The sequence below is a fragment of the Geotrypetes seraphini genome, chromosome 4 (genome assembly GCF_902459505.1).
Source record: "Geotrypetes seraphini chromosome 4, aGeoSer1.1, whole genome shotgun sequence".
In the NCBI taxonomy this organism is placed as follows: domain Eukaryota; kingdom Metazoa; phylum Chordata; class Amphibia; order Gymnophiona; family Dermophiidae; genus Geotrypetes; species Geotrypetes seraphini.
The window spans coordinates 128,551,379-128,623,467 of record NC_047087.1 but is presented as its reverse complement, the minus strand read 5'-3'; the positions used below and the strand labels follow the sequence as shown (position 1 = coordinate 128,623,467).

The 72,089-nt window shown below is 44.1% G+C and overlaps 1 protein-coding gene and 1 pseudogene across 1 annotated transcript; one reads left to right on the top strand and one right to left on the bottom strand.

Moving 5' to 3' along the window:
* The first annotated feature begins 28,578 nt into the window (after window positions 1-28,578).
* LOC117359707 (beta-1,3-galactosyltransferase 5-like) lies at window positions 28,579-65,531 on the top strand. The gene is made up of 3 exons (XM_033942922.1): window positions 28,579-28,707; window positions 37,460-38,482; window positions 64,252-65,531. The coding sequence occupies exons 1-2, from the start codon at window positions 28,579-28,581 to the stop codon at window positions 38,429-38,431; spliced, it is 1,101 nt and encodes a 366-aa protein (XP_033798813.1). The 3' UTR covers window positions 38,432-38,482; window positions 64,252-65,531.
* On the bottom strand, window positions 40,788-45,857 carry LOC117359706 (annotated as a pseudogene).
* Window positions 65,532-72,089: the final 6,558 nt, after the last annotated feature.

Here is a 72,089-nt window from a genome sequence, read left to right as displayed (position 1 = left end):
GAAGTGACAAACCAGTTCCTCGGGAAATTCTTGATCTGGAAGCAAAGGTTCAGCTTTAACCAGCTGATGGGAGCTGCTTTTAAATGAGTTTTCACAGATATTTGCTGATTTTTGCCTGGGCTTGGAGTGAAAATACTGTAGCTGTAGTTGGCAAAAAGGGCTGCACTGCCTAGGAAGCCCTTGCTAGGGATTAATAGACAAGCATTGCTTCTGAGAGTGGCAGTGTCCTAAAGTTTAACTGTGCTGGTGCTGGTGCTAGAAGTGACGAGTGAGTCTGACTGTATCTACATGCTGTATCTGACTTAAAAGGGGGTTTGGAATCTAGATAGGGACCCTTGCTTATATTCCTTTTGCATGGGGTTAGCTAGAAGTGGATTTTGAAGTGGAGAGTGAGCCAGAGGAGCACTGATGTGTCCGACTACATGCTTATGAAGCATATGCTTATGAAGCTTATGAATTTTGATACCGCTGACGCAGCACGACAGCGCAAAACGGGAGGTTCCCTGTTGGGTTTCCTAGCTGCTTTGCCCAGGATCGTGAATTTTGAAGTGCCTGGAGAACGGCAGCAGCTAAGTGGTTTTTCTTTTCATGGGCCTCTTTGCATGGGTCTGGACTGTTGTGTTTTTGTGCCCCTCATCCACAGTTTCACGTTTGGGGTTGTGTACCCCGGGTACTATTGGACATTTTCTCTGCAGGCTACTATAGTGTTTTTTGCCTTACAGTTTTTGTGTGGATGCAGGAGTGTTTGGAGAAGTGGAGTTTTTTGCCAAATGAAGCTGAACTGAGGCTTTTTCTCCACTTCTTTTTTCTTTTTCAAATTTTTTTTGTTGGGTTTGGCCTCCTGCTGGTTTAACACCTGTGCTGTATGAGTGTGTGTGAAAGGCCTTGTAGTGTTGCAGTACCTTTGGTGTACCTTTGGTCCATATGGGGTTGTGTGGTAATTAGAATAGTGGTTTATAGCCGACCCTTATCCTTAGTTTAAGTGTGTAGTGTTAGCTAGTAAACACCACACACACACACACACGCAGTGTAGTTCTAGGCATCTATGAAGCTGAAAAACATTATTGTTTTAGAGGATCTTCCAATTTCCAAGTTTATTATTAATTTGATATACTGCCATATCAGTTTTTTCAAGCTGGTTATACATTAAAAATTAGGATAATACAAAGAATATATCATAAGAACATAATTAACATAAACGAACAGAAAACAATACATATCACTGGACAAACAGGTACACATGGAAAAAGGGGAAGAACTACATTAATGTTAAAGAAAAGGAAAGTTACAAGGAAAAGAACAAGAGGACAGGGGTTATGACAAGATGGTCCAATGCAAATGGACTAAAAAGGTTTAAAAATCCTTAAAAGGAAACTCAAACTTGAAAAGTGTCTTTAAAAAGAAATTTCTTAAGAGATGATTTGAATTTATCGAGGTTCGTTATCTCTCTTAATGCATTCAGTGCTGAGTTCCAAAGAGTTGGGGCGACTACAGAAAAGATTGTATTTCTTCTAGTATTTATATAGTTGAGGGATGAGATTGCTAATAGATTTTGATCAGAGGATCGGAGAAGACGTGATGAAGTATATGGTATCAAAAGTCTATTGATGAATTCTGGCTGGCCAGTGTTTCTTTTTTTTTATTTATTTATAAGATTTTCCATTTTAAATACAAGCATTACTTTTATATACTGCAACAGATCCAGTAATAATATTCAATAAAACTTATAAAGAAAAATAATAATATCTTATTTAGTCCACAATTTAAAGATCAAGAAAAGAAATAAACTTCTAAATAATAGTAACAAATTAAGGTCACGGCATTAGATTCCCAAATTACAGCCAGCTGGCAGGTAATACATTACTAGACATGGTTACCAATCTCTCTTTTGATCCAATAAATTCCAAAAGTTGTTTGGGCTCAAAAAAAAGAAAATTCTTATCTTGAAAAGATACATAACACTTTGCAGGAAATTTAACAAGAAATGTAGCCCCCAGAGCCAGGGTTCTTGACCTCAAGGACAAGAACTCCTTCCTATGTCTCTGGGTCCTCTGAGCTAAATCTGGAAAAACTCTAACATTAGATCCCAAAAACTCATCATTTATATGACGAAAATACATACTAAGAATAAATTCCCTATCACTCTCCAAGGCTAGAGTCAACAACATGGTAGTTCTTTGGGTGACAACCTCAAGGGAGTTTTCCAGAAATGAAGACAAATTCATATCCACTATTTTATCCACTGGGGTTTCTATAGGTGTGGATTCCCCTTGTGTTGTCTTTATATTCAAGTAGTATGCTCTAACAATTGGAGGTAGATTTTCTGGTGGGATGGCTAAAGTCTCACGGAAATATTTCCTAGCCATCTCAACAGGTGAAATAATAGGACACTTTGGAAAATTCAAGAATCTTAAATTATTTTTCCTCAGTTGATTTTCGAAATTTTCCATCTTGCGGGAAAAATAAGATCTCTCCTTAACCAATTCCACTTGTACCTTCTTTACTTCATTCAAATTATTTTCCTGTTTCTCCAACTTTTCATTCACATTAGTAAGAAAAAACAGTTCCATAATCTGTCTTAATTGTAGATAAAGTCAATTTGAGATTGGAATCCATGACTGATATGGCCTGCCATAGCGCCTCCATATCTATCTTGTCTGGTTTCTTCATCTCCCCAAAACTGATAATATTCCCTCCCGAGGCACCTCTCACCTCTTCTTCCAAATTGCAGGGGGATTCTTGATAGTTCCCATCTCCTCCTTCCACTGAAAGGTTTGATAGGGATGTCCCTCCTATGCTGGAATCGCACTCTCCTTCTCGGGGCCGTCAGCTTCCAGGCATTCCCTGCACTTGTGCACTTCCGGGCTGGGGAGGAACCAGCCTCTGGTCAGGACTCAAAGTAGTCCGACTCTGCGCTGAGGTTCCCCGAAAGATACGGGTTCCCTCCCGAAGTGATTTGGGACGCCTCACCCGTGCGAGCAAAGACGCTCGTTAAAGTAGTCTGTATCAGCCGTTGAGGGGGTTCAGCTGCCGGAGGGGCCAAGCGGGAAACTCCCTTCCTCTTCCCCATATCGCCACCGGGGAAGAGACACCCAACGCGAAAACAGGTACTAACGAGCCAGAGCTCGCTCAGGCGTCCGCTCCCGGCGCCATCTTGATCTCGTTTAAGCATCCCTATATGTCTCCACAGACCCTTGACAGACGCCTGAAATGTAGGCCTGCAAAATGCTAGCCTACATTTCCCATTCGTATTCCATTTCACCGCAATGCACAGAAGGAAACAGAGGCTTCTGCTGCGAGAAATTTTTTGCTAGGTGGATAGTGTAGAAGAGTTTTATGCCAGCTTTTGGGATTTAAATGCTTAGAGGGGCATAATAATAAAAAAAAAAATGTCTAAGTCCCCTTTTGGTCTAAGGCCTTAAACATTGAAAGTAGAAGCAGGGAAAATTTCCATTATCAAAAAAAACATCCAAAAGGTCTTTTTTGATAATGGCCTGCCTCTACGTTCAGCTGTTTAAACTCCCAGACCACCACTACATCTAAACTTAAACCCTATAATCAACCTAAAAAAAGTCTAAGCCCCCAAACGTCCAAAACAAGGGCTTTTAGGCGAAGGAGGAGCCATCCTTCGCCTAAAAGCTGGATTCGGTAACCGGTGTCTGTCAAAAACAACACCGGTTACAGAATCCACCCCCCCCCCACACACACACACGCACACACACAACATCGGGGCAGGAGGGAGCCCAAGCCCTCCTGCCCCGCGGCCCCCGCGATTACGTTCGGGCAAGAGGGAGCCTAAGCCCTCCTGCCCCACGATCCCTAATCCCCCCCCCCCGAGTCCGATGGGGCCAGGATGGAGCCCAAGCCCTCCTGGCCACGCGACCCCCACCCCCTACAAGATCGGACAGGAGGGAGCCCAACCCCTCCTGCCCAGTTGGACTCCCTATCCCCCACCCTCACTAAAATATGGGCAGGAGGGATCCCAGGCCCTCCTGATCTCGAATCAACCTCCCCACGACTGCTCCCCAGAATCCCCGATCGCCCCCCCCCACTGACCCATGACCCCCCGCTGACCCCACGACCCCCCCATCCCACCCCCATACCTTGTAAATGTTGGTTGGACGGACGGGTGCCAAGCCCGCCCATCCGGCAGGCCAGCCGGCTCCGGAATGGGGCCGGATTGGCCCAGGCGGCTCAAACCCCACCCACAGGTGGGGCCTGAGGCACCTGGCCAACCAGAGTAGGGCCAATCCCCTTGTCCAGCACAGCTCCCTCCTGCCCTGAACATAATGGGGGGGGGGCCACGGGGCAGGAGGGCTTGGGCTCCCTCCTGCCCTGATCATTGTGGAGGGAGAAGGGTGGATTGCGGCAGGGGAGATGAGCCATCTCTCCTGCCGCGATCATTGCTATAGGGGGGTAGGCAGGTTGCTGGGGCCGCTGAGCTGATCGCAGCAGCCACGATCAGCTCAGCGGCCCCTTTACGGCACTTATACCTGTTTTGACTTGGTCTAAGTCAAAACGTATAAGTGCCAACTAGGTAACCTGCCTAAAGTTTTGGTTATACCTGCTGCACGCCTAGATCTAGGTCGGCCCATCACTCGCCCTTTCCCCTCCTCTAAAAACACCTCTTTTCGCTCTGTGCATTTAGAGGCAGGGGAAAGGCCTAAGCTGGTTTTAGATACATCTAAAACCAGCTTTGATTATGGGTACTTGGACGATCAGGCTTTTTGATCATCCAAGTAGCCATTTAGGCCACTTTTTAGATGTTGGTGTTTTTTTTATTATGAGCCTCTTAGCCTCCCGCCCTTTTATCAAGCTACATTAGGGTTTTTTATTGCAGGCTGTGGCAATAAAAGCTCCGACGCTGATAGAATTCTTATGAGTGTCGGAACTTCTACCACAGCAACCCACAATAATAATAAAAATCCTAACGCAGCTTGATAAAAGGGGGTCTTGATCCAAGATGGCCGCGAAGGAATGATTATGGGTGAGACGCTTTCGGAATAGCTCCCTACTTTACCTTTCTGCAAAATGCCGAAGAGAAGGGGTAGAAGCACAGTCGGAGCCTCGCGGCGTGCAGATGCCCCTCCTACGGTGGCTATAGATGAATTTCTGAGGCGCCTACAACAGGATCCAGTTTTGTCGGGGATTCGCCCGCTGGAAGTTCAGGCAACGAGTGAGGCGGCAGCGAACTTCCCTGGGCTCGAGTCGACGCTGAGCCCCGACGTAAGATCCCCGCCTCCACAGCCCCAGAGAGCCAGCTCACCGAGGGACGACAGTCTAACCGAAGTGGTGGACTCTCTACCCCGGGAGGCTAATTTGAGCTTGGCCCCGGAAGTCCTTAATCTTGAGGCAGAAACAGCGGTGGAGCAGTTAGAAGAACAAGGCAAAGGAGAGACAAGCCCTGAGACTGGAGGAATTCAATCAATACAACCAGGTACATTTGCTTCAATAAGACCTACTAATGTCACCCTGGATTCAATTTGGGACCTAGTTGCAAGCTTGGGACAGACTTTATCTCCACAAATATTAGATTTGGAAAAGAAAGTTTTGGAACAAAAGGAAGAATTTAAAGTTGTGAAAGAAGATACTTCTCTACTGAAAACTAAAGTGGACACAATTGAGAAGGAATTATTAGAAGTAAAACAGGTACAGGGTACTTTAATCAGAGATAATACCAATTTAAGAAGGAAAGTTGAAAGTTTAGAAAATACTTCGCGTTTAAACAATCTTAGAATTTTGAATTTCCCTAAAACTTCAACGATATCCGCAAAAGAAATGTTGAAAAAATATTTGATTGAAATATTAAATATTCCTGAAGATATGCTTCCTCCTTTCCTACAAGTGTTTTACTTGCCAACAAAAATAAAAGAAGAACCTTCTCAGTTGGAACAAAATCAGAATTCTCCAATGGATGTAACAACAATTTTGGAAACTTCTCTTAAAGAAATAGTAAAACCTACTACTCTTTTACTTACGGTGGTATTAACACCTGATAAAAATTGGTTACTGAAATTGTTTTTCAAAAATAGAGACAAAGAATTTCTTGGTCATAAGATACAGATGTTCCCAGATGTGACAAAGGAAACCCAAAAACGTAGACGACAGTTTTTGCTTCTTAAATCAGGGGTGGCAGCAGTGGGGGGAGTTTTCTTTTTACGATATCCATGTAAATGTATTGTAAAATATAGATCCAATACATATATATTCTTTGAACCATCTCAGTTAACAGGTTTTCTCACCATGAAACGCCTTGAAGGGGGTCCAATAACATCAAGTTAATTTAGTAGTTAATCCTGTAACCACAGTCAGGAAATCGCTATCTTATTGTTTAATTGGATGATTCCATTTTCCTCTTTTTTTCACTCATTAACATTCTTGGATCTATAAATAATGGACTAAAGATTGATTAAGAAAACTATTTTCTTTGTATTTTATATCCATTTATTATATATTGTAATGTCTTTCTCAATAATCTGAACAAGAAAGTTTTTTCTTGATTGTTTTCATGTTAAATATAAATAAAGAATTAAAAAAAAAAATAAAAGGGGGTCTTCATTTTTGTTCTGTTTTGGGTTTGTTTTTGCAACCTGAACAACTTTATAGAACAAACAAGTTAATAGCACTAATGTGTACATTTCCAAACAAAATTAAACATGCTCATCTGCATCCATTCTATGCATAAATATTAGCTGCCCTAAAACTGCTATGCAAGAATGTTTTCCAAGTTAATATTTATGTGCATATGTTTTATCTTTGTGCATAATTTTATTGTAACACCAGTGCTCGTACGCCAATAAGCTTACAGTACAATACCAGCACAGCACATGCGCAGATGCGTTTTCGTATTTATAGTTTTCTTGACCCAGATGGAACTGTGCAGGAAGGATAGTTTATTGTGTTCTGGTCCTTTGATCCTATTGGATTGCAGTATAGAGCACAATGGTGTCAGTAAATAAAATTCATCTGTAGATAGTAGTTATCTGGTTTTGCCTTGATGATCACCAGTGTTAGGAGTCCCTGTAGCAGGACAAGCTAAAGAAAATGCTGAAAATAGGGCATCCAGGCAGAAGAAGAGAGGAGAGAGGAATGTCTGATACTGACCTGCCATGTAAATCTGTAATTTGTCTTCCTGCTACTGGATCAGACGCTATGAGAGGAAACAAGGTCCGACATAAGATTATAGAAGACAGTTTTTTAGCCCGTTACATTAACGGGTGCTAGAATAGATATGTAGACTTAGGCATTTCTTTCTTTCTTTCTGTATGTATGTATGTCTCTTTCTTTCTGTCTATCTTTCTGTCATTCTCCCTGTCCCCCTGTCTGTCTTTCTTTCTGTCTCTCTCCCTGCCCACTGTCTATCTTTTTTTCTTTCTGTCTCTCTCCCCCTTGATGTGGGCCAGATGTCAGGCCTACATTGGTAATGAGACCTCGAACACTATATACTGGTTTCAATAAGTATATATTTATTTAGCTAAACAATAACAGCTTACAGGAATAAATCATTTAGTATATAGCGTAACAGAAAGTGGCTCAGAAGGTGACCTCTAGGCCTAGAGGTCCTCTGATGTCTGTTCTTCCCCTTCTGCTTCCTAAAAGCCTGGCTTTTATACATTTCTTAGTGGCCAACACCACGTTGGTTTACATCACATGATACATCTTCATTGGCTACTTTCCTATGCATTACTGCTTAGTTACATTCTTTTATTGGCTGGTTGACCTGCGTCACGTTATATGTTTACTCTGTTTACCGTAAGACCTAACCTGTTCCCCGAAATGCCTGTTTCCTCCCCATATTAGTATTTCCGAGCACAAGACCCCCTCCCAACCGTAAATATCTCTGACACTGTAGATGATATCTCTTGAGAATTCTATCTTCGGACCATGGTCTGTTTATCTCTTCATGGTATCTGGCTGTGTGGGCCTGATGCCAGACCTCAGTATCAGGACCTGTTATTTTCTCTCCAGTTTTGCTGACACAGTAGCTAACTTTTCTTAAAACCTGGGTATTTCTTCATTCTTGCATGTTTTCTGGTAAATTGTATGCAATATCTCTTTACAGGTAATCTACTGTTTCCATCAGCTGCAGAGATAAGATACTAGTTGTAGGGGGAGAGAAAGGTTTTTGTAGAGAGAACAGTTTCTATGAGCTATGAGCTTATGGTTTTCCCTTGTCCCACTTCACCTGGTTTAATAATGTCAGGACTTACAGGGATTCTTCCAGAGGGATTCTTCCAGAGCTTCCATGCTTTTTCTTCTTTCCATTTCCCTCCCTCTCTCATCCCCTCTTCAAAGCCCCGCCAGGTGGCTTTGACATCCGGTCATTTGGCGAAGGGTTAGATTGTGTCAGAGATTACACAGTATGGGCCCAGGGCTATGTGCTAGGAAGTACACACGGAAAAAGGAAAGAGACAAGTGCCCACCCTTACTATGCTACCGAGGACAGAGTAATATAACCTGTCGCAGCAGTGTTCTTATTGTTTATAACACTAGGCTAAGCAGTAAATAATCCAGCTATTGTGCAAAGCAGAAATTACATGGGTATTCAGGTGCTGCATTAAACTCATGTCAAATGCTACATAAAGCTTATACCTGCCGGGCTGTGATAGAAACATCAGCATAAAGTGCCGATATAGGGGGAAGAGGAGGTGGTGGTGGAGGTAACGGTTCCTGGGAGAGAATCTCAGGTGATGTGGTTTCATAGGAAGGGGCATCAATATCAGCGGAGTCACACTCGTTAAAACGAGTACAATCAGTAAACTGATCGTGCGTGGGTAGCATAGGGAGGTAATCCCCCTCAACTGGTAAGGAATTGGGGAGACAGTATATCTGTGCTGCAAACATTTGCCGAGACACCGATATGGTAGTACTACGTACTAGACTAATACAGCAAGGAACACAACAAGGTACTAATAGGAAAATGAGGCACAAGATGCATAAGAAAATCAAAATAGGGCGTAAGGCACCGATGTTAGGAAACCAGGAAGTGAACCAGTCTGGTGCAACTCCACTCCAAGTTTGTACCGGGACATGTGCAACCTCCTTCATACTATCAGTAATATCCTTTACAACCTGACCTATTTCATCAATGTGTAAACAACAATTAGACAAATTAAATTTACCACATACACCACCCTCTGCAGCCAATAAATAATCCAGAGCTAAACGATCTTGGTACATAGCATTTCTAAGTTGATCATCATGGGCAGCCAGAAGATTTAGGGCAAGGGAGGTGGCGTTTGTAATGGTTTCTATCACTGCCTGGAGTCGAATAAGCCTATTCAACATGTAAATAGGGGTACGATATCCCCACATGCCATCAGCTGCCCAAGTGGCAGGCCCATAGTAACTGATAATACGAGCAGGGGGCCATTCTTTATCCGTCCAGGCACCAATTAGCAAATTTTTACTAACATCTACATCCCGCTTGGTTCGGCTGAGGGATTGGTACACTTGAAATTTTAGGTAATCTATGTGTGCAAGAGGGAGCAGAAAAAAGCTGGGGCGAATTATACCTAAGGTACATGACCCCTCCCAATTCCTGGGTAACCAAATATATGCTTTACTCTCACATATCCAATAAAGACCATCTGGGGCTGGCCAATTAACTAGTGCAGAGGGGCCTTTCTGGAGCTTAACATAACGAGAATGGTGTAATAGTTGAAAGAAGGCATCTTCGAAGGGTGGAGTAACAGCAGGCCAGGTGACCCACCGAGAATGATTCCAGGTATAAGTGCTTTGGGAGGTATGAGGCCTTACCAGGCAAAAACGGGGGACAAAAAGGGATTTCAGAACCCAGGGGGAACCTATCGTTGCTGGGGGAGGCCTGGTAAGATTCACTATAAATGATGACGTTTTGGTAAGGTCAATCTCCTGTGCTTCCCATGGCCAGTGTTCCCCCATATGAGTACCACCACAAACATAGCAGTTAGTGATATTTAGGCTGCTTGCTATAGTTTCAGCTAAGGCAAGAAATAGGTTGTTTGCGGAGGTACCATACTCAACTGAATGTTCTATTTCTTCAATTTGATGGGTCTTATGGAAAGAGACTGGTTGGGTGAGTCTAAGGCCTATTTCCATGAACCCATAAGGGGCTCTTCCTCCCATCTCAATAGCTATCTGATATCGTCGAGGGACCAGGAAAGCCTTAGGGTTCTGTATCTGGAAATAGATTAAGGAACAATTATTGTGGCGAACGCACTGTTTATCTGGGACCATGGAACTTTGGGTTATTTTTACTAAAGGATCTCCTCCAAAAGCAGGGTTCTGGGTATCTGCTATAACCAGGGACCAGGAGCTGCACCAATAATATCCATCATTGGTGTCATAGGTGTACCAGTCCCGTTGTGGACAAAGATATTTCCTAAGGGGAAAATATTTGAAGGGGCTAAGCTTGTCACAGTTATGATGTGAAAATTTCTGGTAGTTGATGACCGTGCAAACATCTAAGGGGAAACCTATAGGTGTGTCAAGGGAAGGGATTTTTAAAGAGTTGCTCTTTGTATTCCAACAGCGAAATCCCCCAGTGAACTTATGATTATCACAGGATCGTATATACAGCTGGTAAGAGGGTCGGGCTTGAGGGTCGAAACAAACATGAGTGTAAGTATTATCCCCTGCCCCTCTGGGAACTACACACATATGATAGGTGTAGTCTTTATGTACACATTCCGTGATGGTAGTATTACAAGCAAAATGTTTGTAATAAATCAATGTATTAGTAATATGGGTGCCTGTTCGGGTCTGATGTACACAAGCGGTGCAAGCCGGCAAAGGGGAAGACGTCCCAATCCAGGATTCCCTTGGAGCGGTTGTAAGCCCTCCTGCGCAAAACCAGAGGAAGACAATCAATCGCAATAGGTTGTTCAGTTTATGGCTCATTATCCGGGAGAAGGGAAGTTTCCCTGGGTGAGGATCAGGGAAAAGGCTACATGGAGCTCCCATTTGGGTTATCCAGGTAGAAAATTGGGGGCCGGGTTTGGGCTAACGGGGGAAACCAGTGGGGGAATGTACAACGAATCCGCCCAGGAAGTTGGCAACCCCCCAAAATCAGTTAGAGGCTTTCAACAAAGAAAAGGAACCCTAAAAAAAGGAAAAAAAAACAGAATTGGAGCGGCAACTTAATATGTTACTCATGAAAGGTGAAGGGGATGTATGCGTTATCATTTGACAAAGTGTACATGCAACCCAAAGTCTATGGCTGTTCTACACCTCTTGGAACACAACACTAATATAACATATCCTAACAGCCAGGAAATACTGAATATATATATAAAACAAATAAAGTCAGAAGACAGTAAGTTAGTCCACCAGCTCATAAGCTGGATTAGTTATTTGTCTCGAGTTTCGGTCAGGGCAGACATTACAGTAGGAGCCGGCTTAAGATCTTTATGGTGACCAATGTAGTCTGTCCTTGTAGCTTGACTGCAAACGGATATGCTTCCTCGATAATATATGGTCCGTGAAAGGCCAACTGTTTCCAGTTCTGCTTCTGGTAATTACGTTTATACACCTGCTGTCCCTTGTGGTACTTGTAGACCCACGGCGTCGGGGCCCTTACTGAGGATTGCCTTTTGTCGTCCAGTAATTGCAGCGCTGTCTGGAAAGAAACACATAATCAGATATAACCTGCGGCAAGGCCCTCTGGCCCGGCTGTTGAAAGGGTAGAAAATATGGTAGCCTTCCAGTGCACAACTGGAATGGACTGGTTACAAGATCCTTAAATTGTAAGGTCCGATTCCGGACTGCATAGAGTGCTGCCGGCAAGTACTTCAGCCAATTTTTGGACTCTAAAGGCATTAGTTTCTTTAAAGCCACCTTAATGAGATCATTGGCCTTCTCAACCAAACCATTAGCTTGTGGTCTGTAGATAGTGACAAATTTTTGTTCAATGCCCAAAGAGCCACATAGTTCTTTTAGGAGGTCATTCCGAAAATGACTGCCATTATCTGAAATAATGGCTTCAGGTACCCCATGTCTACTTACAATTTCGGCACAAATCTTTTGAGCTGCATCTTTCCCAGTTTCAGAAACGCACGGATAGTCTTCGATCCACTGAGAAAAAGGGCAGATGCATACCAAGAGATATCGTTTCCCTTGGTTCTCAAATATCATATCTGTGTAATCAATATGCCACTTCCTGCAAGGCCCTTCAGGAATGGGTATAACCCCCAACGGGGTGGGAGTGCCCCTGGGATTTGTTTTAATGCAGGTGGGGCATGATCGGAGTACCTCTTTTAAGATGGCATCCAGTTTCGGATGCCAAACTAACGGTCTAAGTCGGGTACTTAGGTATGAGAAAGGGGCATGTGTCTTCACATGGTAATCTTGGGCATATAGCCATAATGAAGCTGTAGATATACATGTTCTCATATCTTGTGTTTTCCAAACGCCTCTTACCTTTTTACACCCCATATCCTGCCATCTTTGTAATTCTTCTAACGTGGCTCCCTCAGCAAAGGAGGCCGCGAGCTCCGTAGAGTGAGCCCTCGTGTTCACATACAACAGAGTGGACTGAGAATACGTGGTAGCTTCTTTGGCCAAAAAGTCAACGTGCTGATGTGCTTTTTGAGGGAAGGACCCGTCTGTGTCATCATGAGCCTTGATTTTTACAATTGCTGCAGGGGTATTTCTGTTCTGTATGGCTGTCATAAGACGCTCCAGAAGAGCAATATGTTGTAGTGGTTTGCCTGTGCTATCAATGAAGCCTCTCACCCGCCATTTATCATGATTCTCTGTAATACATTTAATAGCATAGATAGAATCAGAGTAAATTGTCAGAGTTTGGTCAGGATAGGTTTCAAGGGCGTGCAATAGAACTGCTAGCTCCGCCGCCTGTGCTGTAAGGGATGTGGGCATAGTGCTCCACCCACTTTCCCAGACTTGCTCCTTAATGTTGTACACAAACCAGGCAAAAGCCGTGCCTGCGCTCGTTTGTGACCCATCCACAAAGATATGAAACCCATCTTTATACGGTTTGACAAATGGGTTAGTAGGTAATTCTTGGGGGCAGCCATGCAGGGCCGTTGCTTCGGGACCAAAAAAAGCAAGGAATGGCTGTACTTTATCCGTCAGAACATTATCCGTTGGTACGGGGCGAATGTCAATGTTCCCTGTAAGGAGAACTGCTAGGTAAGTAGCCAGTCTTCGTGTCGTAAAGGTGACTGTGGGAAGGGATAGGATTTTGGACAATGCATGAGTAGAATGCAAAGAGATACAGGCATAGGGCAAAAACTGGTAAACTTTCAAAACAGCGCTAACGGCCGCAACTACCCCCTGTTCACACTGGTTGAAGCATGCCTCAACCGGTGTGAAAGAGCCTGATAAGTAACAAATGGTATGATCACCCTGGCCAGCCACCGCAGCCCACCCCTCTGGGTGGTTAATGACATAGAGGTCAACCGGGAGTGTGTGAAGGGGTAACATGAATTGCGGGGCCAATTTGAGGTCAGCTTGTAGGGATTTGATGACGTCGACATCCGAGGAGGAGAGATGAATGGATTGCTTCCCCTCTGGGTTCCCCTTTAAATGCGCGCGGAGAGACAGAACACGGGTGCTTAAACAGGGAATATACTCCCGGCAGTAATTAAGTAAGCCCAGCAGGGCACGGAGATCATGGACCGTGAGGGGAATAGAAAGAGAGTCGATCTCATTAAGTAGAGTAGGGCAGAGAAATTTACTGTCAGCCCGTATGGTGTGGCCCAAAAAGGTAACTTCCTGTTGACAATATTGCAACTTTTCAGAGTTAATGGCATACCCCTTAGAAATCAGATAGGACAGGAGATCATCGGTGAGCCTATGACAGAGTAACTCAGTGTCAGCGGACAAGAGAAGATCATCAACATAAGCAAAAAGGGATGCTTGGGAATCAGGGGGCAAGGCGTCGCGAAACCCCTGTAGGTCATGGGCAAGGACACGAGAAAATATACCAGGACTCTCGTGGAGGCCCTGGGGAAGGCGCTGCCACATGTACCGGTCAGTGCCTACGGTAAACGCCGTAAGGGGCCGGGAATCAGGGTGCAAGAGGATTGAATAAAAGGCATTTCTGAGGTCAATGACAGAGAACCAGGCATGTAGGACGGAAGAGGTAAGTAACGTGATGGGATTAGGGACAACAGGAAACTCCTGCTGCAAGAGGTGATTGAGGCCGCGTAGATCATGTACTAGACGCCAGGTCTTACCATCCGCCTTGCGAATGGGAAAGAGGGGGGTATTCCAAGGGGATTCAGTGGGTTCAATGATATTATGTTCCAAGAGTTCTTGAATTAAAGCACGGATACCATGCAAAGCATCCGGCTTTAATGGGTATTGTGGGATGATCGGACCAGTGGATGGGTCTTTGAGGATAAGCTTGACTCCAGCGACACTGGTCACACAACCGTAGCGAGTGGCAGGGTCCAATACGGGAGCAGAATGATGAAAACCGACAAATGTGATGACGGCCCTGATTTTAGAAAGCACATCACGGCCCAAGAGGTTGACCGGACAGGAGGAAACGTACAAAATGTCAGCAAGCACGACCTGACCATCAATGATCAACAACACATCAGGGATGATGTGATGTTGCTGAGCTGCCCCTTCAATATCGATGGTAGGGACCGTCCGGGTGGAAACAGGGTAGTGGGGAGGAATGAAATTAATAGAGGTTAAAGTGGCGCCGGTGTCAACAATAAAGGGGATGTTGGCGTCATCGCCGATCTGTACCAGCTTGATGGGTTCAGTGTGACCAGACACAGAAATGTGAACAAAATGGTGGGGTAGTCATAAAGAGGTTGAGGGCCAGCTGGTTCAGTGGGGTCGTACCATGGTTGTGGAGGAGCACAGGGATAGGGGAAAGATAAAGGGGGAGGGGAAGTGGAGTCAGGAGCAGCAGTAAGGGGAGCAGGATGCCCCCGACCCCTTGCCACACCTCTGGTGGCTCGGGAGAAGGGGTTCAATTGACACCCAGAAGATATATGACCATATCTATTACAGGTCCAATATTGGGGTCCGGAGCGGCCTCGAGGTTGAGAAAAGGAGTTACGCTCAGTGTTGCGTATACCCCGAGGTGTAGAAATGGGAGCAGCCGAAGGCTGCCAAGGTTGCCAGGGGGAAGCAGGCTGAGACCATTGAATCTGAGCAAGCTGGACAGCTTCTTGCTGAGCAAGCCGGACAGCTTGCTTCATTTGAGAGAGAACATCGGGTGCCATTGGGGCTACGGGAGGGGAAGGTGGAGATATGGGCAGTGGATGAGACTGAGACTGAGACTGAATTTGAGAGGTCAGAGCCTTTTTCTGTAATTGAAGTAATTCTTTCTGCTCCTTGATTTCCGCATCAGATAAGAGATGGGAATAATGAGTAATATGAGTAATAATTTCTGACCAAGGCTTGCCAGCCATACCCACAATCCCATCTAGTTTGGTTTGTATGGCCTTTGGCATAGTACCACGCAATGTTTGGAAGGCCAAGCCTTTAATCTTATCCTTGGAACAAGGATCGCCAATTTGTAGTTCCCATATGTCCTCAAAATCCCGAATAAAAGAGTATATGTCAGAGCCAACTTTATACTGCATGGAGGTAAGTTGGGACATATCTTTCTCATCCGGGAAATGAGTACGAAGGGCTTTCCAGACTGAGGACCTATAATTATTAAAACGGTCTCCGTCAAAATTTTTGACATCAATGGTATAATTGGCAATGCCTGCATCAGCAAAAATATCAGTAGTTACTTTGCCAATGCATTCAACTAGTAAAGAGCGAACATCCCCCAGAGCAAGTTCCCATTGGGAAGTAATCTGCTCAAATTTGGAAATCCATGGAGATGCACCCTTCAACAAGGGTGGAAGATGAGCTTTGATAGAAAGTTTATCAGCAAAGCTCCATGCATCATATTCAGTTTTGGTGGAGCCGGCAGTGGTGTGCTTAGTAATGAGAGGGACTTGCAACGCGGGGATAGAAATAGCCGTAGTAGAAATGGCAGGAACTGCGTTAGTAGGGGTAGCACTAGGAGAAGAACTAGTAGGGGAAAATCCGGAGAAGATAGGTTGGTGGGTAGGGGGTTCAGCAGGCTGGCCAAAAAATCTGCGCTCATATTTTTCCCAAATTTTTAGACCATCCTTCATGTATTGTAAATCCCAACCAGAATCTTGGAAGCCCTGACGAATGCATAAACGGGCTGTATTCATATGTTTGGTCTCGAAAGAGCCTTCACGAGGGAAGGGGATAAGTTGGGGAGCACACGACTCTGTCCAACCGGCAAGATTGTCAAGCCACGGGTGGACATAATGAGTAGAGTGTTCATGCTGCGCGATTATCTGCTTTGGGGTGAGACAAGACTTGTAGTATGATCCAGCAAAATCAGTAGTCAATGCACCAAGGGGAACAGGAGGGACATATTCAGAAAACAGCAACGGTCGGAGGGGCTCCGGAAAAGGTCTGGAATGTCCCGTAGATAGACTAATATGAGGGGGAAGATGAATACAGGCTCCATGGGATGTACAGTCTTGGGGGTTCGGGCAAGAAGGAAAACCCAGACACACCCGGCAATACTGACACTGACAGTTAGAAGCCATGTGGCGCTGGGCGTAACTGACATGAAAGGCGCGACCTCCGCAGCCAGCATTAAGGGCACAATCAGCAGGGGCTGGGCAAGACGTAAGCTTCCAGTCGGGAATAAAGGGGGTTGTAGGGCGGTCCCCATGAGAGGAGGAAGGTGGGGTAAGAGACGGTACCAATGGAGAATGTATGGGATGTGAAGGGAGGGTAGAAGACAGCGGGGTAGACATAGAGAGAGAGCCATGCTCGGGAATATCTGACAGAAGGTCACCTAGGGATGGAGAGGCTTGGGGGGTCAAGATAGTGGTGGGAACAGACTGTGCAGAAGAAGCAGATTTATACCATGTTCCAGAAGTGTCTGCTAAATCAATATGGACTGAATTGCTATCTGCCAGATCGATATAGACTGTTTTCTTTTTAGGTAAAATGGGGGAACTTGGGAGGGCCGGGGATGTCCGGGGCTCTGGCCTAGGGCCCCTGGGTGTGGCTACGGGGGCAGGCGCTGCTACAGGAGCAAGACGGTCAATGATAGATGCACGGGATGGGAGCGATGTAACCATGGGGCACTCCCGTGGAGACTCACTGAACGAACCCTCTTGAGGGGCTTTGAGGGCGACGGGGGGTACGGGGACTGTACAAGTTGAGTTATCCAGGGTGGGCTGTTTAGAGATAGGAGACCAAGGGTGAACAAGGCCGTCAGAAATATTTTTATGAGCTGCTACGATAGTACACGCACCAAAGGCAGTACAATCCTGTGGGTCGGGACAAGAGGGCAGACGGTAGCAAACACGACAACCGCGCTGCTCATATTTGCAACCGGAATCTTCATGTTTCTGGGCAAAACTAACATGATCCGGAAGGCCATGACACTCTGCAGAAAGGCAGTCAGAGGGGTTAGGGCAGTGGGATATTAGGGAAGGTAAGGTAGCCCGACTACCTTTGTTCTGTAGGATATGATTGGTACAGGAGCCTAGATCATGTCTAAATTTGGCTAATTCCTCATCCTGCCAATGCACCTGTATGTTTTTAGCGCGTTGGTCTAGGGAACCAGCTTTGGAAGACGGGCCGGATGAGGTGTCAGGGGGAAATAAAACATCGGGGGGTATTGGAGACAAATCAACAAAACCATTTATCTGATAAGAGGGTGCGGTGATGGGGGCAAGGGGGGCAGTCAGGATTGCCTGACTGGGAGGTTTATCGGTCTCCGGTGGCACATAAGGGGCTTGGTCATATCCACAGGCCGGGGGTTGCAGAGAAGGATATATACCAGATGACGGAGCGGACGACCCTGGAGTAGTAGGGACCGTGCTATATGGGGGCGGAGAGGCGACCTTCTGGGAACCAAGCTTGGATGTCGACGGGTCCGGGGCCGATGGACTAGCAGCAGACATGTGTGGTGTAGCTGCAGAGGGGGGGTCCACGCAATGAGCCCGCCACAATTTCCACATTTCTAAGTGTTTTTCTCTTGATCGTCCTTGCTTGTCATTGAGAATAGCGGTACGAAGGGAAAGTAAATCATCATAAAAGAGGGACCCCTGTGGGGGCCACGTCCAATCCGGAGAATTTGGGGAGTGTTTTTTTGAAGTATGTTTAACCCATTTGTCATGGAAATGGTGCAAAAGCTTGTGTAATTCCGGGTGGGTTACACTTTTTAGAAAAGCTAAGGGGAACATAGTACCTCCGTTTAGTTCAGCAATTATAAAAGAAGAAAAATCATGTATTTACCTTGAGACGAAGCACTCCCCTCAAAAGAACCAAAGAAGAAAAGTAGTGGGAGAACGAAGGGCCAGATGTTGGCAAAAAAAAACCCCAAAAAACAAAAAATCAACCAGCAATTGGATCGGCGCCTGTATCAAAAAGAGAAGTATATAAAAAAAAATATAAGAAAACATATAACTGGAAGTGGTACTCAATGTCAATTTGGCTGCGTTGAACTATACTATACCTAAGCTTAACTTATCACATATATGCCGGCTGCCCTGCCACCAGTCATTAAACAAATTAAATACATATGCTGGCTACACTCCCACCAGTCATTAAACAAATTAAATACATATGCTGGCTACACTCCCACCAGTCATTAAACAAATTAAATACATATGCTGGCTACACTCCCACCAGTCATTAAACAAATTAAATACATATGCTGGCTGCACTCCCACCAGTCATTAAACAAATTAAATACATATGCTGGCTACACTCCCACCAGTCATTAAACAAATTAAATACATATGCTGGCTACACTCCCACCAGTCATTAAATTAAATACATATGCTGGCTACACTCCCACCAGTCATTAAACAAGTTAAATACATATGCTGGCTGCACTCCCACCAGTCATTAAACAAGTTAAATACATATGCTGGCTACACTCCCACCAGTCATTAAACAAGTTAAATACATATGCTGGCTGCACTCCCACCAGTCATTAAACAAGTTAAATACATATGCTGGCTATACTCCCACCAGTCATTAAACAAATTAAATACATATGCTGGCTACACTCCCACCAGTCATTAAACAAATTAAATACATATGCTGGCTGCACTCCCACCAGTCATTAAACAAATTAAATACATATGCTGGCTGCACTCCCACCAGTCATTAAACAAATTAAATACATATGCTGGCTGCACTCCCACCAGTCATTAAACAAATTAAATACATATGCTGGCTACACTCCCACCAGTCATTAAACAAGTTAAATACATATGCTGGCTACACTCCCACCAGTCATTAAACAAGTTAAATACATATGCTGGCTACACTCCCACCAGTCATTAAACAAATTAAATACATATGCTGGCTGCACTCCCACCAGTCATTAAACAAATTAAATACATATGCTGGCTGCACTCCCACCAGTCATTAAACAAATTAAATACATATGCTGGCTACACTCCCACCAGTCATTAAACAAATTAAATACATATGCTGGCTACACTCCCACCAGTCATTAAACAAATTAAATACATATGCTGGCTGCACTCCCACCAGTCATTAAACAAATTAAATACATATGCTGGCTACCTGAACCCTGTGAAGGCTAGTCCATACAGGACCAGTAGGATAGCTAAGGATGGGAGCCCGGTCCCGGGCGAATCAACATGGAATCCTGCTCCTGGGTCCGGGGTCGTCCAAAGCTGACACCACTGCGCCTGTGTAGCAACAAACAAACAGGAATAGTAAGAAAAGAGAAAGCAGTGTTTAAGGCAGACCACATTCCATTGCTGGCTTCAAGCTAGAACAAGAAAGAAAAAACTGCAGAAAAGGGGAAGTAAAATAACACAGCAAATCTGCAAGGAAATAAGGAAGTTTAAGCAGAGACACTGCATAAGTACAAGTAGGCAACCCAGAAACACACTTTTGGCCAAAAGTAATGGAGAGGCAATCTGACAAGCAGAGTATAGGCCTGCAATCCAGTGAGGTCTCTAAAGGTGCATATTCCCTTTTTCAACGTCGGGGTTCACCACTGATGTGGGCCAGATGTCAGGCCTACATTGGTAATGAGACCTCGAACACTATATACTGGTTTCAATAAGTATATATTTATTTAGCTAAACAATAACAGCTTACAGGAATAAATCATTTAGTATATAGCGTAACAGAAAGTGGCTCAGAAGGTGACCTCTAGGCCTAGAGGTCCTCTGATGTCTGTTCTTCCCCTTCTGCTTCCTAAAAGCCTGGCTTTTATACATTTCTTAGTGGCCAACACCACGTTGGTTTACATCACATGATACATCTTCATTGGCTACTTTCCTATGCATTACTGCTTAGTTACATTCTTTTATTGGCTGGTTGACCTGCGTCACGTTATATGTTTACTCTGTTTACCGTAAGACCTAACCTGTTCCCCGAAATGCCTGTTTCCTCCCCATATTAGTACAGTGGTGCCTCGCATAACGGACGCCTCGCACAGCGAACGCTGCGCACAACGAACTTTATGTCTTGATTCGTACAACGAACTTCGTTTCACACAACGAAGTCGCCCGAGCTGCATCCTTCCGCGCAGGCACTGCGCTTAACTGCCCTCTCTCCGCCTGGCTCCCTCTTGCCCCCCCCGACTCCCCGACACGATCGGGGCAAGAGGGAGCCCAAGCCCTCTTGCCCCCCCCGACTCCCCGACACGATCGGGGCAAGAGGGAGCTCAAGCCCTCTTGCCCCCCCGACTCCCCGACACGATCGGGGCAAGAGGGAGCTCAAGCCCTCTTGCCCCCCGACTCCCCGACACGATCGGGGCAAGAGGGAGCTCAAGCCCTCTTGCCCCCCCGACTCCCCGACACGATCGGGGCAAGAGGGAGCCCAAGCCCTCTTGCCCCCCCGACTCCCCGACACGATCGGGCCAGGAGGGAGCCCAAGTCCACCTGGCCACGGCGACCCCCTAACCCCACCCTGCACTACATTACGGGCAGGAGGGATCCCAGGCCCTCCTGCCCTCGACGCAAACCCCCCCTCCCCCCAACGACCGCCCCCCCCAAGAACCTCCGACCGCCCCCCAGCCGACCCGCGACCCCCCTGGCCGACCCCCACGACACCCCCAACCCCCTTACCCGTACCTTTCTGTAGTTGGCCGGACAGACGGGAGCCAAACCCGCCTGTCCGGCAGGCAGCCAACGACGGAATGAGGCCGGATTGGCCCATCCGTCCCAAAGCTCCGCCTACTGGTGGGGCCTAAGGCGCCTGGGCCAATCAGAATAGGCCCGGGAGCCTTAGGTCCCTCCTGGGGGCGGGGCCTGAGGCACATGGGCCCAACCCGACCATGTGCCTCAGGCCCTGCCCCCAGGAGGGACCTAAGGCTCCCGGGCCTATTCTGATTGGCCCAGGCGCCTTAGGCCCCACCAGTAGGCGGAGCTTTGGGACGGATGGGCCAATCCGGCCTCATTCCGTCGTTGGCTGCCTGCCGGACAGGCGGGTTTGGCTCCCGTCTGTCCGGCCAACTACAGAAAGGTACGGGGAAGGGGGTTGGGGGTGTCGTGGGGGTTGGCCAGGGGGGTCGCGGGTCGGCTGGGGGGGCGGTCGGAGGTTCTTGGGGGGGGGCGGTCGTTGGGGGGAGGGGGGTTTGCGTCGAGGGCAGGAGGGCCTGGGATCCCTCCTGCCCGTAATGTAGTGCAGGGTGGGGTTAGGGGGTCGCCGTGGCCAGGAGGACTTGGGCTCCCTCCTGGCCCGATATTGTCGGGGAGTTGGGGAATCGGCGGGGCAAGAGGGCTTGGGCTCCCTCTTGCCCCGATCGTGTCGGGGAGTCGGGGGGGCAAGAGGGCTTGGGCTCCCTCTTGCCCCGATCGTGTCGGGGAGTCGGGGGGGGCAAGAGGGCTTGGGCTCCCTCTTGCCCCGATCGTGTCGGGGAGTCGGGGGGCAAGAGGGCTTGGGCTCCCTCTTGCCCCGATCGTGTCGGGGAGTCGGGGGGGGGCAAGGGGGCGTGGGCTCCCTCTTGCCCCGATCGTGTCGGGGGGGCAAGAGGGCTTGGGCTCCCTCTTGCCCCGATCGTGTCGGGGAGTCGGGGGGCAAGAGGGCTTGGGCTCCCTCTTGCCCCGATCGTGTCGGGGAGTCGGGGGGGCAAGAGGGCTTGAGCTCCCTCTTGCCCCGATCGTGTCGGGGGTGCCAGGGACCACACGGAGTCACCCACCGTACCACCCGATTCGGGTAAGCGCAGGTATCGGTGGGTGGCTTATTTGCGGGGGGGTGCCTTATTTTACATTTTTTTCTAAAAAGGGGGGGCTGTCTTATTTGATGGCCCTGCCTTATCATCGGGGAAACACGGTAGAAAAAAAAAAAAAAATGAACAGTTAAGTCCCAGTTTTTGCCGCTGAGACTCTGCCCTCTCTCACTGTAAAATTAGACTCTACTTAGTCTGTCTTTAAATTTAAAAAATGTGTGTTGTTTTAAAAAACAATTATGTTTTTAGATGTATCTAAATAAAAATAATAACCAAAAATTTATCTTTTTTTATGTCATCTTAGCATATTTTATGCTGCAGAACGAATTATTTTTTTTTACATGTATTCTTATGGGAAAACGCGTTTCACATAACGAACGTTTCGCATAACAAACTTGCTCCTGGAACCAATTAAGTTCGTTGTGTGAGGCACCACTGTATTTCCGAGCACAAGACCCCCTCCCAACCGTAAATATCTCTGACACTGTAGATGATATCTCTTGAGAATTCTATCTTCGGACCATGGTCTGTTTATCTCTTCATGGTATCTGGCTGTGTGGGCCTGATGCCAGACCTCAGTATCAGGACCTGTTATTTTCTCTCCAGTTTTGCTGACACAGTAGCTAACTTTTCTTAAAACCTGGGTATTTCTTCATTCTTGCATGTTTTCTGGTAAATTGTATGCAATATCTCTTTACAGGTAATCTACTGTTTCCATCAGCTGCAGAGATAAGATACTAGTTGTAGGGGGAGAGAAAGGTTTTTGTAGAGAGAACAGTTTCTATGAGCTATGAGCTTATGGTTTTCCCTTGTCCCACTTCACCTGGTTTAATAATGTCAGGACTTACAGGGATTCTTCCAGAGGGATTCTTCCAGAGCTTCCATGCTTTTTCTTCTTTCCATTTCCCTCCCTCTCTCACCCTGTCTGTCTTTCTTTCTGTCTCTCTTCCTGGCTGTCTGTTTTTCTTTCTTTCTTTCTGTCTCTCTCCCTGCCCTCTGTCTGTCTTTCTTTCTTTCTGTCTCTCCCCCCCTGTCCATCAGCACCACTTCCCTGCTCCCCTGTACAGCAGTAGCCCTTCTCCCTTACTTTTACCTCCCCCCCTGTCCAGCACTAGCCCTTCTCCCTTACTTTTACCTCTCCCCTGTCCAGCAGCACCCCTTCCCTGCTCCCCCTATCCAGCAGTAGCCCTTCTCCCTTACTTTTTCCTCCCCCCCTGTCCAGTAGTACCCCTTCTCCCTTCCCTGCTCCCTGTCCAGCATCCGCTAGGCTGGACAGCCTCGGGGCTTTTACAAGGTGGCCTGCCTCACATTATCGAAGTTGGCCAGCCTTGCAAATGCCCCACGGCTGCTTGATGAAACCACGGCAGCTGCCGCTGTTGGTCCGGGGGCGAGAAGAAGAGTTGTCCCAGCAGCGTAGTCAGAAGGCAGAAAGTCAGCCGGCATCGGAGATCGGGGCAGAAAATCAGCTGAGGCAGGCACTGTGCATGCACGGCACGGAAGCACAGATCATGGAGGCACGGAGATTAAAGTGTGCATGTATGCTAAGGGTTTTATTATAGTGGATTATAGTTTATAGCAGAAAGAACCTTGGAAGTTTTCTACAATTCAAAGACATGTATATATGTGTAGGCCTGGTCCTGCCCGCACACAGTTCGTGGGTTCTGACCAGTTCATTGGGGTTGAGGCACCCACACCAGGGCTCATAAATAGATAATTTCTATAGTGGGGCAGTTCTTTCAGTTTATACTTCACAATCTGGATGCAGGCCCGAGCTAGATAAACTTGATAGGCCAGAGAATTACAATCCCAGGGTCTCAATCACTACCCTTCAGAACATAAGAATAGCCTTACTGGGTCAGACCAATAGTCCATCTAGCCCAATATCCCGACCTCATAGAGGCTAATCCAAGTCACAAATACCTGGCAAAAACCCAAAGAGTATCAGCATTCCATGCTACTAATCCAGGGCAAGCTGTGGCTTCCCCCATATTTGTTTCAAAAGCATACTATGGACCTTTCCTCCAGGAACTTGTTCAAACCTTTTTTTATGTTCAAATATATTTTATTGAGTTCAACAAGAAAATTAAGCAAATACACAAGATGAAACGCAAACAAGCTCAAATTTTGTGTTACAAAACCCCACACAAAACTCCCCCCAGGGTCCTCCTTCCAAGTACATCACTAACATAGGCAATGATATAATACAAAATGATACAGGCATACCAACAGAAACATAATGATACAAATAAATATGGAATCAACAGTTGAGCAATCGGCTGTGAACCAAGGGAGTCAGGGTAGGCCAAAAGAGTTCCCAGGTGCGTTGAAAAACGTGCCCTATGAGAGAGGAAAAGTCTGTCACATCTCTTTGTTCCCACATCAGGAGGGTAATCAGCCGGCACCGCCAGAGAGAGTAATCTGGTGCTTCACCATCAGCAAAATACATTTCAGGGCCATAAGGACAGTCCACTTGACGAAAGCAGCAGCCCCCCTTTGACGAAGGTAATAATGGGGAACAGCTCCAAATAACTGCTCTTACCACATCCTCCGGCAACGCGTTCCAGAGCATAACTATTCTCTGAGTGAAAAAATATTTCCTCCTATTGGTTTTAAAAGTAGTATTCTGTAACTTCATTGAGTATCCACTAGTCTTTGTAAATCTTGATGCAGAAAAAAAAAATAAAATCAATACACTTGTGCACATTCTACACCACTCAGGACTTTGTAGACTTCAATCATATCTCCCCTCAGCCATTTCTTTTCCAAGCTGAAGAACCCTAACCTCTCCAGTCTTTCCTCATACAGGAGTTCTATCCCCTTTATCATCTTGGTCACTCTTCTTTGAACCTTTTCTAGTGTTGCTATATCTTTCTTGAGATAAGGAGACCAGAACTGAATGCAATACTCAAGGTGAGATCGCACCATTGAGCACAATACAGAGACAGATAAAATGTTTATATATTTTGCAAAATTTCATCAAAATTTTTTTATTGCAGGATTACAATCTATACTGTAAATTGTGGAATAGGAAGGCAGGTTACATTGGATTAAGATATGGAACGGGTGGAGAGCAGTTTGGGGAGGGACTTGGGTTGCTAGTGATGGTGATGGTCTGGAAGCTCCTCACAGAACTCTTTGTATGCAATGAAAAAGGCCTATTCCTATTAAATGCAAAGCATCTTTCACCCAAGGGAAGAAAGAGAGCATAGGCTGGCTTCACAGCACAAATACTTGGCTAATGGTGTCCAAGATGTGCAGGAGGAGAGGAAACTAGATAAAAACCATATCTGCCATATTCTCTCTAATCTACTCCAAACAGTAGTATGGGAAGTATCTGATGGATTTGGCTTTTACCTTGTGCTGAGTGTGGATATGGGGCATCCCCTCTTTTGCCTTCCACATCACATTGATCCCATATTCTGATGCATTCCAGAGCGAGGACCTGAAGAAAGAAGCCCTTTTACCTGAGGAAGGACAAGGAGACATAACTTGAACATGGCATTGCAGGCTTTAATAAGTCCATTTGTGAGTATTGCATTGTGTGACACAAGTTTACATTGAGATGGCAACCTATTGTGAAAGGAGAGACAGATTTGTGCTTTCTTTTTTTTTTTTACATAGCGATATGTAGCTCGTGTTATTTCATTTTGTCATACACCATTTAAAACCGCCAATGCGCTGTGTCTAGTTATATTTAGATAGATGCACTTTTCTTCCTTCAGAGGATGTCAAGGACCAGCAACAGGTCCCTCCACCACCCCTTGCCATGACACTGGCTCCTGCCCCAGTTGAGGCCCAGGCTTCTATACCCTCACTACAAGACAACCCCCATCCTTTAAACAAATTAGTGTGGATTGGTATGCCCCCATCTGTCCCTTCCTCCCCTTTAGCCAACTTCCCCCCATGTGTCACTCCCTCCCCCAAGAGAGATGTATGGAGGGGAACAGTTGGACCTCATTTTGGAAGTGGTTCCCCAGGATGCTGTGATGATTGATGCTGCATCTACTACTGAGCTGCATCCAGAAACTGGGATTATAGCAGCAAGTGCTGTTTAGGAGAGTGGCAACACATTGCTTAGCATCCTCGGAGATTGGGGGTGGGGGGTGGCACATCAGTTGAAAGTGATAGGCAATACACTCAACTGCATCCTGGAGACCTTGAAGCATATCATCCAGTGCTGTACTCCTGCTATGCCACCTTCCTAATCATGAGTCCTGCAATCCTCTCTTCTATTTCGTCCTGCATCCCATTTCCCTTTTTTTTTTTACAACCCCCCGCCCGTATCTGTGCTCCCACCCCTCCAACCCATACAAGAACCTGTGTTAATATATACCAATGGCTGTCTTAGGCTAGGAAAAAAGTCCCTGTTTCCAGTTTGTGCATAAAGAAAAGAACCGTCCATTGGGATTTAGGCTATTATATCCACAATTCCTTTGAAGAAACCTTATCCGGACCCCTGAATAAGACATTTAGGTCAAAACACAGACCGTGTTGAGTCCTCTTCACTGTCTAAAGTTGTGGATGTTTGCTAATGTCCAAAGTTGTGGATTACTCCATTGGAACAATAAAGTCTGCATCAGTAACATCGGTCTCCACAGCATCTTTTGTTTTGGACTTTCGTCTTTCTCTGGATTCAACGGGTCAACTCCTTGGTTGATTGTCTTAGGCTAGGAACGTAACTAGTAAAGCAGTTTTATTTACAATAGCAGAACATATCAAGAAATATATTTAAATATAGCATGGTCAGCATTTATTACAGTTATGAAAATGTATTTACAATTACAGAACATCTAAACAATAATATAGAAACAATGTAACCAAGACAAGATTTTATTTTTTTATATCTGTATTAAAGACAAACCCAATAACAAAACAACATATCCAGGTTCAAACACAATAAAAATAACATTCCCCAACCCCCTATCCCACCCAGTCACAGTCAGAAACATACCCAAACATCGACATCAGATCCATGCTTGGTCATTGGTTCATTATTTCTTTTATTTTATTTATTTAAAAATTATTTTAACCCGCTTATACCTAAGCGTTTACAAAGATACATATTTAACTATCAAATAACATAAAACATAAGTATATATATTACAATCATAAAATTTCACCAACAAATCATTTAGCAAAAGGCTTCTACGAATAAAGATTTTTAAATTTCTGTCACTGAGATAATAGAAGACCTTATTTTCTCATAATGCACAGTTGTAAATTCTTCACTAACTAATATCTGTAACATCCCTCCTAACCTCAAAGATCTTAATAGATGACATACTTTTAGCACCTGTGTCAAATACCATGGGATATTAAAATGAACTGTCTTAAATATCAACACAAGCACTAAAAATAACTTGATATTTTACTGGTAGCCAATGAGGCCATTTCAGTAACAGATTTGCATGTTCAAATCTGCTCCCTCCACATATTAACTGTGCGGCAGCATTTTGGACAATCTGCAAGGCCCTACATCTAGATAGAAGATGCTATCCTCAAAAACAATGCATTGCAGTAGTCTCATTTCTGCAAAACTATTGTTTGAACTACTATGCAAAAATCATAATGCGATGACATAGATTTTAACCTGCTAAGCACCTGCATCTGAAAGAAAGCAGCTTTAATCACTGCCAGCACCTGATCCTTCATAGTCAAAGTGGGGTCTAACCAGACCCCTAATGTTCTAAGCTTCTTCTGTATTGGAATATGGAGTCACAAATAACAATAGATTTGGGCTACCTTGGGTCCTTGTCCTTGCTCATCAATATCACTTCAGTCTTATTAAGTATCAATGCCAACTTATGATTTCTCATCCACTCTTCCACCAGTTGTAAACATATCAATAATTTGGGTTGAAGTTCAACTTCCCAGTCATCTATCTGGAAAAAAAATTGAATATCAGTTGCATAAAAGTGATAGCTTACATTCAAGTCTTGATACACAGATACCAATGAGGCTAAATAGAGATTAAATAATAACGAGAGCACAGAACTTTGTGGTATTCCTGTTCAAGTGGGCACTAATTTAGATGCCTGCACATGAACTGAATGATCCTGGAAATAGGATTTTAATCAATAGTACACTATACCTCCTACTCCCATTGATCTCAATTTATTCAACACCCTTGTATCTACTGTATCAAATGCTGATGATACATCTGAGACCATACAAATTGTCTTTCCTTTATCCCCAGGTCATAGGGAGAGAGAAGTGCTTGGATAAACCGTGGAGATAGGAGAAGAAAAGATGTATAAAGTAAAATAAGATACACATGTAAGTTTGGCCGGATTAATTGATAGGCCTAGTAGGCACGTGCCTAGGGTCCGAAATAGTCAGGGGGGCCTGCTAAAGGATGACTTACCGTGACAATTTTTTTTTCAAATGGCAACATGCCCCCATCCGACAACGATGACAACACTGGCCGGCCGCCCCCTGGCATCGACAAACGGCAACGTGACCTCCCGCCGGCAACAACAGCAATGCGGCCAGCTCAGCTCCAAGAAGGTCCCGCAATGAATGTATCTACTGATCCATCCCCCTTCCACGTCATTTCTTCCAGCAGACGCAGTCATCTTAGGATCTTCATAGAGCTGAGCTGGCCGCGTTGCCACTGATGCCAGGGGGAGGAGGCTGCGTGCCATCCATTAATGCCGGGGGGGCTAGTGTTGTCGTTGATGCCGGGTGGGGACCCGTTGCCATTGCTGGGGGGGCGTTTCCATTGTCGTGTGGAAAGGGTGGTGGAGGGAGAGAAAGGGGGCAGATGCTGATGGAATTGGTGTGCAGGAAAAGGGGAAGACATAAGGTGGAAGGATACTGTATGGCATTGGGTTGGAGGGAAAGAAAGGGGGCAAATGCTGATGGAATTGGTGTGCAGGGAAAGGGGGGAAGACATAAGGGGGAAGGATACTGGATGGAATTGGGTTGGAGGGAATAAAGGGGGCTGAGAGGAGAGTAGCAGGAGGAGAGTGGAGGGGAACAGCAGGAGAAACCCGGAGGAGGAGGGGAAAGCAGGAGAGAAAAACATAAGAATTGCCTCTGCTGAGTCAGACCAGTGGTCCATCATGCCCAGCAGTCCGCTCACACGGTTGCCCTCTGGTCTAAGACCAGCACCCTAAGTGGGACTAGCCCTACCAGCGCACGTTCTTGTTCAACAGAAACTTGTCTAACTTTGTCTTGAATCCTTGGAGGGTGTTTTCCCCTATAACAGCCCCTGGAAGGGCGTTCCAGCTTTCTACCACTCTCTGGGTGAAGAAGAACTTCCTTACGTTTGTACGGAATCTATCCCCTTTCAACTTTAGAGAGTGCCCTCTTTTTCTCCCTACGTTGGAGAGGGTGAACAACCTGTCCTTATCTACTAAGTCTATCCCCTTCAGTACCTTGAATGTTTCGATCATGTCCCCTCTCAATCTCCTCTGTTCGAGAGAGAAGAGGCCCAGTTTCTCTAATCTTTCGCAGCTCCTCCAGCCCCTTAACCATCTTAGTCGCTCTTCTCTGGACCCTTTCGAGTAGTACTGTGTTCTTCTTCAGGTACGGCGACCAGTGCTGGACGCAGTACTCCATGGGGGGGCCTACCATGGCCCAGTACAGCGGCATGATAACCTTCTCTGATCTGTTCATGATCCCCTTCTTTATCATTCCTAGCATTCTGTTTGCCCTTTTTGCTGCCGCCGCACATTGTGTGGACATCTTCATCGACTTTTCGATCAGAACTCCCAAGTCCCTTTCCTGGGAGGTCTCTCCAAGTACCGCCCCGGACATCCTGTATTCGTGCATGGGATTTTTGTTACTGACATGCATCACTTTACACTTATCCAAGTTGAACCTCATCTGCCATGTCGATGCCCATTCCTCGAGCTTGATTATGTCACGTTGCAGATCTTCGCAATCCCCCTACGTCTTCACTACTCTGAATAACTTTGTATCGTCTGCAAATTTAATCATCTCGCTCATCATACCTATGTCCAGACCATTTATAAAGATGTTAAAGAGCACGAGTCCAAGCACTGAGCCGTGCGGCACCCCACTGGTAATGCTCTTCCAATCCGAGTATTGTCCATTTACCCCCACTCTCTGTTTCTTATGCTCCAGCCAGGTTTTAATCCATGTGAGTATTTCACCCTCAATTCCATGGCTCGCAATTTTCTGAAGTAGTCATTTAGCAGGGGCAGCGGCTATAGTTAGCTCTGCCCAACCCTGACGTCATTCATCAAAGTTCCCCCTTAAAAGGGGAGGAGCCGATGGTTCTCAGCCGTTCGGCATGCGTCAAAGGCGAGAGTCAAATATGCTTGCCTTAGCGAGAGCGCTTTTGTGAAGGGCCTTGAGAAGGGATGAGCCACCAATAAAGAAAAGCAGAGGGAGACCACAGCAGACACAGAGGACATTCAATCAGGCAGACCTAGCAGGTACAGAGACACACAACCAGGCAGACAGCAGGTACAGAGGACATAGCAGGTACACAGGACACACAACCAGGCAGACACAGAGGACACAGGCGCAGAGGACAGCCACTGGAGAACAGCAAGCAGGCAGCAATGGAAGTAGCAGACAGAAGCAGGATGTTGAGCTACCCAGTTTTCTGCACCGTCTGCCATATGTATACTACCTCCCTTCTGGGAGGCGGTCTTACGTATGCGCTCGATGTGGAGAACTAGAAAGCCTGAAGAAGCAAGTCAGACTCCTTGAGGGCAGAATACTGGAACTGGAGGCACTTCAAGCAGTGGGGGAGGAAGACAGAGATCCAGAGATCATCAAGATGGAGGACACCATTGAGGAGGGAGCTGGAGAACTTCATAGAAGAGGCATACAGGGAGGCCGTGATAAAACTCCAGAACTGCCAGGATACGCCTACAGAGAGTGTGGACCACTAGATGGACAGCAACCAAGAGGAAATGGGGGACACAGCAGCAAGATCTGGAAACAGCAGCGGGAACTCACAAGAAGACGAACGCCAGGATGAGAGGAAATGGATAGGAATGAAGGACACGGACCTACGGCTGGAGAGATGGACATACACCAGGGACATGGACTTGCGGATTTAGCATCAAGAGAAGATAGAGAGGACAGCAATCGTCGTGGGGGACTCTATCATCAGACAAGTTGAAAGCCACATAGCGGGAGGAAGACTTGATCGACTGGTGATTTGCCTACCGGGAGCCAAGGTAGAAGATATAGAGAGCCGCATCGACAGGATCGTCAACAATGTGGAAAAAGAAGATATGGCAGTGGTGATCCATTTGGGGGACGAACAATGTGAGCAACAGGAACTACAACAGAGAAATACTGAAGGATCAGTTCCAGATGCTAGGAAGGAAGCTGAAGACCAGAACGCAGAGGATAGCATTCTCTGAGATCCTGCCGGTACCTAGAGCAGATGAGAAGAGACAGATGGAGCTGCAAGCGGTCAATGCGTGGATGCGGCACTGGTGTGAGGAAGAAGGATTCCACTTCGTGGGCAACTGGACAATGTTCTGGGGAAAGAGCAAGCTATTCAGGAAGGACGGACTCCACCTCAGCAGGGACAGAACGAGGCTACTTGCAAGCAACATCAAGAGAGAAGTTGAGAAGTTTTTAAACTAGGAAGAAGGGGAAAGCCGACAGTTGACCGAGAGATAAGAGTCGATAGTTCAGGAACCGATATACCCACAGGATACCGTGCAGGAAGATGGAGGGGAAGACTTACCAGATCGCAGACAAGACAGACCAAAAGGGACACAAGAGGGAAGGACACGCAAGAAAGGAACAGGCTGCAAACTCAAGTGTATATACACGAACGCAAGGAGCCTTAGAAATAAGATGGGTGTATTAGAAGCTGTGGCACAAAAAGATATCATTGACATCATCGGCATCACGGAAACATGGTGGACTGATGAAAATGTCTGGGACATGGTGCTACCAGGATAAAAACTATACAGCAGAGAGAGAGTGACTCAAAAAGGAGGAGGCATTGCCATATACATCAAAGAGGGAATTGAATCTACTGGAGAGAACATGCCACAACAGACGGATAAGTTAGAGTCTCTATGGGTCAAAATTCCAGGAACAAATGGACTAGAAATGAGGATAGGCATCTACTACCGATCCCCAGGGCAGTCTGAAGAAATTGATGGAGAAATGACGAATAAGATTAAACGCAACTGCAAAGGAAGCAACGCAGTTATCATGGGCGACTTCAACTATCAGGGGATAGAATGGAACCTAGCCACCTCTGGCTGTGCTAGAGAGACCAAGTTCCTGGAAACTGTAGGCGATTGCTTCCTAGAACAACTTGTCAAGGAGGCGAAAAACTTCAAGCCATTCTTTCGATATATTAAAGGGAAACGACCCGTGAAGGAAGCGATGGGACCATTGGATGACCAAGGAATAAAGGGAGCGTTAAAAGAGGACAAAGCAATCGCCGACAGACTGAACACGTTTTTTGCGTCTGTATTTACCAAAGAGGATATACACAGCATACCGGAACCCATCAGGCTTTAAGCTGGAAGTGAAAATGGGAAACTGACAGAGTTAACGGTCAGTGTAGAAGAGGTATGCAGGGAGATTGATAGGCTTAAGAGCGATAAATCCCCGGGATCAGATAGCACCCATCCGAGGGTCATCAAGGAACTGAAAGGGAACATAGCTGAACTGCTTCAACTAATAACCAATCTGTTGATCGAATTGGGAAAGGTTCCAGAGGACTGGAAGGTGGCGAATGTTACACCGATCTTCAAAAAAGGTTCGAGGGGAGATCCGGGAAACTACAGATCGGTGAGTCTGACCTCGGTACCGGGAAAGTTGGTAAAGGTGGTTTTTGGGTTTTTTTTAATTCTTTATTGATTTTTAATCAAAAACAGTGTCATACAAATGAAAGAACAAAAGATATTCCACATATTCCACTATTATCTATACAGGTAACATAAATATCATTCAATAATTTCATTTTCCTGCATATAATAATATCATAATATATCCTAATATACAATACAAATAAAGAATAAAGTTACCAAAATATCACTATCAATATTTATTACCCTCCCTCCAACCCCCCACCCCATGGTAAAGGTGTTGATAAAGGACCACATCATTGATCACCTTGATGGACACGGTCTGATGAGGACCAGCCAGCACAGTTTCAGTAAAAGCAAATCTTGTTTGACAAACTTGCTGCACTTCTTCAAGGGAGTAAACAGGCAGATAGACAAGGGCGACCCGATCGACATTGTATATCTGGACTTTCAGAAGACGTTTGACAAGATTCCACATGAACGACTACTTCAGAAAATTGCGAGCCATGGAATTGAGGGTGAAATACTCACATGGATTAAAACCTGGCTGGAGCATAAGAAACAGAGAGTGGGGGTAAATGGACAATACTCGGATTGGAAGAGCATTACCAGTGGGGTGCCGCACGGCTCAGTGCTTGGACTCGTGCTCTTTAACATCTTTATAAATGGTCTGGACATAGGTATGATGAGCGAGATGATTAAATTTGCAGACGATACAAAGTTATTCAGAGTAGTGAAGACATAGGGGGATTGTGAAGATCTGCAACGTGACATAATCAGGCTTGAGGAATGGGCATCGACATGGCAGATGAGGTTCAAGGTTGGTTAAGTGTAAAGTGATGCATGTCGGTAACAAAAATCTCATGCACGAATATAGGATGTCCGGTGCGGTACTTGGAGAGACTTCCCAGGAAAGGGACTTGGGATTTCTGATCAGCAAGTCGATGAAGCCGTCCATGCAATGTGCGGCAGTGGCAACAAGGGTGAACAGAATACTAGGAATGATAAAAAAGGGGATCACAAAGAGATCGTAGAAGGTTATCATGCCACTATACCGGGCCATGGTGCGCCCTCACCTGGATTACTGCGTACAGTACTTGTCACCGTACATGAAGAAGGACACGGTACTACTTGAAAGGGTCCAGAGAAGAGCGACTAAGATGGTTAAAGGGTTGGAGGATCTGCCGTAGTGTGAAAGATTAGAGAAAATAGGCCTCTTCTCCCTTGAACAGAGGAGATTGAGAGGGGACATGATCAAAACATTCAAGGTACTGAAGGAGATAGACTTAGTAGATAAGGACAGGTTGTTCACCCTCTCCAAGGTAGGGAGAACAAGAGGGTACTCTCTAAAGTTGAAAGGGGATAGATTCCATACAAACGTAAGGAAGTTCTTCTTCACCCAGAGAGTGGTAGAAAACTGGAACGCTCTTCCCGAGTCTGTCATAGGGGAAAACACCCTCCAAGGATTCAAGACAAATTTAGACAAGTTCCTGCTGAACAAGAATGTGCGCTGGTAGGGCTAGTCTCAGTTAGGGTGCTGGTCTTTGAGAGGGCCGCCGCGTGACAAACTGCTGGGCCTGATGGACCGCTGGTCTGACCCAGCAGTGGCAATTCTTATGTTCTTATGATGCTTATGGAAGTGGGGATAAGGAAGAGGAGAGAGTGAAATGCTAGACCATGGGGGTGTGGGAGAGGGAAGGGAAGAAGAGGAGAGGAGAGAGATGCCAGATCATTGGAGGAGGGAATGGAAGAAGATGGATGCCAGACCAATGGGGTGAAGGGAAAGATGGAAGGAGCTTACAGTTTCTGGAAGTGGCATGGAAGGACAGAAGATGAAAGGAAGAGAGTGACAAGAAGATGAGAGCAGAAACCAGAGAAGACAAAGGTAGAAAAAAAATTTATATTTATTTTATTTTATTTTATTTTGCTTTAGGGGACATGCATCGCTGTTTCTGTGGTATTAGCCAGCTTCTGGGTGGTTTAATTTAACCTTTGTCTACGTATTTCTATTTTAGCCCCCCTTTTACAAAACTGTAGAACATTTTTTAGCGCCAGGTGTGGTGGTAACAGCTCTGATGCTCAGAATTGTATGAGCATCTGAGCTGTTACCACCATGGCTAAAAACCATACTGCAATTTTGTAAAAGGGGGAGAGGTTAGTTTGTGATTACATATTCCATACTAGGTGAAGGTGTTTTCTGTGTTCTGTTTGTAGGAAAGACATGGTTTTTTGTTAGTGTTGACTAGCCTTGTTTGGCGAAATGCTTCGGGCATGGTTCTTGGGAGCACCTTGAATAAACCTGATTTGAATCTTCTTATTTTCTGCCAATCTTCTTTTGTTTCATGTTGGATTCTTTGGTGGACTGCTTGCCTTGTTATTTTGTTGCAAGTTAACATACATGGAGTGGAACATACTAGAGGAGTTACAGATTTGGTTGTTTATACATACATATGGGTTACAGTTGGTTGATGTAGAGTGAGGCAGTTGAGAGGCATTGTAAACTTGGTTATTAATATAGACTTATATTTCAGATAGTATTACTGCTTTACAATATATTTGAACACTTTTATAAATGCATGGAAAGGGTTCAGAGTTAAAGTCCTGGATAAATAGCTGGGAAGGGAAGGAAGAGAGATTTGTTCAGAGATGTTTGGGGGTTGCATAGAAGAAAAACTGCACTGGTATGCTAATCTTTGTTTGTTTTGAATTAAAAAAATACAAGTGGAAATAAACAAGTAACATAGTAGATGATGGCAGATAAAGACCCGAATGGTCCATCCAGTCTGCCCAACCTGATTCAATTTAAATTTTTTTAATAAGAAAACAGATAAATAAGAAAACAGATAAATGGGGGCGGGGCATAGTGTGGTGTGGGTGGGGCAGGGCCAGGGGCCCTCGAAGAATTAATCCTGCCCTACATGTAAGGGCTGTTGCAGTGGACAGGCATCAATCCCCCAGCCCCCTCCCCCCAACATCCCTTTGGCAATCCTAACAACACTGGCAACACCCCACCCCACACACACACACACACATACACACACACACATCAGCCAATACCCCAGCAGCATTGATAACACCCCACATACACATCACCTGACACCCCCGAAAGCACTAGTAACAACCCCTTCCTCACATCACCAGAAACCCCCAACACCACTAGCAACACCCCCCCCCCACACACACACACATACATCACCCGACACTCCAGTATCTTGCGCTGCAAAAGCAGCAGGAGGGAAGCCCATTCTTTCCTGCATACAGGGCCATGTGCTGCGAATGATGGGCCTTCCCCCTCCCAATTCTTCTTGGAATTCGGTGGGAGGGGCCTAAGGCCTTGATTGGGTCAACTTCGCGATTTAAAAAATTTTTAAATATGGAAAAAAATCTGTGGGAATATCAAAAGTAGCAGGACAGAAGAGACTTTTAAAGATTGACCCTAAATAAATCTCATCAAAATACAAACTTTTTTCCATATTTACATAAATCAAAATTTAGTATATAGCAACATGTAAAACACCGTGATATAGCATCGTGATGTAAAACACCATGTAAAATGTGATGTGACATGTAAAAAAGTGTGATGTGACAATGTTTTAGTCTTTGCCTTGGAGTAAAAACATTTAGTTGGAGGTGAAGCATGGGCAGGATTGGGGTAGAGCTTGGTCCCCCTAAACAACAAGGCATTCTAGTGCCCCTGATCTAAGCTGATCTGATAGCAATAGATGGTACTCTCTTGCATTGGCTGAACTTTATACACCACTGTGCATGTGAAGTGAGTATCTAAGAAAGTTTGAGCTTATTTGGTAAGCTTAGTAAATAAGAATATGATTTGGAAGCTACAACTCAGACTCAGTCTCATGTTGACCCAATTCCTTTCAATACTGTTAGGGAGCGTGACTTCTTGGAGCTGCTGTTTGGGCACTACCGTTTTAGCACTCATGACTTTTGAGTACTTCTGTATTGACACCAGACTTTTGGGGACCCAAACAGGCAGCATCTAAAATTCCTTTCCTTCCCCTCTCCTGCACTGATTGTGATCTGGCCATAAGGTCTAGCAGAGGCACAGTGCTGTAGGCAAGGACAGTCCTTGGAGCATGAAGGAGCTCATAGCTTCCCCAGACTTTGCCTATAAGAAGATGGAAGAGGCAGCGTTCTCCTTCACAGGCACTGCCTAGGGATCTTTGATCACCATTCTGCTCTGAGGACCGCTGCTGCAAGAGAGTCTATAGCTGCCCCTGGGCAGCTAAGATCTTATACTTCAAAGACTGCCCTGCTCACAGAATTGTGTGTCTGCTGGCTCAGAACACAGTTAGTATGGGGGAGAACTTTTAGGCACCCCCATTTGGGTGCCCAAAGCACAATGCTAGTGTGTATAGGCATCCAAAGGGTGATTCCTATACCATGGTTCCCAAAAGTCTTGCTTTGAGGATAGTGAACTTCTCTAATAGCTGTTTATTAGCAGATATAAGTTATTTTCTTCTGTAATGTGTCTTTTTGTCTGTTTCAGAAGGCTCGGCTTAATATTAGAATTACAGGCATCTTCACGGTGGTACTGCTCCTTGCTTGTCTCTGCTTACTTATTGAACTGAATTTTATTGACTTATGCATATTCTGCTACAAGTCAAAAATACCATCCTTCTACAATAGGAGTAACAACTTCTTGCTCTTACCGGACGTTGATTGCCAGGCGATTCCCCCATTCTTGGTTATTCTCGTCACTACAGAATATTGGCAGCTGGAAGCAAGGACAGCAATCCGCCAGACTTGGGGGAAAGAGAGAATAATAGGTGACAAGCGGGTGGTGTCCTTTTTTCTCCTGGGGACCCAGGTGAAACAGGACAAGAACGCAGAATCCAGCATTATTAGTGAAAGCTTGAAGTATAAGGATATAATCCAGAGAAATTTCACAGACACCTACTCAAACCTGACTTTGAAGACTTTGATGGGAATAGACTGGGTTCACCACTACTGCCCACAGTCCACATTTGTGATGAAGACAGATAGTGATATGTTTATCAATACATTCTACCTCACAGAATTGCTTGTAAGGAAGAACAGAACCACCAATTTTTTCACTGGCTTCATCAATCCTGAGCATTCTCCCGTACGAGACAGGTTTAACAAGTGGTATGCAAGCGAGACTGAGTATCCAGGAGAGAGGTATCCTCCTTTCTGCTCTGGCACGGGTTATGTTTTTTCTATTGATGTTGCCACTCAGATCCATAACATTTCACCCTCTATCTCTTTTTTCAAGCTGGAGGACGTATATATAGGGATATGCCTGAAATTTCTGCAAATACAATTAGAGGAGCTTCACACCAAACAGGCTTTTTTCCCTGTAAAAGTGAAATTCTCTATCTGTCGCTTTAAAAAGATTGTGACATGTCATTATGTCCAGCCCTATGAATTGTTAATATACTGGAATGCCTTACTGAGTTCAACAGATGAAGAATGTTTAGGAGATGAATACAATGAATGATCTGCCAGTTCTACTGAGCCAAAATAGAGTCTCTAAAATTACTGTATAGAGGTGAGTTGTATAACTAACACCCATGTATTATACAAGGGATCCTCAAAAAGTTTCCGCATTTTTATTTTTCTAAACACTATTTATTAAATATCTCAAAAGACAATAGCCTCACTTTTGTAATCACCCGGTTTGCGTGACTGACTAGTCAAATGGCATTCTACATCACACCTTCTTACCACTTCTCCCACCCCGACTATTTCCTGTGAAAATATGAAAACGTGGAAACTTGTGGAAGAACCCTTGTATTAGACAATGGAATAGATTTTTGCATTGTCTCTCTAATAATGTCATCCATTGAAGTGCGAACAAAGGATAGGTGAACAATACCTGTGTGTGTTTACGAACAGTCATTGGGATGTAATTATATTGTAATTGGCCCACAATAATTCATGTTGCAAAAACAATATCAACAGCCATGTTTTTAACAATTTATAGTTGCATTTGAAGACCTTGAATGTCAGTAATTAAAGCACACCTAAAAAGCAAAAGGGTCTTTATAACAAAGTGCTCCTTTTATCAAGCCATGCTAGCGGGTTTAACGCGCGCGACTTTTCATCACGCTTTAACCCCTGCGCTGGCCAAAACTACCGTCTCTCATGAGGAGGCAGTAGCGGCTAGCACAGCCAGCGTTTTAGCATGCGGTATTATGCGCATTAAACCGCTAGCGCGCCTTTGTAAAAAGAGCCCAAAGAGTGGTTAAAAGTGCCCTAGTGCGCCCTTACGCAGGTCATTCCCCTGTTGCTGGGGTAAATTGGCCGATTATATTATTTTTCTTATTAATGGCCACGCGTTAATTTTCCCATTAGTGCCAACCCAATAGCACAGGAGCCCTTACTGCTACCCATTATCTGGCAATAAGAGTTCATATGCTAAATCTGTACTAAAACTTTTGCTAATTGGTTAGCATTAAAGACGCAGGGTGTGCCTCACACCTCAATATACAGGGTATTTCATGCTAGTAACTCATACACAGACATGTAATTTAATCAAATAATATTTATTTAATTTATATTCAATTAACTTAAAGTTCAAATTAAAATTAAGATTATATTGCCAATTAATTATATGCATTTGCCAATTCTGGAAGACATTCTGTGTTTGAGGGGGGGCCCCGTCTCTCCTAAGTCTCTGGCCCAGGAGAAAAATCTCCCCACGAACAAAAGCTGGTGCTTGCTTATGTACTTTCACAATGATCAATATTACATCACTTCAATCTACTAATGGTCAGCCAGCACATCATTGTACAAGGGCTGGACTTATTTGAACATAGATACTAGGCTTAAAGAAAAGTTTTACCGAATTATATATTTGTTCACAGCAATTTCTGAATATGCATAAAACATTATAATATACCCAAAGAAAGCTCCCTTTCCCAGTATCCGTAAGAGTCTCAGGTTCCGACGTGCCACATTTCGACTACTGCTTCAGTTAAGTTTGAATGTTTTTAAACAGGGTGTTCTCTCAAAGTCTTTATCTTGAATTCAACTGCGAGTGAAAAAGTATTGTTTGTACAGACTTTGAGAGAACACCCTGTTTAAAAACATTCAAACTTAACTATCGGTTCCCTGAAGCAGTAGTTGAAATGTGGCACGTCGGAACCTGAGACATTTCTAAAAGTTTCAAGTTTATTAATGTGTTTGATGAATCGCTTATTAGAATTACTAAGCGATGTACAAAATCAAAATAGAGAATAAAGAAACAAACATTTTAACAGTATACTTTCATAGAATACAAACATGAGTCGGGAGGGAAAGAGTAAAAGTTACAATTTTCAATTTATGGTAGAAAAACAAGAGGGTGAGGGGTAGTTAAACCATAGCACGATTTCAAATCTCACTAAAAAATCTAAATATTAAAAGCATCTTTAAACAGATAAGATTTAAAATTTTTTTTGAATATTGTGACATCTCTTAAATTCGAAATATATTCTTAAGCTCTAAAAGTATAATGGAACAGCTTAAGTAATAATAACCAGCAACAGTCTTGATCTATATTGAACCCTGTGATGATTGGGTGTTGAGGCGGTGGTAACTGCCTCCATGACTCTGAGCAGATTTTGATTAGGAGTGGATAAGAATTCTGTATTAGTTTTTGCACAATCATTTTACAGAGGGACTATTTTTAGAACTGCATTCGTGTGCATGAGCTTCTTTTACTGTGATGTCGAGAGCGCCGCATTCTTCATTAAAATTTATGCCCAAAGCTGACTTTCGTCAGTATGTGCATAGACAGTGAGGGAATACTGGAAAGAAGGGCTCCAGAAGATAGAAAAGAACCTTGATAGCTTATATCGTTCCAGGATAATTTAATCCTTCTTCTTGCTAGCACCAACATTGGCCTTTGCTGTCCCTCTGACTTTCTTCATCCTGTTCTTACTTTGTTTACGTTGTTTCCTGGAAGTCTTTTTTTTTTTTTCTATAGACCATGCCTGGCCATTCTATGTTTTGATTCCTTTTTCTTTGCAAAGTCCAAAGAATCAGAAATCATGCCCTTCATAATCTTGTAAGTCTCTATCATATCCCCTCTAAGTCTCCTCTTCTCCAGGGAAAAGAGACCCAGTTTCTCCAATCTCTCAGCGTATGAAAGGTTTTCCAACCCCTTAATCAGACATGTCGCTCTCCTCTGAACTCTCTCGAGTAACGCCATATCCTTCTTAAGGTACGGTGACCAATATTGGACACAGTACTCTAGATGCGGACGCACCATTGCCCGGTACAGCGGCAGGATAACTTCTTTCGTTCTGGTTGTAATACCCTTCTTGATTATACCTAGCATTCTATTCGCTCTCTTAGCAGCCGCTGCGCACTGTGCCGTCGGCTTCATTGTCATGTCCACCATTACCCCCAAGTCCCTTTCTTGGGTACTCTCATTCAATAACATCCCTCCCATCGTATAATTGTACCTCAGGTTTCTGCTTCCCACATGCAATACTTTACACTTCTCAACATTGAACTTCATCTGCCATCTCTCTGCCCATTCCCCTAGTTTGTCCAAGTCTTTTGCAATTCTTCGCAGTCCTCCTTTGTCCGAGCTCCACTAAATAGTTTGGTGTCTGCAAATTTTATTATCTCACACTTCATTCCTGTTTCTAGATCATTTATGAATATATTAAAAAGCAGCGGCCCGAGCACCGAGCCCTGTGCAACACCACTTGTGACCTTCCTCCAGTCTGAGTAGTGGCCCTTCACCCCTACCCTCTGTTTCCTACCCTCTAACCAGTTTCCGATCCATCTATGCACGTCACCATCCACCCCATGGTTCTTCAGTTTCTGGAGTAGACGTTCATGAGGCACTTTGTCAAAGGCTTTCTGGAAATCTAGGTATATGATGTCTATGGGGTCTCCTCTGTCCATCTGTTTGTTAATTCCCTCAAAGAAGTGCAATATGTTAGTCAGGCACGATCTTCCCCTGCAGAAGCCATGTTGGCTGGTTATCAGAAGTTCGTTTTTTTCAAAATGTTCATCGATGTTTTCTTTTATCAGTGCTTCTGCCATTTTCCCCGGAACTGAGGTCAGACTATCCGGTCTGTAGTTTCCCGGGTCACCTCTTGATCCCTTTTTAAAGATGGGCGTAACGCTTGCTATCTTCCAATCCTCCGGGATCACACCTGTTTTCAGAGATAGGTTGCAAATTTGCTGTAGTAGTTCCGCTATTTCCTCCTTTAGTTCCTTCAGAACCCTTGGATGGATTCCATCCGGACCCGGTGATTTGTCAGTTTTTAGTTTTTCTATGTGCCTGCGCACATCATCAAGGCTCACTTCCATGGATGTTAACTTTTGTGTTTGATTTCCATTGAAGATTTGCTCAGGTTCTGGTATGTTGGTTGTGTCTTCATTTGTAAATACAGATGAAAAGAACATGTTAAGTCTTTCTGTGACCTCTTTCTCTTCCTTCACCGCTCCCTTTCTGTCTCCGTCGTCCAGCGGTCCCACCTCCTCCCTAGCCGGTTATTTCCCTTTAACATATCTAAAGAACAGTTTGAAATTTTGTGCTTCCTTGGCTAGCCTCTCTTCATACTCTCTTTTGGCTTTTCGAACCACACAGTAACATTCTTTTTGATACTTCCTGTGCTTTTTCCAGTTTCCCTCAGATTTGTCCTTTTTCCATTTTTTGAATGAATTTTTCTTATTGCCTATCGCTTCCTTCACTATTTTAGTTATCCACGCTGGGTCTTTTCTTTGACTCTTATTGCACCCTTTTCTGAATCTGGGTATATACAGATTTTGCGCCTCGCTCACCGTGTCCTTGAAAAAGGACCAGGCATGTTCTACCGTCTGCCATTTTTTGGAAGTGTTCCTAAGTCTCTTCTTTACCATTTCCCTCATTGCTTCGTAGTTTCCCTTCCTGAAATTAAAAGTTGTCGCTATGGTTCTCTTTCCTTTCAGTATTCCTACTTCCACCTTGAACTTGATCATATTATGATCGCTGTTTCCCAACGGTTCCACTACTTCCACTTCCTTTGCAGGTCCCTTTAGTCCATTTAGGATTAGATCCAGAGTGGCATTTCCTCTCGTCGGTTCTCTAACAAGCTGCTCCATGAAGCAATCTTGTACAGCCTCCAGGAATTCTGTCTCCCTAGCGCATCTTGAGTTTCCAAGACTCCAGTCTATCCCAGGGTAGTTGAAATCTCCCTTAATAACCGTGTTACCGCTTTTCCATTCTCGCTTCATCTCAGCTTCCATTTTTTCATCGATATCTCTGGTTTGTCCGGGTGGACGATAATATAGACCTATCTTTATTTCAGGCCCTTTCCTTCCTGGTATTTTAACCCATAGCGATTCTAGCTTGTTGGCCGTCTCTGCTGTGTTCATTCTTGTCGATTGTATGATTTCTTTTATGTATATTGCTATTCCACCGCCTTTCTGTCCTGGCGATAGAGCTTGTACCCCGGCAGTGCTGTATCCCATTTGCTTTCCTTATTCCACCATGTTTCATAGATTCCAATGATGTCTATGTCCTCTGCAATGGCCATGGCTTCTAATTCCCTCATTTTGTTTCTTAGGCTCCTTCCATTAGTATACAGTGGTGCCTCACACAACGAACTTAATTGGTTCCAGGAGCAAGTTTGTTATGTGAAACGTTCGTTATGTGAAACGCGTTTTCCCATAGGAATACATGTAAAAAAAAATAATTCGTTCTGCAGCATAAAATATGCTAAGATGACATAAAAAAGATAAATTTTTGGTTATTATTTTTATTTAGATACATCTAAAAACATAATTGTTTTTTAAAACAACACACATTTTTTAAATTTAAAGACAGACTAAGTAGAGTCTAATTTTACAGTGAGAGGGCAGAGTCTCAGCGGCAAAAACTGGGACTTAACTGTTCATTTTTTTTTTTTTCTACCGTGTTTCCCCGATGATAAGGCAGGGCCATCAAATAAGACAGCCCCCCCTTTTTAGAAAAAAATGTAAAATAAGGCACCCCCCCGCAAATAAGCCACCCACCGATACCTGCGCTTACCCGAATCGGGTGGTACGGTGGGTGACTCCGTGTAGTCCCTGGCACCCCCGACACGATCGGGGCAAGAGGGAGCTCAAGCCCTCTTGCCCCCCCGACTCCCCGACACGATCGGGGCAAGAGGGAGCTCAAGCCCTCTTGCCCCCCCCCCGACTCCCCGACACGATCGGGGCAAGAGGGAGCTCAAGCCCTCTTGCCCCCCCCCCCGACTCCCCGACACGATCGGGGCAAGAGGGAGCTCAAGCCCTCTTGCCCCCCCGACTCCCCGACACGATCGGGGCAAGAGGGAGCTCAAGCCCTCTTGCCCCCCCGACTCCCCGACACGATCGGGGCAAAAAGGAGCCCAAGCCCTCTTGCCCCGCCGATTCCCCGACACGATCGGGGCAAAAGGGCGCCCAAGCCCTCTTGCCCCGCCGATTCCCCAACTCCCCGACAATATCGGGCCAGGAGGGAGCCCAAGTCCTCCTGGCCACGGCGACCCCCTAACCCCACCCTGCACTACATTACGGGCAGGAGGGATCCCAGGCCCTCCTGCCCTCGACGCAAACCCCCCCCCCCCCCAACGACCGCCCCCCCCCAAGAACCTCCGACCGACCCCCAGCCGACCCGCGACCCCCCTGGCCGACCCCCACGACACCCCCAACCCCCTTCCCCGTACCTTTCTGTAGTTGGCCGGACAGACGGGAGCCAAACCCGCCTGTCCGGCAGGCAGCCATCGACGGAATGAGGCCGGATTGACCCATCCGTCCCAAAGCTCCGCCTACTGGTGGGGCCTAAGGCGCCTGGGCCAATCAGAATAGGCCCGGGAGCCTTAGGTCCCTCCTGGGGGCAGGGCCTGAGGCACATGGTCGGGTTGGGCCCATGTGCCTCAGGCCCCGCCCCCAGGAGGGACCTAAGGCTCCCGGGCCTATTCTGATTGGCCCAGGCGCCTTAGGCCCCACCAGTAGGCGGAGCTTTGGGACGGATGGGCCAATCCGGCCTCATTCCGTCGATGGCTGCCTGCCGGACAGGCGGGTTTGGCTCCCGTCTGTCCGGCCAACTACAGAAAGGTACGGGGAAGGGGGTTGGGGGTGTCGTGGGGGTCGGCCAGGGGGGTCGCGGGTCGGGTGGGGGGCGGTCGGAGGTTCTTGGGGGGGGGCGGTCGGTGGGGGGGGGGGGGGTTTGCGTCGAGGGCAGGAGGGCCTGGGATCCCTCCTGCCCGTAATGTAGTGCAGGGTGGGGTTAGGGGGTCGCCGTGGCCAGGAGGACTTGGGCTCCCTCCTGGCCCGATATTGTCGGGGAGTTGGGGAATCGGCGGGGCAAGAGGGCTTGGGCTCCCTTTTGCCCCGATCGTGTCGGGGAATCGGCGGGGCAAGAGGGCTTGGGCTCCCTTTTGCCCCGATCGTGTCGGGGAGTCGGGGGGGCAAGAGGGCTTGAGCTCCCTCTTGCCCCGATCGTGTCGGGGAGTCGGGGGGGCAAGAGGGAACCAGGCGGAGAGAGGGCAGTTAAGCGCAGTGCCTGCGCGGAAGGATGCAGCTCGGGCGACTTCGTTGTGTGAAACGAAGTTCGTTGTACGGATCAAGACATAAAGTTCGTTGTGCGCAGCGTTCGCTGTGCGAGGCGTCCGTTATGCGAGGCACCACTGTATATGCAATTTAGCTCCTGGAATTTTGTTGCCTTCATTTCCTTTCCCTGTGCTTCGGTCTTTAGATTCTTCTCTTTGGCTACAATCTTTCTAACCTCCTCTTCTGGGTTAGTTCTAAAGCCAAACACAAAAATGACATCTGGAGTTGTCTTGTACATCTTTGCCAGCTTGTTCTGGATTTCAGTCTTGGGGACGGTGGCCTTTCCAGGATGAAGAACATCAATGCCCATCTGCTTGCACTGCAGAAATCATGAATTTGCGAGTTCTGATGGTCACAGTGTCGTTCATCTTGACTGCAACCTCCTCACTCCGGACGTAGAAAAGGAAGAGACGGAGCAACGCAGCCAATCATATGACAGCTCTCAGGTTCCAAGGGGCAGGTACAAAGAGCGAGGTTAGCTTGCTCTGATGTCACAAATCAAACTTTTAAGGCTGCTGCTGAAACTAAGATGCAGGTCCCTTTAAAGTTTAAGACAAAACTAATAGCAGGTTCTCAACATGGACTTCATTTGCCAAGTGGCTCATCCTCTCCGCTGGAATAGTTTCTACTGGTTATGCTGGTTCTTCTACGCTGGCATGTCCACTGTGGCGTTAATGTAGTGTTTCCCTGAACCTGATTTTATTCAGTGGCTGCTGCACTCCTCTGGTTCTTACAAATGCTTGCGCTGGAAGTATCGCAGCAGCCTTTGGCAATAGCGCTGCAGTTGGTCTCAGTAAGGATTTTCCTCCCAAATTCATTTTTGTTTTGTTTCCTACACTCAGCGTATTTTAGGCAGGCGGTCTTTCCTGGTCGACGTCATGGCACTTTCTATAAAAACTCAGCTTGGTGCTCAATTACCCAGTTTTGGTATTTCTCTGCACTGGGCCAGCAGTGCTGAGTGAGGTTATCGGCAGGGGTAAACCTGATGATTTTGTTTGGGGTATCTCTCCCTTGATCTACATTGTCTGAACTCGATTAGCAGTGGCTGAAACTTTTCCTGTCTCTTCTCCTTACGTATCCAGCTTCTGAACGTCTATTCTAATTGGAGGATGCTCCAATGGAAAGAAGGAAGCATACTTCTAAACTGCCATTTGCTGAGAATAAGTCAGAGATCGATTTTTGTCCAATCACAAGGCTTTCTGAGATAATTATGATGTCCTTGGGGAATTCTGTCCGTTGCAGTTAGAAGTTTAAAGTAACTGTTATTATTATTATTTAATTCAAATAAAATTCATGTCTACTAAATCCAATCCGACCATGTTTATATATATTCATCTAATAAAATCTGATTCTGTGTATGAGACATATCCTCTTATTCTATTCCACAACTCATAGGACAGCTAATTCAATTCATTGTTGTTTCTTGCTGTCCTAAAAATTCCTTCAGCTTTTCCGGCTCCTCAAATTGAAAACTTTTACCTTTGTATGTAACTCGCATGAACCCAGGGTAATAAAGGCCATATCTTGCTCCCAGCTCCTGTAATTTTGTTCTCATTGCTAAAAATAGTCTGCGTCTGTTTGCAGTTTTCCTTGCAAAGTCCTGAACAAAAAGGATCTCTGAATCTTTATAAATTAAATTTCTATTTTCCTTTGCAATTTTTAAAATTTCCAAAACATGTTAGAAGTGCAACATACGGAAAATCAATGGTCTAGGACCTGACTGCCCATTAGACCTTTTGCCTGGCACTCTGTGTGCCCTTTCAATCTCAAGTGGCATCATTTGAACATTTTTAAAGCGTTTTGAATTGTTCCCTGAGAAGCTGTTCTACCTAAATCTATTAAACAATGACATCTGTCAAACAAAACAAGGTTGAAGTGTCTGGAGGAAAAGCTAAATGGCAGAAGGCAGATCCATCTACACCTTCTAAGGCTATGCTACCTTTGGATGCCCTGGATATGATTGAACTGATAGAGGATATAAGAAGTATTAAAGCAATGGTTACAGCAAATACTGATCAGCTGGCTGAAATGAAAGAATTGGCAAACTTATCACAGAAGATGGAAGTGGTAAGCAGCAAAGTGGGATAGTTGGACACACAAATTTAAAAACTTGAAATGAAACAGGTACAATGTAATAATGATCATAAGGCTATCTAAAAACTTAGAAAAAAAGGATGGTGGATATGGAGAATAGGAGAAATAATTTAAGAATATTAGGTTTGGCTGAGGGGATTGAAGGGAAAGATGCAGTAGCCTTTTTGGAGGAAAATATACCAAAAATGTTCCCCATTAAATTTATTAAGTCATGTTTTAACTGGAAGAATAAGTGGGGTTTTTTATGAACTTGGAGATGCAAGGAAATTTTTTAGCATGATTTGTAATTATCACAATATAGGAAAATGCAAAGAAATTATGCAGACCTTTAGCTGTTTACTTTTAAGGAGCTTGTATAATAACACATTTGCATGAGCCAGTCAAGAATCTGCTCAGCGCTAAGCAGGAGCGCCAAATTGCATTCCTGCTTGGTGCCGCTCAGCAGCTGAAGAAACCTGATCTAGCAGCAGCCACCACCACCGGGTTAGCAGCGGGGCAGGAGCGCAGAAAGCTCACTTCTGCCTCACCTCTGGACCACCAGGGATCAGCAGAGGAGGTACGAGGACAAGGCAAGGAGGGGGAACAGGGTGCAGAGCCTGGGAGAGAGGGAGGGGGGCTTGGTGCAGAATCTGATAAGGGAGGGAGGGGGGCTGGGTGCAGAGCCTGATAGGACAGGACACTACCCGACTTATATTCGAGTCAACCATTTTTATTTTTATTTTTCCTTTGGGGGGAAATGGGGACTTCGACTTATATTCAGATCAACTTATATTCAAGTATATAAGGTACATTCCCTCCACCTTATTTATTAAATTGGAGAAGTGCCCTTACTAGTGCTATCCAGCCAAAAGCAGTACACGAAGAAGGATGCTTTTCTGACTTCTGCCTGTGAAAACCTCACATCCTTTGCAAGAGTAATGGCACCCTATGGTGGGGTGCCAAGGGGAATGGGGAGCTCAGGGTGGTTATAACATAGGACAAGACCTATGATTTTTTTTATGGGGGTTGGACTTTTGAATTTGAGTGCCATGGAAGCCCGATTACTTGTACTGGGTGTTACGGGAAGAATTATTTTGATGGGGGCCGATTCTGTCTGTCCTTTATGGCATTTTAATTAAATTTAGCTCACAACCTCCCCAACATGGCGTATTTTAACCTATTCTCTACACAGTAGATAATTAACATCAGGTCCTATCTAGAATTAACTAGGAGCTGTTTTAGTGAGGGCTCACTATGTTGTGTGAACAGCTTGCACAGCCATGCCATTTAGCATGAACTTGCAAAGCCCTTTATTCGCATATGGCATGCCTTCATTTGCATGTCGAGGCTACAAATTTTTGCAAGCCCACACAAATGTTTTTAAGGACTCTGGTAAAGGAGGACATTTTCTTTGTATCACTGATCCTGTTTTATCCATGGTAAAAAGCTTTTCTAAAAACACATGAATATGTTACATGTATGTAAGAATGCAAATTGCCAATAACATGCATACTTTTATGCATGCTGTCCAGTAGGCTTAATTTACCCTAAGTGGAATATTTTAATTTTACATATAGGAGTAAATCTATAATCCTGCGGTACTCCACTGATTTCCTCTGTCATTTCGGAGGGGGTGCCGTTCACCACTACCCTCTGAAGCTTACTTCCAAGCCAGTTCCCAACCCATTTCGTCAATGTGTCGCCCAATCCTATAGAACTCATCTTGCTCAGCAACCTGCGGTGTGGTACGCTATCGAATGCTTTACTGAAGTCCAGGTACTCTCCAACATCCAGCTTCCTCGTCACCCAGTCAAAGAAGCTGATCAGGTTGGATTGCCAGGATCTCCCCTTAGTAAATCCATGTTCACGGGGATCCCATAGATTCTCCTCGTTCAGGATCGTATCCAATTGGCGTTTGATTAGAGTTTCCATTAGTTTGCACACTATTGATGTGAGACTCACCGGTCTGTAGTTTGCTGTCTCCATCTTGGAGCCTTTCTTGTGGAGTGGAATGACCATGTTACTGATTTTTATCATCAACTGCCATTGGTTTCAAGTTGAGGCATAGGTTAAATTTAAGCTGGGCTATATTTGTTTTAAGGCACTAACAGGCTCAATTCCTGAGTATCTTATAGAATCTTTTATTATCACACATTCTAAACATCCTAGGAAAATTCATTCATTGTTTTCTTTCCCTTCTGTGAAAGGATATACGGTAAATACAAGAAATTTCAGGAACAAGTATTATCTTTTCAGTCAGCCTCATGGACTAGGTATTTAACTTATATATTTACACTCCCAACTTCATATCAACAATTTTGATGTGCCTTAAAAACATATCTTTTCAGGGAACACTTTGGAAGTTAGAAATCGGATGTCTATTCATTTGTATTACTAGGCCTTGTGAACTGCATAGAACTTAATGGTATTTGCAGTATACAAGTGAGTTTTATGTTATGTTATGGTGAGATGGTGCATTTATTATCTTGTTAGGACTGTGTACAGGAAAACTGAAGATAATTGTATAGATAATAGTGGAATATGTGGAATATCTTTTGTTCTTTCATTTGTATGACACTGTTTTTGATTAAAAATCAATACAGAATTAAAAAAAAAAGAAATGCACTTGAATTATAGATTATTTTTCAATGTAATACTTGGATAGATAATGTGTACAAATCTACTCTCTTATTCCTAGATGCTCAATAGTGTTCAGGTAAACTAATTCTAAAATTCTCAGAGGGGGTAATATATTTTTATGGGATACACTGAAACATAGTACTGTAGAACATTTGTATAAAATTGTTTTTATTTTTTTGTCTCCTATTTTTAAATTGTTATACGCTTTGAAGTACTTGACATTGTGTGTATACCAAATTTTTAATAAACTTGAAACTTGATGTGTCTTTGTGATATGTTGTTAATGTATGTGTATGGTCCATTATGTTCCTAATCTGTGTTTTCGACATCATTAGTGAGAGAGGCTAACACACACACACACCAGATTCTATACATTTGGGAGCCCAAATTTCCAAGTAGTGTGCAAATCTGGGCATGCAGTTTACAGAATAATGCCAGTTGCATGCCTAATTTACCCCCTTTTACAACAACGCACAAGAGTTTTTTAGTACTGGCCGATGCACTAAATGCTCTGCGCTGCTCCGAAGGTAATAGAATTCCCATGCACGTCGGAGCGGTGCAGAGCATTCTGCACTCCGGCCAGCACTAAAAACCTCTTGCACAATTTTCTAAAAGGGGGGAGGTAAATTTTAAATTAGACATCAGTTGCCATTGTGGTGTTAATAGGTGCTAATTGACACTAATTTGTAAATAGTTATGTGTTCAACTGCACTTAGGCGCTTCTCTATATGCACAGACCCGGATTCTATATAAGGCGCCAATATAATGTATCAATCAAGCAATGGCGCAATATAAAGAATCTCTCCTCCGGGAAAGATAGGCGCTGGAAATGTAGGCCAGGGTTTTCCAGGTCTACATTTACGGCACCTATCTTTGTCATGAATCATGCCTGCGTAGGTGCTGTAGGTCATCTAATGCCACTTCCAGCATTAGCCACGCCCACAGTCATGTTAGGCAACCTAAAGTGCCTACGTAGGTGCAATTCCAGCGCCTTGAAACTCAGTTAAAAATGTTGTTTAAATGCCTAATGGCACCTAAAAAAATCGACACCTTTTAGAGAATCCGGGTCACAGTGCCTAAATGCTCTAGCGCACAACTACAAATGAGGTATGAAAATGGATGCACAACTGCCAAATTCGAGCAACAGCATTTACACCAGTCTTTAACATGGCAAAAGTTCTGATGCCTAAAATTAGGTACAAACAAGCCAACTTACACCCTATTCTATAATGGCAATATCACATACAATCACTGTTACAGATTTGGTGCTTAGGTCCTGATTCTATAAACGGCGCCTAACTGCTAGGCGCCGTTGAGCACAATTGTCAGTCTTCCACTAGGCACTGTTTATAAAATCATGCCTCGTGGCACTTAAGCGGTCTTAGGTGCAGGCAGACATTGAATCCTTAGGGCACTGCCATTTAGGCCAGGGTTTTCTTGGCCTAAATGAGTGTGCCAAAGTCAAACCATGCCCAAAATTTGCCCTGAATGCCCAGAATCTGTCCCTAACCAAGCCTACTTGCTGGTAAGCACCTCGGAGCAGACGTCTACCTTGAAGTGGTAAGCACCTACTAGCTAATTAATAGTTCTTTAAATTGATTTATAATGGTGCTTTCAGTTAACAGCACCAATTAAGCCAATTTAAAAAATTAAGTTTGGCTAGGCACGTCAATCTAGTCATCTAACATCAATTGCCGTTTATAGAATCTGGGTCTTATTGTTCATATTTCTAGTGCCTAATTTTTGATGCCCTCTGTAGAATCTACCCTTTAGTGTCTTTTACTAGAGTATACCTAATCAGATATTTTGGTTACATATAAAAAAAAATTCAGAACTTGATTCAGAATTTGTTTCATTTTTATTATTTTGTAGAATCAAAAGGGTTGTTGTTAGTTAATCTCAAGTTTCTCAGTCAACATTCATTTATAGTGATTTACTTTCTGGTCATCTGTAGAATTTAAAATATGTTTTGAACATGAACTTGCTTTGAACTGTATTTAAACTTTAAAGGTACTAAAGAAAGACACACAAGACTTCAGTGGCTGCAATACATGAGATGAGGGCATATAAAGATGCATTGTGAAAGCATTTTTTATCAAGACCAGAGAGATAATAGAGTCGTATCTTGAAGTTCAACTTCTCATTGGACTCTGCCTGTTGTTTTTAGATCTCAATATTGTCACACCTGTGCCCCCAAAGGAAACCCAATATATAACTACATGATGGGGGGATGATACTGGGGTAAGGCAAACTGGAAAAGGACTTGAGGGTTTTGGTGGATAAAACAATGAAGCCGACGGCACAATGCGCAGCAGCGTCAAAGAAGGTGAACAGAATGTTGGGCATTATCAAAAAAGGTATCACTACCATAACGAAGGAAGTTATCCTGCCACTGTATCAGGCGATGGTGCGCCCGCATCTGGAATACTGCGTTCAGTACTGGTCGCTGTACCTTAAGAAGGATATGGCGATACTCGAGAGGGTCCAGAGAAGAGCAATGAGAATGATAAAAGGCATGGAAAACCTTTCATATGCTGAAAGGCTAGAGAAGCTGGGGCTCTTTTCCCTGGAAAAGCGGAGACTTATAGGGGACATGATAGAAACTTATAAGATCATGAAGGGTAGAGAGAAGGTAGAGAGGGACAGATTCTTCAGACTAGCGGGGGCAACAAAAACAAGAGGACAGATTCAGAACAAATGCTAGGAAGTTATTCTTCACTCAGAGGGTGGTGGACATCTGGAATGCGCTTCCAGAGGAGGTGGTAGGGCAGAGTATGATTTTGGGTTTCAAAATGGGATTAGATGATTTCCTGAAGGAAAAGTGGATTGAATGGTATAGTTAGAGGGTTACTATACAGGATATTAAATGATTAGGGAATAAAATGTTTTAGGTAAAAGATCACTTATAGGTCATGGACCTGGAGGGGCCACCGCAGGAGCGGACTGCTGGGCATGATGGACTCATAGTCTGACTCGGCAGAGGCGATGCTTATGTTCTTATGTTACTTCAATCTGGCGTAGTCCCTTCAGAATTAGGGTGCCTTTCAAATTGGTTACCAATAGGCAGTTGCCTATCTTAGCTTATCTCCAAGGTCCCTTTAAAGAACACCATGTAACCATGTGAGCATGGAAATATAACCAAAAGAAAAGGTTACTCAAAACAAACTAACTCTAATGCCAGCTCTGGACTTTAGTAGGCAAATTATATACAGTCCTCTTCACCAGAGTCTTAAGGTTAGTCATACATTATGCAGGAAAAGAATACAATCCTTTAGCTTAATGCTTCACTCCTCCATTTCCCTATATCTCAAGATTGAACTCAACTCAAAAAAGCCCTCCTCATGGAGATTAAGAAATTATCTATTTGCAGAAGAGGATATTGTTACTAAACTTAAAGAATTTACAACCAATTTTTTTCAAATAAACTCAGTTGATCAGGAAATAGCAACTTTCATTGTGTGGGAGGCTTATAAAGCTACATTGCAGGGAGAGTTGATCAAACTTTCATCATGGAAAAATAAATTATCCTTACACAAAGAGAAAGTTCTTTTACAAAGTATCAAACATTTAGAGAAACAACACATGGATGATCCCTCTCAACATTCATAAATCTATTACCAACTTCTAAGACTTAAATATGAATACAATTCTCTTCTCTCTCATAAAGCTAGACGAGACTTATTTGTCCATGCCTCTGGACAATATTTGGGAGACACTATTGTAGGGAAATCCCTTGCAAAATATCTTAGAACTAAATGGAAAAAATTCACCATCTCCTCCATACTGACTGATTCCGGTCAATCGAAGATGAATCAGGCCTCAATTATGTTCCAATTTGAACAGTTTTATGCAACTCTTTATTGTTCCAAATCCTATTCATCGACTTTAGACATTGATACATATTTAGAACACATTTCTCATCCTCAACTTCAAGAAAATCTCAAACAGGACTTAGAATCCCTGATCTTAATTCCAGAAATATTATCTGCTATATCCTCATTAGCAAAATCTATCAAAACCACTCTGTTTGACAAATTCATCACCTAAACAGACCAATCCACGCTCACTACCCCCTACAACTCAAAGCAATCTTCAGGCAATTCCAACCCCTCTCACTTTCCCTCCCACTTTCAACCCCTCTTACATTTCCCTCCACTACTACCCTTTCTTCTGTAACTTTCTCCTCATGCATTTGTAATTCGCTGAATGTCCAGCCTTCTTTCGATGTTGAACCGCCTAGAAGTCATCTGACTATGGCAGTATAGAAAAATAAAGTTATTATTATTATTAGTCCGGCACTTGGATACTCATGACCTGATGAAAGCCAATCAACATGGCTTCAGGAAAGGGAAGTCATGTATGACGAATTTACTTCAATTTTTTGAGACAGTGAACAAACAAATTGATAGTGGACAACCGGTGGATATAATATACTTAGACTTCCAGAAAGCGTTCGACAAGGTTCCACATGAAAGACTTCTCAAGAAACTACAAAGCCATGGAATAGAAGGAGACATACTGAGATGGATAGACAAATGGCTGGAGAACAGAATGCAGAGGGTGGGCATAAATGGGAAGTTCTCAGACTGGGAGAAAGTGACTAGTGGTGTGCCTCAGGGCTCGGTACATTAAAGGGTAGATTCTACAGAGGGCATCAAAAATTAGGCACTAGAAATATGAACAATAAGACCCAGATTCTATAAACGGCAATTGATGTTAGATGACTAGATTGACGTGCCTAGCCAAACTTAATTTTTTAAATTGGCTTAATTGGTGCTGTTAACTGAAAGCACCATTATAAATCAATTTAAAGAACTATTAATTAGCTAGTAGGTGCTTACCACTTCAAGGTAGACGTCTGCTCCGAGGTGCTTACCAGCAAGTAGGCTTGGTTAGGGACAGATTCTGGGCATTCAGGGCAAATTTTGGGCATGGTTTGACTTTGGCACACTCATTTAGGCCAAGAAAACCCTGGCCTAAATGGCAGTGCCCTAAGGATTCAATGTCTGCCTGCACCTAAGACCGCTTAAGTGCCACGAGGCATGATTTTATAAACAGTGCCTAGTGGAAGACTGACAATTGTGCTCAACGGCGCCTAGCAGTTAGGCGCCGTTTATAGAATCAGGACCTAAGCACCAAATCTGTAACAGTGATTGTATGTGATATTGCCATTATAGAATAGGGTGTAAGTTGGCTTGTTTGTACCTAATTTTAGGCATCAGAACTTTTGCCATGTTAAAGACTGGTGTAAATGCTGTTGCTCGAATTTGGCAGTTGTGCATCCATTTTCATACCTCATTTGTAGTTGTGCGCTAGAGCATTTAGGCACTGTGACCCGGATTCTCTAAAAGGTGTCGATTTTTTTAGGTGCCATTAGGCATTTAAACAACATTTTTAACTGAGTTTCAAGGCGCTGGAATTGCACCTACGTAGGCACTTTAGGTTGCCTAACATGACTGTGGGCGTGGCTAATGCTGGAAGTGGCATTAGATGACCTACAGCACCTACGCAGGCATAATTCATGACAAAGATAGGTGCCGTAAATGTAGACCTGGAAAACCCTGGCCTACATTTCCAGCGCCTATCTTTCCCGGAGGAGAGATTCTTTATATTGCGCCATTGCTTGATTGATACATTATATTGGCGCCTTATATAGAATCCGGGTCTGTGCATATAGAGAAGCGCCTAAGTGCAGTTGAACACATAACTACTTACAAATTAGTGTCAATTAGCACCTATTAACACCACAATGGCAACTGATGTCTAATTTAAAATTTACCTCCCCCCTTTTAGAAAATTGTGCAAGAGGTTTTTAGTGCTGGCCGGAGTGCAGAATGCTCTGCACCGCTCCGACGTGCATGGGAATTCTATTACCTTCGGAGCAGCGCAGAGCATTTAGTGCATCGGCCAGTACTAAAAAACTCTTGTGCGTTGTTGTAAAAGGGGGTAAATTAGGCATGCAACTGGCATTATTCTGTAAACTGCATGCCCAGATTTGCACACTACTTGGACCGTGTCCCGGTGCTTCGCAGGTGAAGACTGAGCAGAAATATTCATTTAGTAGTTCTACTTTTTCTGAATCTACCACCGCGTAGTTTCCGTCCGGTTGTCTAAGGCGTACTATACCGTCTGTGTTCCTTTTCCTATCGCTGATATACCTAAAGAAGGATTTGTCCCCTTTTTAATGTTTTTTGCCAGAGTTTCTTCCACTCGACGTTTGGCCTCCCTAACTGCTGTTTTGACTGCTGCAGATCTGGTCTTATATTCATTCTACTTTAGTTTCTCCTCTCTGCGTGCATTTGTAGGAAAGAAATGCTTTTTTCTCCTTAATGAGATCTCTTCAGTGAACCATTGGGGTTTGTTGTTTCTTTGCCGTTTATCTACTGATTTTATGTAGTGATTAGTTTCTTCGTGTATGGATGATTTCAGGTACGACCACATAGTTTCCACATTGCCGGTCTCTGCTTGGTCCTGCAGCGTGTGATGAACGAGATCTTCCATGCGTGCGAAGTCGGTGCCCCGGAATTTGAGCACCTTTGTTTTTGTAATTGATTTAGGGGATCCTTTCCCAATGTTGAACCATACCATGTTATGGTCGCTGGAGGCTAGAGTATCTCCTACCGAGACCTCTGAGACGCTTTCCCCGTTGGTGAATACCAGGTCTAGGATCGTCTGGGCCCTAGTGGGCTCCGTTACCATCTGTCTGAGATATACTCCTTTTATGGAGTTCAAAAGCCTCCTGCTGCTGCTGGTTGCTGCTGAAAATGTGTTCCAGTCTGCATCAGGCATGTTGAAGTCCCCTAGCAGCACAGTGTCGCCCCGTAGAGTTATATTCTCTATGTCTTCAATTAATTCTGCGTCCATGTTTTCCGGTTGTCTTGGAGGTCTGTATACCACACCAAGATACAGGCATTTTTTACCCCCTCGTGCCAGGTTCACCCAGAGGGACTCCCCGGTATACTTGACATCAGTGATCCTGGTGGTTTTGATGTCCTCTTTAATGTATAGTGCTACCCCTCCACTTAACCTGCCCTCTCTGTTCTGATGAAGTAGATTGTACCCTGGTATAGCCATATCCCACCCATGTGCGTCCGTGAACCAAGTCTCGGATATTGCCACCACGTCTAGGTTGGCATCCCTTATTTCAGTTTCTAGTTCTAGAATTTTATTGCCTAAACTGTGTGCATTAACATACATGGCCCTCCACACTTTGTGTTTGTGTTTGCTTAGTCCCTGTAAGGCTATTCCTGACTGAGTCTGTGTGGCTCCTAGAGAACTGTTTGCAAATTGGGTCCTTACCTCTGAAACCGAGTGTCGACTCGTCCCATCAGGATAGTTCCTTTCCACCCCAGTATATGAGTAGGTCCCCTCCCCCAACTTACCTAGTTTAAAGCCCTACGAAGTAGGTGGGCTAGTCGGTGTCCGAAGATGTTCTTACCTCTGCTGGTCAAATGGAGTCCGTCTGGTCCCTGTAGTCCCTGCAGAGCCTCTCTATGATCCAGGAATCCGAAGTTCATATCTCGACACCATCCTCGTAGCCATTCGTTCGTTCTCAGGATGCATTCATCTCTGGCTCTTCCCTTGCCTCTAACTGGTAGGATTGATGAGAAGACTACCTGCGCACTTGTCTGCTTCAGCCTCTCTCCCAAGGCTCCGAAGTCTCTGGTGATGGTTTCTGGGGTGTTCCTGGCAGTGTCGTTCGTATCTATATGGATAAGAAGCATAGGAAAATGGTCATGAGGTGTAAGTAGTTTCCCTAGGCTGGTGGTGACGTCCCGTATTTTGGCTCCAGGCAGACAGCAAACCTCTCTTGATTGTGCATCCGGTCTGCAGATTGGTCCCTCGGTGCCCCTCAGCATGGAGTCCTCAATGACTATAACTCTGCGCTTCTTCCGTTGTGGAGGGGGAAGTCGGTCAGCAGATGGGGTTGCGTGTTGGGCCTGTTCCTGTTCTTCGTGCTGGGCCTGCTCCTGTACCTTGTCGGCAGCTTCTTCCTGAAGAATCTGGAATCTATTCTTCAGGACGAGTTGAGGGGTTGATGTAGGGTTGGCCTGTTGGGGAGAAAAAGAAGAGGATGAAGAGATTGAAAAAAAGGGGGGGGATCTTCTATGTTTACCCGTGGAAGAGGTCACCAACTGCCAGGTGTCATTGCCGCCAGCCATTTCCTGTAACCCAACTGTTGGCTTGAGAACTGATGATTTGGGTGTCTCAAGAATGGACTTGTCGTGGGTCTGCTCTGTAATTTGGGACAACTCCTGAACGACTCCGTCAATGTAGGCTTCATCCTCTCGGATGCTTCTCAGGCGAACCACCTCCTCCCTGAGGCTCCGTAGTTCTTGCATGAGGGCTCCATCCAGCTGAGCAGCCTCCTCTGTCTGCGTGGAGACTGTAGTGTAGTGTCGGGGGGTGGATTCGGTCTGCACGGAGACCTCTGTCCACCGTCCTGAGTCCTCCTCCCTTCATACGCAGTCCGTGATCTCCTCCAGGGTCCCCATGGTGGCTGGAATGCTGGAATTGATTGTAGCCTTGGCGCTTCTAGTCCTCCCTGCCATCTCCAAGTTGTGAATTAGGTCAGCCTGTCAGCAAATTAGAAAAAAAGAAAGGACAGTTAGAAAAATCCTACTGAGAGCTAGTACGAGATTATGAAAGATTAGTTAAAAGGCACTAGGGTGTTTAACTTGAATTTTTCAAGTTAAATTTAATTTCCTTTGTTATTTGAATTTAGTTATGATAACTTCACCAAATTTAATGTGGGCTAGAAAGGAATTTTGTTAGATTTTTGAATTTCTTGATTGTATGGAGTCGTTTCTTATCTTGTACTGTTCTGAAGAATTGTATAATAAATAAAATTTGGGGGAAAAAAAGATGGAACAGATAATAGTTGTTGGTCCATGGATCTAAGAGCACGCGAAGGTGTGTATGGTATCAATAGTTTATATATAAATTCAGGCACCTATGAGATAATTGGTTTAAATGAAAGCAGTATTATTTTATATGAGATCCGATGTAACACTGGAAGCCAGTGAGCTTTTTCTAAAAGCGGTGTTACGTGATCGTATTTTTTGGCATTTGAGATTAGTTTTATTGTCGAGTTCTGGAGCTAGCTGGCGCTACCAATTGTGCTACGGTTTTGTAAAAGGGGGGTAAGATAGGTGTCTAGATGGACTAAGGATGTTGATCTAGGTGTCAACCTTTAACCATCTTTTATAGAACCTGGGCCTTAGTGTGCACACCCATTAAGAAGAGTGGCCTCTATCACATACTGGCAAATTTTGTATAATCCGCCTAAAGTTAGGCACCTAAATCGGCACGCCTGGACAATGTAGGCACCTAATTGTAATTGGATTAATAGGCTTAATCAGTGCTGATAATTGGCACTTAACACCTCATAATTGGCCTTAACTGGACTTAATTGAAAGTTAGATACCTAATTCGAAAATACGATTCTATAAAAAGTAAGCGCCTAGTCCATACCACCTACATAAAAGTGCACATGGTTAGAATCAGGCGCATGTTTTCGAGTTAGGTGCCTCTTTATGAATTAGGTGTTGTTTGGTGCCTGTCTTCAAGGGCCTGATGCTAGCGTTCAAATCCTTGCACGACATGGTGCCGGGCTATGTGACAACCAAGCTTCCCCCTTATGTGCCGAACAGATCCCTTCGCTCTCAGGATGAAATATGCCTCAAAACACCTCCTGGCCATGCCCTACAACTGATGTTCCTACTCTCACTTCATACCAAGCCACTGGAATCGACTGCCCCTGCAGATCAGATCCCTTGAAGGACTCCTCACCGTTAGGAAAGCAATAAAAAACATACCACTTCACCTAACTCCCCTGCCCAGGACCGATAGATTACAAAGAAATGTATGTGTCATGTTAGGATAAAATCTTGAATTGAAAAATCTTCCACTATAACTATGGAAAATTTAACCTGCATATTGTGTATATTGGTATTAAATCCTTAATGTTTGTCAAGTTAGAATAATAACTTGTTTTGAAAAAAAAACTTGCACTGTAAGGATAACTTTGGCAAATTGTAACCTATAAACTGTTTATTATATATAGTGGCATTAGACCCCTAGTATGTATCGAGTTAGGATAAAACTTGCATCGTAAACTTGTACTGTAATTAAGTCGTCGTAACCTGTTAACTGTATTTTATGTATATTTAACCTGCAACCCGTTCTGAGCTTTTTGGGGGAAACGGGATGGAAAACAAATTAAATAAATAACTTAGGAAGAGGTATTTAGGTGAAGATAACCCTGGCATAAATAGGGTGTGCCTAAAATTTGGATGAATAGCAATGCCTAGCACCGTGTAGATGGCACCTAGCATGATTCTATACAGTGCGCCTAACTTTTATAGAATTGCACTTAGCACTGCACTAATTGGTGTTGATTATTTAGGTGACCTTTACAGAATCAGGTTCATAGGGGCAAATTCTATAAATGGTATCCCAATTCTAGGCCGTCGTAGGCGTTCTACTGCTGTCTAACCAGCCAATTGGGATGCCGAGGTAGGCAGCCTACATTGTAGATGTTTTTACAAGCCTAGGAAAACATGTAGGGCCATCTAAGCTTGCCCAAGGCTAGGTATGGGCATGATTTCACCCAGAAGTAGCCTTGGGTGAGCTTAGGCAGCCCTGGGTGTCTCCCTAGGGCAGTGATAGGCACCTGAAATGTAGGCCAGCAAAATGCTGGTCTACATTTCAAATAGACATGGCCACAAAGCAGACACCCCCAAACCCACCTCCACAGAAAGGTGGACCTTCCCCTTCCTGGTGCATCATGGGATGCATCAGGGAGGGGCCTAAGGCCCTGATTGGCCCAGGTGCTTAAGGCCCCTCCCATAGGAGGGAACTTAGGTGCCTGGGCCAACCAAAATCTTAGGCCTCCCTCCCAGTGCATTCTGGCCAGATCCTTTAGGCCACTCTCATCTTGTGGGAAACATCCAAGTCAGACTTAGATGTTCTTATCAAAAATGGCCCTCCGTTGGTTTATATTCAAGTGTTCCACCCCCATGAAATGTGTTGCCAGAGGATGTGGTAAGAGCGGTTAATAGCTGGTTTTAAAAAAGGTTTGGCCAAGTTCCTGGAGGAAAAGTCCATAGTCTGCTGTTCATAGTTCATTGTCTGCCCTGGATCGGTGGCATGGAATGCTGCTACAATTTGGATTTTTGCCAGGTACTTGTGACTTGGATTGGCCTCTGTGAAGATGTGATACTGGACTAAATGGACCATTGATCTGACCCAGTATGGCTATTTTTATGGTGACCAGCATTTCACTGCCTCTTCCCTGTTCCTCCTCCTCCTCCTGTGGTGATTGCCATTTATTTCCCTCTTCTCTGTTCCTCTTCCTCCCTTGGTGACCAGTATCTCTCCCTCTCTAACCTCCCTCCTTCCCACAGTGACTGATACTTCTCACTTCCCTCCCCTCTCTTTATGGTTACCGGCACGTCTCTCTATTCCCCCGCCTACTCCCCAAAGTGATCAAAATTTCTCCTTATCAATAATCCTAGATGTTGATGCTGACACAGAAGTAACTGCAAGCAGGGCTGGTCTGGGGCCTTGAGCATTTGTGCATGCTTGAGGCTTGCCAGGTCCCTCCTTCGGGAGATAGTAGGCCTTGAGCATGTGTACAGACCAGCCCAGCATGTAGTTACATCTGTGTCTGTGTCAGAATCAGCATCAGCATCCAAGCTGACCAGTAAAGAGAAATGCCAATCCCTGTAGGGAGGGAAGAGAGTTGTCACAGTGTCTGTGGGGGGATGGGGGAGGACAGAATATCATGCTGACTTGACTATAAGCTGGAATTCCAATTTATGGTCCCAAAAATCTGAGCTTATAATCGAGTTTATATGGTAAGTCTTATTTGCTTTTTGACTTAAAACAATGTTTGGAATTTATTGAAGCTAGGGATCTATAGGTGCTTCATATTTGAATAACTTCCTCCTTCAAGCGTTGCTCCAGATACTACCTGCTGCCCCTCATTAAGATGTTTTTGTGTATCACTAGCTCTTCCCATTATCAGTGGCCCACATGCTTTCAGTTTTTCTCTATTTAGGATGGCTCTCAAGTAACTGATTCCTACTCTATACAGGCCAATCCAGAGTTAACCTGAGAGATCTTGAGTAAGTTGGGTAAAATTTATAGTTGAATCTAACAAAAGTGGTATATAAGAACACAAAAATATTAGAACAAAAACTGTTAGAATTTAGTGGAATCTACTACAAAAATATCACATTTTAGAATATGTTTTATAATCATTCCTCTCCTTCAAAGTTAAATTTTATAAATTTTATGGAATTTTCATTAGGGATGGGCAGCATTACCGGGCTTTTCATCTACTCATAGATTGTGTGAAGCAAAAAAAAAAAAAAGAGAGAGAGAAGAAAAGGAAAAATACCCATTCATACGCCAACAATTATTACAGATGTGAAGGGGCATAATCAAAAGATACATCTAAGTCCGTTTTGGGCCTAAGTTGCTAGTCGCCCAAAGTCAGACATGGGAAAAGGTCCCTTTTCGAAAAATAAATCCAACATATATTATTTTTTTTCGAAAAACATCTAACTGTACGTCCAGCCATCTGATCATCCAGACCGCTAAGTCGTCCATCTTTATACCCCATTTTCATCCAAAAATTCATCCAAGTCAAAAACGCCTAGAAAAAGACCTTTTGGACGTGGGCAGGGTCAGCAAAGTGATGGACTGGACACCCAAACATTGCACCAGAGTAGTAGGGTACCTTACAGGGCACTGCTGTGGAGTTCACAAAAAGGGTGCCACATGCACATCTCACCACAACAACCTTATAGGTCATGGTGAGCTCCCCAAAACACCCCCAGAACCAACTAGACCCACCTGTCTACCACCCCAATAGCCCTTATGGCTGCAGGTGCCACTTATATGGCAGTATATATGAGTTTGGGGTTTATTTTGGGGGGCGCATATGTTTCATCATGCATGCAGTGGTTAGAGTGGCTTATGGGCCTGGGTCCTCCTCTCCATGGTTCACTAGCCCACCCCCAGACCACTTAGGCCATTTCTGTGCAACTCTACTAGGCTTTCCTATGCCAGGCTGCCAGGTGCTGATGTTCTGGAGGCAGATATGTAAAGTTGTTATTACGATTTTTATGGCGGGGGGGGGGTCAGTGATCACTGGGGGAGTGTGTAGGGGTCTGTACTTTGTCCCTACAGTGGTTATCTGGTCACTTTGGATACCTTCTTGTGACTTAGACCTGGTTTTAGATGGCCTACGTCACAACGTCCAAGTTACATCTAGGCAGTGTTGTAAAACTTTCAGTTATACATACAGTACGACTAAATCTAGGATGGCCCATGTTCTGCCCAAATTTGGCCCTCACCACTCCTCCTAAAATGCCCTTTTTAGCTCTGGGCATACTGCAGCACTGTGAAAGCCTAAATCATTTTTAGATACGTCTAAACCCGGTTCAATTATTGGCACTTGGACGACTTGTCTCACTGATCGTCTAAGTGCTGATTTAGGCCGGTTTTTAGACATATTTCGATTATGAGCCCCTTAGTCTAGGTTAATATCAACCCGAAAACTAAAATCGCTTCAACTACTCCTTCCATCTCACAAAGGGGTTAAATACAAACACAAATTGGCACCAAGACCTGGAACAACCTCCCAACTGACATCAGTATGGAAACATTTCTCAACAGATTCCCAAAAAATTTAAAAACTCTCTTCTTTGAAAGCATACACACAGTAGACAACTAACTCAAAATACCTAATGTCACTAAAATCCCATACTCAATTTAAATGTTATACCAATACAGTCATAGAACTTCTATGCTCCCTTTCCTATCCATTATAACTCTTCCCTCCTCAAACAGCTATAATGTAACATAAACATTCTGTAATTCCTTATATTGTAAGTCACCATGAACCTGTTTAGATATAGCGTGACTCAGAAATACTAGATTAGATTAGTTTAGCAGAGTTTGCATTAACAGTCAGTATGAAAGCCAAATCTGTTTCATATATTGAGAAATGTACAAATCTGTTTTTTATTTGTTGAGGTTCACGAGGTTTCTGAGCAGCAAAGGATCCCAGTTATAATGCGGCATGGCATTCAGAGGGGGAACCTGCAAGGACTGGAAATGCTATGCCATCAAATGACAAAAATAGAAACAAATCATTCTTGTCAGAGCCCTCTACAAGTTTAGCTGTGGTTGAAAAAGTGTTAAGTATATTCTCTGGTTCTGATCTCTATTCCACCCAAGTGCTTCATGGGAGGTGCAGATAGTCAGATCGAGATGGAAGAAGGAAAAGTGGAAATCTTTCATTATTTCTGGGATTATGGGAAAGGGAGATGCTGGTGCTGCTGTTTTCCAGATCCTGAACACAACACAAACAGAAATGTGCTTGCCCAGATTTTTTTAATCAAATCTTGGTAAATCACTTTTATTTATTTAGAACATATGCTGGTTCTGGTTCTAGTCTAATTTTGTTTTTAAATATTCTAGCTCACAGACTAATGATTACTGAAGATACGAGTAGGATATTCCTGATTTTATAACCTTGGAAAATATAAATAAAAGTATATAGTGGGTCAAAAAATAGCTTTGGACTTGCCTTACATTTTACTTTTTTAGATCGAGTTAAGTCAACAACAAAAAGGCAAAGTATTTTCCCACCTAGATCAAGAATAATCAGAGTGTCTCAGAAACTACAGTGGTCTTATTTACCTTGTGTTTATCACCCAGACAACTAAGTTCATTTGCTAAATATGCAACTTTGAAGTTTAAACTATTTTTGCTTTAGTGTCTGAACTGTGCTTTAGATAAATCAATCATTAAAGAAAGAGCAATGTGAACAATACTAACTCAATAAATTCCAGCACCGGACAACTGACTACAACCTTCATGCGAAACTAATGGTTTACTCTTCCTAAATGTATATCTTACATGCCTAAGAAATTCAGTATCAGTGAATCATTCTACACTAGATGAACTTTTAAGATAAGAAAACAATGCAGCCTTTGTTACACTCAGTCCTAGATATATTTTTAATTCTGATTTCTTTCAATGTACTATAACTCCCAATTAGCCTTAAGAACAACAATTTGAAACTACTTTATAGGAAATAACCTAACACGGCCAGTGTTTCGGCTATTATGCCTGCCTCAGGGGTCCGCTTCCAAAATAGTCCTGCTTAGGAAGAACCAATGCTTTGAAATAAAATATCACGCAGGAAAAAAGCAACTCGTTAGTTCCTCTCCCATCGGGATTTTGTTGTACAAATAAATAGTCAGAGAGAAAATTTTATCTGCTGTCTGGGTTTTTTCATCTTCAGATCCCTCTCCTTTGGTGTTTAATGTACAGGGAGGGTGGGGGGGGGGGGGTTGGGGAGTTGGGAGGAAATATTGATAATGATATTTTAGGTAACTTGATTTCATTTTATATTATTTACTTGGTTCTTATGTTATTACTATATGCAAAATAATGTAATTATTGAATGATAGTTCTGTTATCTATATAGACATTAGTGTTAAGACTGAATGCAATAATATACTGTTCTTTGATTTATATAACACTGTTCTTGTTTAAAAATCAATAAATATTATTAAAAAAAAATAAAAGAAACATCTAAGTCTGATTTGGACATAGGGTAGTAGTCACCCAAAGTCAGCAGCGGCAAAATGTCCATCCTCGAAAAGTACATCCAAAATATAAATTTTGAAAATCGTCTGTCTGTATGTCCAGGTTTTTGATCATCCAGACTGTCTATCTTTATACCACATTCTTTACCAAAAATTCGTCCAAGTCTAAAACATCCAGAACAAGACCTTTTGGACGTGGGAGGGGCCAGCATTGTGATGAACTGGCTACCCAGACATGGCAACAGAGCAGTGGGGCACCTTATAGGTCACTGCTGTGAACTTCAGAAAAAGGGTACCACATAAACATTTCACTGGAACTCCCTTATAGGTTATAGTGAGCCCCCCAAACCCACTATACCTACCTGTCTACAACTCCAACAGCCCTTATGGCTGCAGGTGGCACCTATATGGCAGTAGAGTAGGGTTTGGTTTTTTTTTGGTGGGTTCACATTTTCCACCATTGATGTAGTGGTTAGAGTGTCTTATGAGCCTGGGTCCTCCTCTCTTTGATTCACTAGCCCATCCCCCAGACTACTTACTGTGCAGCAATACTAGGCTTTCCTATGCCAGGTGCTGATGTTCCAGAGGCAGGTATGTGCATTTTTATTCTGAACTTTTTGGGGGGTGCGACAGGGTCAGTGAACATGGGGGGAGGGAGTGTGTGGACCTATAATTCTATACTTTTAAGGGGTCTTTCTCTACCTTAGGTAGCACTATAGTAGTAGCTTCTGTAAAGGATCCCTTAACATCACCAGAATCGATCATGTAATTAAAGAATTCTATTAATAAGGAGAAAGTCATTCTTAGAAAGTTTGATAGAACTCTGTGGTCAGCCCATTGGGACCAGGGGCCTTTTTTGGAGCCATGTTGTACAGAGCCTCTGTCAAGTCAGGGATGGTGAATGGAGAATCTAAAATAGCATTATCTTCACTAGATAGAGTGTTATGAACTAGATTATGGAGAAAGGAGTCAGGAGAATGATCCTCAGTCAGTTCAGATGTGTATAACTTGGAGTAATATTTGTAAAATTGTGTTAAAATACCAGGCGTAGCTATGACTGAGTCATTGTCATCAGTGTGAATGGCAGAAATATTAGTTTGTTATGCTTGTCCTTCAAGTATGCAGCAAGCTGGTGCCCACATTTATTATTTTCTGTGTAATATTTTGCAGATTGGATGAAAACCTGCGAGGCAGCCTGTTTGCTCAAACAGGTATTATAATTGTAGCGGAGCCCTTGGAGTTTTTTTACAGTCTCTATATCTAGTGGATTGGATTAGTGCAATGATTCCAATTTCTTTATTTCAGATTCATAGGTATAAATTTCCTGTTTAGTGCTCTTCACAAGATAAGCTGAAAAGAAAATGATAACACCTCTTATATATGCTTTAAAAACATCCCAGATGAAAATCCAGTTGCTATCAGATACTGTATTGAATGTAAAGTATTCCTGTATAGCCTTAACTATGGGGTCCTTTTATCAAGCTGCGGTAGGGGCTTAACGCATGTAATACCATGCGTTAAACCGTCTGCCATGCTAGCCGCTAACGCCTGCATTGAGCAGGCGTTAGTTTTTTAGCCGGCCATGGGGGTTAGCACGTGATGAAATGTCCGACGCGCTAACCCCACTAGCGTGGCTTGCTAAAAGGAACCCTCTATGATCATGAAATGTTTTATCTTGCAAAAAAGATGAATTGAATCTCCATGGTTTCTGTGTATTATTGGGCCAAGGGTAGTCTAAGGTCAGCAGTATAGCAGCATGGTCTGAGACGCTAATCTCTTTAATTTCAGAATGTAGAATTGATTTGACAAGCAAGGGTCTGATAAAAAAATAATCAATCATCGAATAGGAGTGAGGTTGAGCATGGGTAATTGGACGCCAGCGCACTCATAAAGCTGCAGTTGCCAATTAAGCTGCTAGCTTTCACTCAAGGTGTGCAAAATAACAAAAACATGGAAATGACGCATAACGCAAGGTTTACCAAAATAATTATTTATTTATTGCTTTTATTTTTCCATCATGGAACTCAAAAGCTAGTTGCGTTAGCGGGAGGTCGTTATAGTTGCCAAAATGCTGGCCTTCTGATAACGATCTCAATCTCATACTTCGAAGCTCCCCAATATATACCTTCAGTCCGGTTTGACATCATTGGCCGTGGGCCAATCAAATAACAGAGGTGGTCTTTAAATTTGGACAAAGAAAATTCCTTTACATGTTTAAAAGTTTTAGAAATCATATTTGTTTTTTACATTCATCCTTGAATATATGTAAACATTTTATAACATAGCCAAAGAAATGTTATCTGAAACTGCTTATTTGTGTCGAGAAAACCTACATTAAAAGTGCTGAAAAGTTCTTGGCTCTCTCAGCATCAGAGAAAGGAGGGACTGTTTCCCCCTTTCTCTCTGAGCTGACAGCTTCAAATTTCACTGGCATACAGATTCAGAAGCCTTCCTATGCTGGAGACTGCTACAGCAGTGTCTGACTCTAATTATTTCCAGATGTTGCTTTAGGATTTTTCCTTAGTGTTCCTTATATAAACATTTCACTTTAAGTACCCCATCTTTTACAAATCACTCATATCACCACATATCACATATTCAGGGCCCCCAAACATTCATAGTTTCACACATTAGATGTCATTCATATTTAATGCATGTTATATCTCAGTTTGGGATACGTAATCTAATATGCTCTTCCTAACCAGCCTAAGGCACATCTGGTATCAATTAGAACCACGAGGCTAAAAGCGGGAAAAACCTGAACAAAGACTAGGGATATAGGCTGAACATAAAATGGAGTTCACTGCCTCAAGATGGAGTTCATGTATATCCAGATTTCCTTTATGATCTAGCTTAATAGCAAAGTACATAAAAGAATATTATTATGCTTATCCTTAATGTTAATCTGTAGTGTGTTTTTCTGGCCTTAGCTACATCCATATTCAGATTTATATTCACCAATTTTTCGTACGCTTCTATTGGGTGTGGCCTTAACTAACACATATGCTTGTATCTAACTAGAGTTACCCAGAATCATACGAAAAGCAGGCGCTTTTGTAGAAAAACTCCACAAAATACTGCACTATCATGTCCTGACGCCATTCCATTACCATCCCATAGACATCACCCCCTAATGGCCACGAGCCACTACTGCTCAAGGTGCAGAGAAGAAGGTGTAGTCATGATCTTCCATATGGGTGATACTCCAAGGATCAATTAGCTTGAATTGGGCAATAATATCTTGTAATCTATGCCAAGCTTTGGTCTTCCTATGCGTATACATTGATTTTTTTATCTTTGAGTGGGTCTTGAACTAGGTTGAAGTTGCCACCAATCACATAGTGGGTATCCTGGTAACTATTAAGCTTAAAAACTAAGCAAAAAACTCACAATCATCAATATTGGGGCCATAAATGTTTAAGAAGTCAATCTCAGCATAGTTAACGCTGAGCCTGACAGAGACCCATCTTCCCTGCGTGTCAGTGTCATGGGAGATAACCTGTAGTCCCCCAGTTTTTCTAATGAAAGTGAGGACACCATTTTTTTTTTCAACGGCAGGTGAAAAGAGTGGTGGGAAGGCCCAAGGCAAAGACAGTTTTTTAGAGGCCTCAGCGTCTAGATGTGTTTCCTGTAGGACTATCACATCAGCTGACAGGTTGGATAGGTAATTCAAGATTTTCTTTGATTTAATTGGATTATTTAATCCCTTAATATTGAGGGTAGACCATACTAGTGGCATGGGAGAGAAAAAAAAACAGTACTAAGTCAGATGTATCATAAGAAATGAGTTGAGAATAAGCCTACAATAAAAATGCATAAAGAAAAGTAGCTGAATGGTCAAAAACCTGGAGCCTGTTTTTTTATAAGAAAAATCAAGAGTGCATATCTATATGGCTTAACACGGGTCAGTGAGCCATGGGCACACACAAAGCAGAAACTAAGGTAGCAAAACCTGCAAGAGAACAAGCGAATAACATCTTGCAAAACATAAGCACAGTGAAATGCAGTACAAGCTCGGAGGAAGGAAAGGTGAATAGTGGACAGTGGAGTCCCTCAGAGTTCGGTGCTGGGGCCGATCCTGTTCAATATGTTTGTGAGTGACATTGCTGAAGGGTTAGAAGGAAAAGTGTGCCCTTTTGCAGATGATACCTAGATTTGTAACAGAGTAGACACCGAAGAGGGAGTGGAAAATATGAAAAAGGATCTGCAAAAGTTAGAGGAATGCTCTAATGTTTGGCAACTAAAATTCAATGCAAAGAAATGCAGAGTAATGCAATTGGGGATTAATAATCGGAAGGAACCGTATATGCTGGGAGGTGAGAAGCTGATATGCACGGACGGGGAGATGGACCTTGGGGTGATAGTGTCCGAAGATCTAAAGGCGAAAAAACAGTGTGACAAGGCAGTGGCTGCTGCCAGAAGGATGCTGGGCTGTATAAATAGAGGCGTAGCCAGTAGAAGGAAGAAGGTGTTGATGCCCCTGTACAGGTCATTGGTAAGGTCCAACTTGGATTATTGTGTTCAGTTTTGGAGACCGTATCTGGCGAAGGATGTAAGAAGATTTGAAGCGGTCCAGAGGAGGGCGACGAAAATGATACGAGGCTTGTGCCAGAAGATGTATGAGGAGACACTGGAAGCCCTGAATATGTTTACCCTAGAGGAAAGGAGAGACAGGGGAGATATGATTAGATGTTCAAATACTTGAAGTGTATTAACGTAGAACAAAATCTTTTCCAGAGAAAGGAAAATGGTAAAACCAGAGGACATAATTTGAGGTAGATTCAAAGGCAATGTTAGGAAATTCTACTTTACGGAGAGGGTGGTGGATGCCTGGAATGCGCTCCCGAGAGAGGTGGTGGAGAATAAAACTGTAACTGAGTTCAAAGAAGCGTGGGATGAACACAGAGGATCTAGAATCAGAAAATAATATTAAATATTGAACTAAGGCCAGTACTGGGCAGACTTGTATGGTCTGTGTCTGTGTATGGCCATTTGGTGGGGGATGGGCTGGGAATGGCTTCAGTGGCTAGGAGGGTGTAGATGAGCTGGAGTAGGTTTTAACGGAGATTTCAGCAGTTGGAACCCAAGCACACTATCAGGCAGAGCTTTGGATTCTTGCCCAGAAATAGCTAAGAAAAAAATATTTAAAAATTTAAATTGAATCAGGTTGGGCAGACCGGTTGGACCATTCGGGTCTTTATCTGCTGTCATCTACTATGTTACTATTTTACTATGTTAAGCTTACACTGAGGCGTAATCACAGGCAGAGTGAATATATCAGCACAGTATAGCAGAATATGCAGTAATACAAAGCAAAACAGCAATCAGCCAGAATACTTATCAGGTGCAATCAATTGTACTCAGTGCAATTTCCTCGAGATATTCGGTGAGGTCAGTAGGGTTAGTGAAGTCCTTGGAACTGTTATAAGAACATAAGAACATAAGAAGTTGCCTCCGCTGAGGCAGACCAGAGGTCCATCTCGCCCAGCGGTCCGCTCCCGCGGCGGCCCATCATGCCTATTGCCTGAGCAGTGGTCCCTGACTATTTCTATAACCTACCTCTACTCCTATCCCTATGGCCTACCTAACTCCTATCTGTACCCCTCAATCCCTTTGTCCTCTAGGAACCTATCCAAACCTTCTTTGAAGCCCTGTAACGTGCTCCTGCCTACCACAGCCTCCAGAAGCGCGTTCCATGTATCCACCACCCTCTGGGTGAAAAAGAACTTCCTAGCATTTGTTCTAAACCTGTCCCCTTTCAATTTCTCCGAGTGCCCCCTTGTACTTGTGGTTCCCCATAATTTGAAAAATCTGTCCCTGTCTACTTTTTCTATGCCCTTCAGGATCTTGAAGGTTTCTATCATGTCTCATCTAAGTCTCCGCTTCTCCAGGGAGAACAGTCCCAACTTTTTTAGTCTGTCAGTATATGAGAGATTTTCCATACCCTTTATCAGCTTAGTTGCTCTTCTCTGAACTCCCTCAAGTACTGCCATGTCCTTCTTGAGGTACGGCGACCAGTACTGGACACAGTATTCCAGATGTGGGCGCACCATTGCACGATACAGTGGCAGGATGACTTCCTTCGTCCTGGTCGTGATACCCTTCTTAATGATACTGTAGGTGATTGTAGGTGATGCGCAGATGGGCTGGGTACATCATACTGAATTTTGTCCCTTACTGCTTTAGTTTAGGTCTGTATTCAAGCAGCATCTTTCTCATCTTAGCAGTATGTTTCCCTAGGTCAGGGACAAACAG

Excerpts from the sequence above, each read along its gene's own strand:
- LOC117359707 (XM_033942922.1), top strand. The coding sequence starts at position 28,579 with ATGCCCCCATCCGACAACGATGACAACACTGGCCGGCCGCCCCCTGGC. Across the intron at positions 28,708-37,459 it reads AAGAAGGTCCCGCAATGAAT|AAGGCTCGGCTTAATATTAG; the intron begins GTATCTACTGAT and ends TGTCTGTTTCAG.